Source organism: Pongo pygmaeus, chromosome 9 (assembly GCF_028885625.2).
Source record: "Pongo pygmaeus isolate AG05252 chromosome 9, NHGRI_mPonPyg2-v2.0_pri, whole genome shotgun sequence".
Lineage (NCBI taxonomy): Eukaryota > Metazoa > Chordata > Mammalia > Primates > Hominidae > Pongo > Pongo pygmaeus.
In genome coordinates, this window is record NC_072382.2 from 10721983 (window position 1) to 10782930 (window position 60948).

General features: G+C 51.9%; 3 protein-coding genes and 1 non-coding gene across 8 annotated transcripts in view; all 4 read right to left on the reverse strand.

Moving 5' to 3' along the window:
- Positions 1-8336, reverse strand: part of OTUB1 (OTU deubiquitinase, ubiquitin aldehyde binding 1) — a 12834-nt gene extending 4498 nt beyond the window's left edge. For both annotated transcript variants that reach the window (XM_054441238.2, XM_063670847.1), the window contains exons 1-3: positions 7267-8336; positions 5381-5442; positions 5027-5125 (exon numbers count right to left, since the gene is read on the reverse strand). In XM_054441238.2, the coding sequence (XP_054297213.1) occupies positions 5027-5125; positions 5381-5442; positions 7267-7324 (219 nt within the window). In that variant the 5' untranslated portion in view covers positions 7325-8336. The remainder of the gene's footprint in view (positions 1-5026; positions 5126-5380; positions 5443-7266) is intronic.
- An 8597-nt stretch (positions 8337-16933) lies between these two features.
- LOC129008825 (cytochrome c oxidase subunit 8A, mitochondrial) lies at positions 16934-18913 on the reverse strand. The gene is made up of 2 exons (XM_054441239.2): positions 18685-18913; positions 16934-17251 (listed from the first exon to the last, which is right to left on the reverse strand). The coding sequence occupies exons 1-2, from the start codon at positions 18796-18798 to the stop codon at positions 17156-17158; spliced, it is 210 nt and encodes a 69-aa protein (XP_054297214.1). The 5' UTR covers positions 18799-18913; the 3' UTR covers positions 16934-17155.
- Positions 18914-22765: 3852 nt separating this feature from the next.
- Positions 22766-22872, reverse strand: LOC129009223 (U6 spliceosomal RNA). Its single transcript, XR_008492732.1, has one exon. It is a non-coding gene; the product is annotated as a U6 spliceosomal RNA (small nuclear RNA).
- Positions 22873-36409: 13537 nt separating this feature from the next.
- Positions 36410-54924, reverse strand: NAA40 (N-alpha-acetyltransferase 40, NatD catalytic subunit). 4 transcript variants are annotated; one of them, XR_008492589.2, is made up of 9 exons: positions 54656-54921; positions 47843-47938; positions 46753-46805; positions 41393-41488; positions 41161-41319; positions 40887-40970; positions 39670-39747; positions 37296-39381; positions 36410-37063 (listed from the first exon to the last, which is right to left on the reverse strand). XR_008492589.2 is itself a non-coding variant. In XM_054441241.2 (8 exons), exons 1-8 carry the CDS (start codon positions 54659-54661, stop codon positions 39240-39242), a joined length of 714 nt encoding a protein of 237 aa, XP_054297216.1. In that variant the 5' UTR covers positions 54662-54921; the 3' UTR covers positions 36410-39239. The 4 variants fall into 4 exon arrangements, 3 of the variants coding, with proteins under 3 accessions (XP_054297216.1, XP_063526918.1, XP_054297217.1); XM_054441241.2 differs by having other exon boundaries at positions 36410-39381; XM_063670848.1 differs by lacking the exon at positions 41393-41488 and having other exon boundaries at positions 36410-39381; positions 54656-54924.
- Between the last annotated feature and the right edge of the window lie 6024 nt (positions 54925-60948).

Consider the following 60948-nt stretch of genomic DNA (forward strand, 5'->3'; position numbering starts at 1 on the left):
TCATGTGATGTGCCTGCCACAGCCTCCCAAAGTGCTGCACCCGGCCAGCTTCCTCTTTGAAACTACACTCACTCTCATGGCCAGGTACAGTGGCTGACACCTGTAATCCCAGTGTTTTGGGAGGCCAAGGGGGGAGGATCAAGTTGAAGTCTAGCATGGGCAACACAACAAGACCTCATCTCTACAAAAACGTAAATTATACTTGCTCTCTTGACGACGTCAGTCTCAAGCAATTTTTTTTCTTTTTGAGACAATCTTGCTCTGCCGTCCAGGCTGGAGTGCAGTAGTGCGATCTCGGTTCACTGCAACCTCCACCTCCTGGGTTCAAGCAATTCTCCTGTCTCAGCCTCCTGAGTAGCTGGGACTACAGGCGCGCGCCACTATGTCTGGCTAATTTTTTTGTATTTTTAGTAGAGATGGGGTTTCACCATGTTGGCCAGGCTGGTTTTGAACTCCTGACCTCAAGTGATCCACCCACCTTGGCCTCCCAAAGTGCTAGGATTACAGGCATGAGCCATGGCCCCTAGCCAAAGTCTCAAGGATTTAAATAGTCCCAAGTGTGAATCTCAACTCTCAACTCCAATTGCAATCCTCCTATCTACCAGCCTCACCACACCTCCTCTGAACTGTCCAACAGGCATTTCCACTGAGTGCAGCTGAGATCAACCTCCAAACAACTGCTCCTCCACTTCAGTCACCCACAGCACCCAAAGCCTTACAGTTGCTGCCGACTCCATCACCATATCCATCCCTTCAATATGTCTGGTATCCAACTGCTTCTCACTCCTCACCTCCACCACCCGCTGCCCGCCTCCAGCAGATTTTACTGCACAAGCCTCCTGGCAGTATCCCTGCCTCCACTTCACCCTCTGGAGTTTATTCTCACCCCAGCACGAGAATGCCCAGGGTCGGCTTGGCATGATGATTCAGGCCTGTAATCCCAGCACTTTGGGAGGCCAAAGTGGGTGGATCATTTGAGGTCAGGAGTTCAAGACCAGCCTGGCCAATATGGTGAAACCCCACCTCTACTAAAAATACAAAAATTAGCCAGGCATGGTGGTGGGCATCTGTAATCCCAGCTACTCAGGAGGCTGAGGCAGGAGAATCGCTTGAACCCGGGAGGTGGAGGTTGCAGTGAGCTGAGATGGTGCCATTGCACTCCAGTGCACTCCAGCCTGGGTGACAGGGCAACACTCTGTCTCAAAAAAAAAAAAAAAAAAGTGACCAGAGTCACCTGCTAGATGCACCCCATCTCCGTCAGAGTCCTTTCTCTCGCCACAACACCCCACCCCGCCCCGCCCCGCTCAGTTCCCCAGCCCCAACACTTCATTCTGCACCAGCCACACTGGCCTCCATGCTGGCCTCAAACCATCCAGGTGCCCTCTTGCCTCGGGCCTGGGTGGGCACTGCTCTCGGACGCCTGTAACTCGCTCCCCGGTCTTTTTCTGTTCATTACTCAAATACCACCTCATCAGCAAGGCCTTCACCAAGCCCTGTTTAAAATGGCAAATGCTCCCACTCCCAATCCCCTCTTTTTTTTTTTGAGGTGGAGTTTTGCTCTGGTCACTCAGGCTGGAGTGCAGTGGCACAATCTTGGCTCACTGCAACCGCCACCTCCCGGGTTCAAGAGATTCTCCTGCCTCAGCCTAAGTAGCTGGGATTACAAGGATGCGCCACCACACCCAGCTAATTTTGTATTTTTAGTAGAGATGAGGTTTCACCATGTTAGGCTGGTCTCCAACTCCTGACCTCAGGTGATCCACCTGCCTCAGCCTCCCAGAGTGCTGGGATTACAGGCGTGAGCCACCACGCCCAGCCCTGATCACCCTTTTCATTTTTCTCCACAGCACTCACCACCTTCTGATACCCCACATGTCCTAGAGCCCTCTTTGGCTTATCATGTCTTTCCACCCTGAACTCTAAGTTTTGTGAGGGCAGGACTTTGTCGGCATCGCTCTATCTTCAGTACCTAGAACAGTGCCTGGACCACAGTCTGTTGTCAATAAATGTTAAATGAGTAGCACACTAGGACCACAAAGAGCCCAAATCACCACTGCTACTGTAGCAGCCACCATGGCCACTGTGAGCACACTCTCTGTGCCAGGCACTTGGCACAGGGCGAATAAACGTCACCCTAATTGATCCTCACAAGAGCCCATTTAGAGAGAGAGGAGCTCTCTGCAACCAGGCCTGCTTGGGCTCTGCTGCCACAGCTGTCTCTCTACCCAGGGAGAAAAGGTGGGCTCAGGCACAGCACACAGAATGCGGGTGCTGGGGGCACAGAGAGGCCTCTTAGACAGCATGCTCTGAACATCCAAATGTTTGATGACTCCATGGGAAGAACCTGGGGCCCAGCCTGTCCTGTCCACTTTACCAGGGTGGTCTAGCATGAGCGGCAGGCCATGACATGGGGGGGTCCCGCTGGAGGACAGTGACATAGGAGGAATGAATGAATGAAACTCACCCCCTGTATGGGGAGAGGAGTGGGTTTGTAACCCGCTGCTTACAACCCCCCGTAACATCTCCTTCAACCCTCACACTTGCCTTGTGAGGAAGACAATGTCCCCGCCCAGAGAGAAGAGAACAGGGGATCCAAGAGCTTCAGGGTGTTGCCTGAGATCACGCAGCTCGAAGTGGTGAGGCCAGGACTGGAACCCAGGCCCATCAGGCTCCACAGCCAGTGCCTTCATCTCTCCACAGGCACCCTGAGGAGATCTAGCTCCCTGAGGAGAGGGGGCCTCAGTAGATCACAGAGCACAGACCTCACACAGCTGGATCTGGCCTGCAGGTGTGTTTGGCCCACACATTTAAAATCTGAATTAGCTGCCAACTGTTAGAAGTCAGGAGCTGTGGTTACCTCTGGCTTCTCTTGGAAAAACAGATCTGGAGACAATGGAGTCACAGGTATGGACACTCCCATTTCCCCCAGGGGCCTCTGCTCCTTATTACTGTCTGGCTGATACTGAGCTGAGCTGCCCTGCTTGTTCACCACCTGACTTCCTGGCCACCTTCAATCACCTGGGTTACCTACCTGGCCACAGAGGCCTCCCCTACCAGTAGAGGACTCTAAGCATCTGTCATCTTCCAGGGGAAGAGAAACATTTACTAAACACCTACACTGAGCCTACCAGATACTGTTTCCACACACCCATTGTCACATTTCTTTTTTTTTTTTTTTTTTTTTTAGAGACAGGTCTCACTGTCACCCAGGCTGGAGTGCAGTGGTACAATCATGGCTCAACTTCTTGGGCTCAAGTGATCCTCCAACCGCAGCCTCTTGAGTAGCTGGGACTACAGGCATGTGCTACCATGCCCACTAATTTTTTGATTTAGAGAGACAAGGTCTCACTATGTTGCCTGGGTTGGTCTTGAACTCCTGGGCTCAAGCGATCCTCTGGCATCAGCCTCCCAAAGTGCTAGGATTCCAGGCTCGAGCCACCATGCCTGGCCCCATTTCACATGTCAACCTCCCAGCTCACAGACCTAGAAAGTGGGTGGTGAAGTTTGCCTCCGTTTGAGTGATGCAGAAGGGCCCTTCGAGGAAATCTGTGGCCCCCCAACCCCACCGCTTCCTGCCTCTCCACAAAGATCCAGGAGGCAAGCTGTGGGAAACGGCCCTCTGGCAACCCTCCTGCCCCACTGAGCACCAGCCTGGTCAGCCCCCATATGGGCACCAAGATCATCAGCTCCTGCCCAGCCTGCATCTCCCTCAATCTCACAATCACTCTATGGGAAGATGCTTTTTTTTTTTTTTTGAGACGGAGTCTCACTCTGTCGCCCAGGCTGGAGTGCAGTGGCGCAATCTCTGCTCACTGCAACCTCTGCCTCCCGGGTTCATGCCATTCTCCTGCCTCAGCCTCTCTGAGTAGCTGGGACTACAGGCGCCCGCCACCACACCTGGCTAATTTTTTTGTATTTTTAGTAGAGACGGGGTTTCACCATGGTCTCGATCTCCCGACCTCGTGATCTGCCCGCCTCAGCCTGCCAAAGTGCTAGGATTACAAGCGTGAGCCACCGCGCCAGGCCTTTTTTTTTTTTTTTTTTTTTGAGACGGAGTCTTACTCCGTTGCTCAGGCTAGAGTACAGTGCGGGATCTTGCTTCACTGCAACCTCCGCCTCCCAGATGCAAGCAATTCTCCTGCCTCAGCCTTCCCAATAGCTGGAACTACACGCGTGCACCACCACTCCCAGCTAATTTTTGTATTTTTAGTACAGATGGGGTTTCGCCATGTTGACCAGGCTGGTCTCGAACTCCTGACCTCAGGTGATCTGCCCACCTCAACCTCCCAAAGTGCTGGGATTACAGGCGTGAGCCACTGTGCCCAGCCAGAAGATGCTTTTATTGTCCCTATTTTATAAATGAGAACACCCATTTTAGAGACACTAAAGGACTTGCCAAGGATACAGCAGCTGAGTAGCAGAGTCTAGATTTGAATCAATGTCTTTTTTTTTGAGACAGTCTTCTTCTGTTGCCCTGGCTGGAATGCAGTGCTGCAATCTCGGCTCACTGCAACCTCCGCCTCCCAGATCCAAGCAATTCTCCTGCCTCAGCCCCGCGAGTAGCTGGGATTACAGGCACCTGCCACCACACCCGGCTAATTTTTGTATTTTTAGTAGAGATGGGATTTCACCGTATCAGCCAGGCTGGTCTCGAACTCCTGACCTCAGGGGATCCGCCCACCTTGGCCTCCCAAAGTGCTGGGATTACAGGCGTGAGCCACCGTGCCCGCCCCCCACCCACCCCCGCCTTTTTTTTTTCTTTCTGGGATGAAGTTTTGCTGTTGTCACCCAGGCTGGAGTGCAATGGTGTGATCTTGGCTCCCTACAACGTCCACCTCCTGGGTTCAAGCATTGAATCAATGTGTTTTTGAGGCCTCAGCCTACACACTTCAAGAACCAGCAACGAAAGGTGTCCTCCAACACCCTACTCCCTCAGGTGACAGACCCAGCAGGAAGCAAGTCTGAAGCAGGCACCCTCCTGCCCCGCCCCCAGGGTGCTTCCCACCCGCTCTGGCCAGGCTCCCACCTTGATCTTCTGTTGATAGATGTTGTCATCTTCAGCATACTCCTTGTATAGGACCGAGAGCTCCAGCCGCTCTGACACCAGAGGGTTCTGCACAGCAATCTGGAGGAGGCAGGGATCTGTCATGTCCTAGCAGGGAGATGGAGTGACCCATGCCTAACAGCCAGAATAACTACAATAGGGCTGGGCTGGTCACCTGGTGGCACAGCGACCCCCAGAAAAGCACCAGTACCTAGCATAGCCTAGGGAGGAGGGAGCTTCCAAAGTAGAGACAGACAATAGGCCTTATGCCCAGCCTATGCATTTCCACAATGGGGCTGCTGGCCACTGCCTCCCTCACCCACTGCAGCCCCTCACCTCTTGCTGAATTCGGTCCTGCTGAGCCATGATGGCTTCATCATAGGCCAGACAGTTAACACCTGGAAAAAGGAAAAAAGCCAAAGATTACAGGGGATCCTGGCCGTCTCCACTGCAGGCAGCTGGGCCAGGGAAAAGAGCAGCCCACGGGCAGGAAGACAGGCTTAGAATCTGGAAGCAGGTATGTTACAGATGTCCCAGATGCAAGCAGTTCTCCTGCCTCAGCCTTCCCAATAGCTGGAACTACACGCGTGCACCACCACTCTCAGCTAATTTTTGTATTTTTAGTACAGATGGGGTTTCGCCATGTTGACCAGGCTGGTCTCGAACTCCTGACCTCAGGTGATCTGCCCACCTCAACCTCCCAAAGTGCTGGGATTACAGGCGTGCTCCACCTCAACTGTGTCATCTTGGCAAAGTCCCTTCCCCTTCTGGGCTTTCATTTCCTCATCTTTAAAATGAAGGGGCAGAGGTGCACCGTGGTACCCCTAAGGTGTGCTCTTCCAGCTCTGACACCCCCTTCCTCCCGTTAACATCACTTCCCAGCAGCCTGGGAATGTTCTGGGGCCAGGCGTGGTCTCTTGCGGAAAGCAGGATGAGGAAGCAGAGTCCTGGCCTGGAGAGCTTCCTGTGAGCCTGCACTTTACTCCATCACCGCCTTCATCCTCTTGCGGTCCTGGATATTGTTAATGGTGCCCATTTTACAGTTAACAAAACAAATGCAGAGAGGTGAAGCAATCTGCCCGAGGTCACAACTAGCAAAGACCTGTGGTCGAACCCAGGTTTGTCTAATTCCAGGCTGAGTTCTTCAGCACAATACCTCTCCTTGGCTACCACATGGCAGAGACCTTTACTCAACCGTAAAATGGGGCGAGTACCCCCGCCTTTCTTAGAGGCATACCAGTACGTGCTCTAGGATTATCAGCCAGCTGGGCAGGTCCACCCGATGGACCCCACTGTGAGCAGCTAGCTATCGGTGAGGAGTTAGGACACCTGAATTTTAGTCCTGGCTCTCTCTCTTAATGTCATCTTGAACAAGTCCCTTCCGGGGCCCAGTTTTCCCACTTCTCGTTCCCTCAAGTGTTCGGTGAAAATGAGATGCGTGGGCTGAAAGACTTTAAAGGTCAGCCCTTTTGGGGCTCGCCATCCCAAATTCTTGGCTGGGCGTCGACCTACCTACCCTTTTCGCACTACTCTGCAAAAGAGCTGTCCCTGCCACCCAATGACCTACGCGGTCCCCAGGGCCCAACTCATAGGCGGGAAAAGACAGAGTGGGACCATTTTTGAAAGGCCCATCTCCTCAGGAGACTAACAATGTCTAGGCAGGCGGAAAGGGGCTGCAAGGCCAGAAGAGGCGGCTCTACCAGAAAAAGTCACAGGTCTCAGGAACAGATCCCGCAGTCCCCTCACATCCCAGGGCCGCCTACGACATCCCGAATGGCCCGCCCGGACCTTTGTGCTCCGTAGCCCAGCGAAACTCGAGGCCCTCACGGCGCGGGCCGCCGCTGGAGCAGGCCGGGGGGCTCGGCCCTGGCCTAGGCCTCAGCCTGACTGCAAGGACCGGGGCGAGAGGGCTCGGGGCCCCTGGAGCCGGGAGCCGAGGGGTTGGGCAGAGGGCGGGGCGACCCAGGCCCCGCCCCGGGCGCACACGATGGAGAAGGGCCGCGGCCCTTGGCCCGCCTCGCCCGTCCTCCCTCCCGGCCGGGGGTCGCGGCGGTGGCTCCTTCCATTGTGAGGGGGAGGGGAGGCAGCGGAGGTGGAGGAAGGGACCCCCCGCGCACCTCGACACCAGAGCCAGCGGCCCTGCCTCCCCTCCCTCCTCGGGAACAGCTGGCCCGGCATCGCCCCCACTAGCCCGGGCCGGACATCCCTCCTTGGATCCGTACCTTCGGAGTCGCTGCCCAGCGGCTCCTGCTTCTGCTGCTGAGGTTCCTCCGCCGCCATCTTTAAACAGCGCCGCACTGCCGACCGCTTCCGGGTTGCCAATTGCTGTCCTCCCGGAAGTGAGCCCCTCCTCGTGGCCCCGCCTTGGCAACAGCCCTAGCAACGGGATCCCCTTAGGCGTTGTCAAGGAATGGGCTTCCAGTCCCGTGGCAGGTGCTGGCACGCCAGGCCTGCGGACCTGAGACCTGTAGGAGAGGCCGGCCGCCCCAGGTCCGCACCTCCACCCCACACACTGGTTTGGCTCCATCTTCCCAGCCTCCCAAAGTTCCCGATGGTGATTGCAGATCCTCCTGGAGCCAATTCCGTTTTCTTTTCCCTGGAGTTTGAAACGCGGATTGTGTTATTGAGAGAATTAAAAAAGTGAAATTAAAATCACCGAAGGCAGCATTCCTGCTGCGGGCTTCGGCAGGCACTGCATGCGACCATAGCTGCAGTGCGGAGCAGCATCTGACCCAGGAGACAGGAAGTCGGCCAGCGCCGGGGCGCCCGCGGAGCCCCACATCGTGGCCCCACGGAACCTGGGTTCTCTGCCGGCTTTGGTGAGCTGCTTCCGGCAGGGAGCATCCCTTGGTGTCAAGGCCAAAGCCTCATGACCTAACTTTGGGCTCTGTGTCCTTCTGGTTGTGACAAAGCAGGACCTTAAAAAAAAAAAAGAAAGAAAAAAGAAAGGGTCTCGCTATATTGCATAGGGTAGTCTCGAACTCCTGGGCACGAGCGATCTTCGGGCCCTGCCTGAAGTGTAGCTGAGACTCCAGCCGCGAGCCACCACTAAAGCAGGGTCTTTATAAAAGCAAAGACTTCACAAAAAAGGAAAATAATGGTTGCCAAGAGTCAAGCGGAGGTGCTGGAGGGAAGTGGATGTGGCTGTGAAAGGGAAAGTCTGGATTCTTGTGAAGGTGGACATGCGCAATACCCTGACTGTGTCAGTATCCTGGTGTATGCTTTACTACATTTTTGCAAGATGTTAGTGGGGGCAGAGGAGACTGAGTAAAGGATACATGGAATCTTTATAATTTCTTTAAGTTCCCTGTGAATTATCTAAAAATTACGTTTAACTTTTTTTTTTTTTGAGACAGAGTTTCTCTCTGACCATCCAGGCTGGAGTGCAGTGGCACGATCTTGGCTCACTGCAACCTCTGCCTCCCGGGTTTAAGCCATTCTCCTGCCTCAGCCTCCCGAGTAACTGGGACTACAGGCGTCCGCCACCACGCCCAGCTAATTTTTTGTATTTTTAGTAGAGACGGGGTTTCACCGTGTTAGCCAGGATGGTCTCGATCTCCTGACCTCATGACCCGCCCACCTCGGCCTCCCAAAGTGCTGGGATTACAGGCGTGAGCCACCGCGCCCAGCCACGTTTAATTTTTTAAATGGCAAAGATGGCTGGGTGTGGTGGTTTATGCCTGTAATCCCAGCATTTTGGGAGGCCAAGCTGGGAGAATTGCTTGAGCCCAGGCATTGGAGACCAGCCTGAGCAACACAGGGAGACCCACCCCCGCATCTCTATAAAAAACATTAAAAAAAAAAATTAGCCAGGTGTGGTGGCATGCACCTGTAGTCCCAGCTACAGGAGTGCAATAGCGATCTCTGCTCACCGCAACCTCTGCCTCCCGGGTTCAAGTGATTCTCCTGCTTCAGCCTCCCAAGTAGCTGGGATTACAGGCATGTAGCACCATGCCTGGCTAATTTTGTATTTTAAGTAGAGATGAGGTTTCTTCATGTTGGTCAAACTGGTCTCGAACTCCCAACCTCAGGTATCTGCCCGCCTCAGCCTCCCAAAGTGATAAGATTACAGGTATGAGCCACCGCACCCGGCCTTGCCTAGCTCTTTTCAATGATGGTTTATTTGGTGGTTAATAACTGTTCTCTTGGCCAGGCACAGTGGCTCACTTCTGTAATCCCAGCACTTTAGGAGGCCAAGGCAGGCGGATCACCTGAGGTCAGGAGTTCAAGACCAGCCTAACATGGTGAAACCCCGTCTCTACCAAAAATACAAAAATTAGCTGGCTGTGGTGGCCCATGCCTGTAATCCCAGCTACTCAGGAGGCTGAGGCACAAGAATAGCTTGAACCCGGGAGGCGGAGGTTGCAGTGAGCTGAGATCAAGCCACTGCACTCTAGCCTGTGTGACAGAACGAGACTCCATCTAAAAATAATAATAATAATGAATAAGTAAATAACTGTTCTCTTATCCCCATTCCGTCTGTCCTGTTAATTTTACTGTGTAAGGATTTTGGTTCTCCATCCTGAAGCATCTAAATCCCACCTGCAGGTCGGGCTTGGTGGCTCACGCCTGTAATCCTAGCACTTTGGGAGGCTGAGGCGGATGGATCACCTGAAGTCAGGAGTTCTAGACCGGCCTGGCCAACATGGTGAAACCCCGTCTCTACTAAAAATAAAAAAATTAGCTGGGTGTGGTGGCAGGCGCCTGTAATCCTAGCTGCTCGGGAGGCTGAGGCAGGAGAATAGCTTGAACCCAGGGGATGGAGGTTGCAGTGGGCCAAGATCATGCCACTTCGCTCCAGCCTGGGCGAAAGAGGGAGACTCCGTCTCAAAAAATAAAAAAATAAAACCCTTGGTCGGGCACGTTGGCTCAGGCCTGTAATCCCAGCACTTTGGGAGGCCGAGGCGGGTGGATCATGAGGTCAGCAGTTTGAGACCAGCCTGGTCAAGATGGTGAAACCCCGTCTCTACTAAAAATACAAAAATTAGCCAGGCACGGTGGCAGCCACCTGTAATCCCAGCTACTTTGGGAGGCTGAGGCAGGAGAATCGCTTGAACCTGGGAGGCAGAGGTTGCAGTGAGCCGTGACTGCACCACTGCACTCCAGCCTGGGCAACAGGTGAAACTGTCTCAAGAAAAATAAATAAATAAATAAATAAAATTAAATAAAATAAAACCCACCTGCAGATTCGCCAGGAGCCCCTGGCACAGCCCCAGACATTTGTCTCTGCTCCCCAATTTGCCACCCTGGAAATGGTCCATGCTGCTGGTCCTTGCTGTCACGGGCCTGTAATGACACAGGCAGCACAGGCACTTGGTTGAGGCTGCATGTCGGAGACAGTCACAGAGGTGACAGGTAGCAGCCAGAGTGCCAACATAGCACAGATGCCTCCTCACACCCACCTGCCAGACTGGTGCCTGCCCAGGCCCCACATCCATGTCCGTGGGATTCCATCAGGTGGAGGGAGGGGAGGAGACCCCATAGTGGGACTCAGGGACTGTGAAACTTCAGCCTTAGAGGAAGTTTACACAACAGCCCAGAGGCCCCAAGGGGCCACATGGCTCCAGACCCACCCAATCTCTTCTGCCTCTGCCTCTCAGGGAAGGGAGCCAGGCTGAATGGACCAAGACAACAGGGGCATGGCATGGGCCCTGGAACAGCCGTAGTCCTCACGGGAAGGCGTGGCCAGCCGAAAGCCTCGAAGGGTGGGCCACACATGGGGATTAGGCGACCATTCTTGGTGCAGGCTTGGAAGTCGGGCAGCTGCCCAGACAGCGGGAGTAGGGGCATGCTTGGCCCCAACATGAACCTTGCATTGTACCCACGAGAGTCTCCAGGCAGCAGCCCTGAAATCGTGGTCTAGGGAGGCTTTGACGGCAGCAAAGGCTGATGCGGCAGAGCAGGGTCTATGCCTCAGGGCCATCAGTTGGGCTGTGAGTCACCTGCAGGATTCAGACCTCCTAAGGCCGAAAGCAAGCAGAGGGGCAGAGGCAATGCAGGCAGAGCCCCTCCCAAGCAACTCCCACCACCCCAGTCCTCGCTGGGGCACCCACTATAAGTGCTGTACATTCACTTCACTTTATGCCTGCAGAGGGTCCCAGCAGCTGGTCCCAGCCCCTCCCCAGGGCCTCACAGCACCACATGATGCATTACTTTTGTTATTGCTTCCGTAACGAGTCACCACAAACCTAGCGGCTTAAAACAACACAAATTTATTCTCTTACAATTTTTTTTTTTTTTTTTGAGACGGAGTCTTGCTGGGTCCCCCAGGCTGGAGTGCAGTGGCACGATCTCGGCTCACTGTAAGCTCTGCCTCCCGGGTTCAAGCGATTCTCCTGCCTCAGCCTCCTGAGTAGCTGGGATTATAGGCACCCACCACCACGCCCAGCTAATTTTTTGTATTTTTTTGTAGAGACAGTGTTTCACCACGTTGGCCAGGATGGTCTTGATCTCTTGACCTCATGATCCACCTGCCTCAGCCTCCCAAAGTGCTGGGATTACAGGCATAAGCCACCATGCTCAGCCTCTCTTACAGTTTAGGAGGACAGAAGTCTGGGTTTCACCAGACTAAAATCAAGGTGTCTACAGGCTGCATTTCCTTCCAGAGGCTCTAAAGGAGATCCACTTCCTACTTGTCCAGGTTGGCAGAAGGTAGGACCAAGGTCCCCATGTTCTTGCTGGCTGTAAAGGAGGGCTGTTCCCAGCTTCTAGAGGCCCCTGCAGTCCTTGGCTAATGGCCCGCTTCCTCTGTCCTCAGAGCCAGCAACGGTAGGCTAAGTGCTTCTCACTTCAGGACTTATGACGACATTGCGCCCGCCTGGATCTCCAAGGATAGCCTCTCATTTCAAGGTCATGACCTTATTCACATCTACAAAGCCCCCATGCCATGTAAGATAACATATTCACTGGTTCCAGAGAGTAGACCATGGGCATTTTCGGGGGGCCATTATCCTGTCTGCCACAATATCTTCATTTTACAAAACTGAGATTCAGAGACCAGATGACTTGCCCAAGGTCGTACAGTTCAGTGGCCATGCTAGGCTTCAAGCCCAAGCCTCCCCACTCCCAGACCACTGTTCCTGACATTACAGCACCTGCTGGGACTTTAGCTTCTCCAGTCAGCGTGCACACCAGGCACAGAAACCCACACACGTGGACACAGAAAATGTTTGGGGTACAAGGATCCTTGCTTTCTCTATAGGGAATTGCTCCAGGGTCCTGAACTGGTTGGGGACAAGGGTAGGCCAGTGAAAGACGAGATTTCAGACCTAATGGCCACACAGGGGACCAAAGAGTTTGGGGTTCAAATGTGATAGGCCACTGAAACTCTACACTCTCCTCCCCACCCCTACACACATCACCCCACCCATCCCTACAAATGCAGGACATGGCAGGTTGTGGGAGGAAGAGGGGCTGGAGGAACTGCTGGGCTTGCCGAGGGCTTCTTCAGACCAGGGTCCTGAAAGACTTGCCTGGAGCCATTGGTGTTGCACAGGTTGGGGCAGTGGCTCAATCAATCGAACTTTGGGCTGGAGCAGTCCTCCTCGGAGGGGGACCAGCACCCATCATTCAATTCCAGGGGCACAAAAATGGAGGACACCCAATCAAACCCTTAGCAGGGCAGTGGAGTTACCACAGAAACTCAAGACAGGCCGGGCTCAGTGGCTCACGCCTGTGACCCCAACCCTTTGGGAGGCTGAGGCGGGTGGATCACGAGGTCAGGAGACAGAGACCATCCTGGCTAACACGGTGAAACCCCATCTCTACTAAAAATACAAAAAATTAGCCGGGTGTGGTGGTGGGCACCTGTAGTCCCAGCTACTCGGGAGGCTGAGGCAGGAGAATGGCATGAACCCGGGAGGCAGAGCTTGCAGTGAGCCAAGATTGCGCCACTGCACTCCAGCCTGGGTGACAAAGCAAGACTCCATCTCAAAAAAAAAAAAAAAAGAAAAGAAAAGAAAAGAAGAAAAGAAACTCAAGACAACAGGCTGGGTGCAGTGGCTCACGCCTGTGATCCCAGCACTTTGGGAGGTCCAGGTAGGAGGATCACCTGAGGTTAGGAGCAGGAGACCAGCCTGGCCAACATGGTGAAACCCCATCTCTACTAAAAATACAAAAATTAGGCAGGTGTGGTGGCCTGCGCCTATAGTCCCAGCTAGTTGGGAGGCTGAGGCAGCAGAATCGCTTGAATCTGGGAGGTGGAGGCTGCAGTGAGCCAAGATCGTGCCACTGCACTCCAGCCTGGACAACAGAGCGAGACTCTGTCTCAAAAAAAAAAAAAAAAGAAAGAAAGAAAAGAAGAAGGCAGGGCATGGTGGTTCATGCCTATCCTAGCACTTTGGGAGGCCAAGGCGGGTGGATCACCTGAGATCGGGAGTTCGAGACCAGCCTGACCAACATAGAGAAACCCCATCTCTACTAAAAATACAAAATTAGCTGGGTGTGGTGGTACATGTCTGTAGTCCCAGCTACTCGGGAGGCTGAGGCGGAAGAATCACTTGAACTCGGGAGGCAGAGGTTGCAATGACCCAAGGTCATGCCATTGCACTCCAGCCTGGGCAACAAGAGCAAAACTCCGTCTCAAAAAAAAAAGAAAAAAGAAAAACTCAAGATAACACTTTTTCCAGTGCCACATCCTTGCTGTGTGCAGCCCCGTGGCTATGAGACCAGCACCTCATCTGTGCCCACAGCCAGAGGAAAGCAGCCCTGAGCCAACCAAGGGCCAGGACACTCAGGGCCCTCTACTCAGGAAGTGCAGGCTTGGTGAGAATGCCCCGGCCTCCCACACCGCAGTGACTGGTCCCCAGGGCCAGGGAGCTGCCAGCCAGGCCAGGAGATGGGCCTGACAGTCAGGGGGCGCTCAGGTCCCACCTCCACAGGGACTAATGTAAGCAGAAAAGCCTCCCAGAACCATGCACAGAACAAGGGGTGGTCCTGTTGTGTGGAAGATGGCCATGAGGCCCCTCCATCCAGAAACAAGGGAGCTGTTGAGATACCTGTATGTGGCAGTGGATTCTCCTAGGTCAGCACCCCATCCTGGCTCCAGATCCAACACGGGCTCGCCCCTCCCCGGCCGATGCTCCCACCGGGCACACCTGCAGCATTCTGAACCCCACTAGGGGCAACAGGCCCAGGCAGCTTTTCCCCGGCCCTCCAACCAGGCCGTGACCCTTCAGCCTTGTATACAAAGTCTGGCTTGTGTGGAAGGAAAGGAGCCACCTAGGAGAGAGGACAATTTCCTAACGTTCAGGGAAACAGCTATGGCAGGAGCTGAACCCACTACAGTATCGGGCACTGGGCCCCACAGGCTTCCCTGGGCATCACGCAGAAAAGACAAGCAAGACCAGGCTACGGCAGGAGAGTCGGGTCCACCCTCAGCTCTGTCAACATAAATCAGGAAACAGCCTGCAGAACAGGAGCTGGGAAGACGTGTGTTCAGACACTCAGGGCCTGAAGCCAACCACAGCCCTCCCCTCTCACCTGACATCTTTGCCCACTGTTCCAGGCACAGGCGTCCTGGCAGCCTCAGCTCCACAGGGGAGACTGAACCTGTGTCTTTTCAGAAATCAACCAAGTCACCCCAGCAAAGAGGATGCAAAGGACAGGTAAAGCCACATCTTCCTCAAGGGTGGGACCCGGCAGGTCTGAGTGTTCCTTCCAGGCGCTGGCAATCAGGACTCCAGCTCGGCGCGCAGTGTTTCAGAACATCGCCCCTGCTGAGGTACTTCCTGCCCCTCACACACCAGGAGAATCACTGAGGAAGGGCTCCTGGGGACAGAGGAATGGCAGATTCCCCAAGTCAAACAGAGGAGAAAGGGAAGCTGGCAGATAGAACAAGGAAAGACAATTAGTCCATAACCATGTATGGAAAGTGTTGGAAGGAAAGGGGCCCTGGAGTTGATATTTAAAAAGCAAGCAGGGGCCGGCGGTGGTGGCTCACGCCTGTAATCGCAGCATTTTGGGAGGCCAAGGCGGGCAGATATCGAGGTTCAAGAGATCGAGACCATCCTGGCCAACATGGTGAAACCCCATCTCTACTGAAAATACAAAAATTAGCTGGGCGTGGTAGCACACGCCTGTAGCCCTAGCTACTTGGGAGGCTGAGGCAGGAGAATCACTTGAACCCAGGAGGCGGAGGTTGCCGTGAGCCGAGATCGCACCACTGCACTCCAGCCTGGCGACAGAGCAAGACTCTGTCTCAAAAAAAAAAAAAAAAAAAAAAAGCAAGCAGCCAGGCGCAGTGGCTCACACCTGTAGTCCTAGCACTTTGAAAGGCTGAGGTAGGAGGATCACTTGAGCCCAGGAGTTCGAGATCAGCCTGTCCAACATAGTAAGACCCCATCTCTACAAGAAAATGTTTTAAGAAACTAGCCAGGCATGGCTGGGCGCAGTGGCTCATGCCTGTATCCCAGCACTTTGGGAGGCCAAGGTGGGCGGATCACGAGGTCAGAAGTTCGAGACTAGCCTGACCAACAGGGTGAAACCCCATCTCTACTGAAAAAAAAAAAAAAAAAAACCATTAGCCGGGCATGGTGGCGTGCGCCTGTAATCCCAGCTACTCAGGAGGCTGAGGCAGGAGAATCACTTGAACCCGGGAGGCGGAGGTTGCAGTGAGTCGAGATCGCTCCACTACACTCCAGCCTGGGCAACAGAGCGAGACTCAGTCTCAAAAAAAAAGAAAAGAAGAAGATGAAACTAGTCAGGCATGGTGGTAGCACATGCCTATAGTCCCAGCTAGTAGGGTACGACCTGTGGTGGGAGGATCGCTTGAGCCTGGGAGGTCAAGGCTGCAGTCAAAGTCAAGGCTACAGAGCTGTGATTGCACCACTGCAGTCCAGCCTCCAAAAAAAAAAAAGGGGGGGTGCTGCGAGCAGTCTCTCACACCTGTTAATCCCAGCACTTTGGGAGGACGAGGAGGGTGGATCACAAGGTCAAGAGTTTGAGACCTGGCCAACATGGTGAAATAGCATCTCTATTAAGAATACAAAAATTAGCCAGGTGTGGTGGCATGTGCCTGTAATCCCAGCTACTCAGGAGGCTGAGGCAGGAGAATTGCTTGAACACCAGAGACAGAGGTTGCAGTGAACTGAGATCGCACCACTGCACTCCAGCCTGGGTGACAGAGCAAGACTCTGTCTTGAAAAAAAAATAAAAAAGGCAAGATTGCCAGGCGCGGTGGCTGTAATCTCAGCACTTTGGGAGGCCAAGGTGGGCGGATCACTTGAGGTCAGGAGGAGTTCGAGACCAGCCTGGCCAACATGGTGAAACCTCGTCTCTACTAAAAATACAAAAAAAATTAGCCGGGCGTGCTGGTGGGTGCCTGTAATGCCTCAGGAGGCTGAGACAGGAGAATCCCTTGAACCTGAGAGGCAGAGGTTGCAGTGAGCCGAGATCGCATCATTGCACTCCAGCCTGGGCAATAGAGCGGGACTCAGTCTCAAAAAAAAAAAAAAAAAAAAAAGCCAAGATTCTGCAAAGTCCCTACCCCCAATTAGGAAGGGCACCAGCACCTAAGAAATGAAGTCCACCAAAAAGGAAGACCAGAAAAAGCTGTCCCCTTAGAGGAAAGGCTTCTAGCTGAAGATCCAGCCCCAATGGGACAGACAGACACACACATACACACACACACACACACACACACGCCCATTGGGCTTTGCACAAACAAGGGAGCTGGAGGACATGAGCCAGAAAAGCTGCATAATGACAACAGGCTTTGTCTTCCCAGGAAGCCAGGCACCATTGAAAGGCACAGAAGCACACCAGGAGACCAGCTGAGGCACACAAAACCTACCACAGGGCAGCCAGCCGGGCGCTCTTCTCCACACCCCCACCCAGTGCCAGAGGAGGCATGAGCCCAGGCAGGAGGGAAGGCACAATGAATTTCTGAAGTAAAGTTTAAATAGATTTTATTGTTACAAGGGGGACCCCACCGAGCAGGGTCAGTGACCCCCCAGGAGGCCACCATGGAGGCATCAAGAGGTCATGATTGCAGAAGAGGTGACTGGAATTGAACGACATGATCCGGGGAGGCCGGCCAGAAATGCAGTAACATGACCAGGATGGGCCGGTGGGGCTGGTCAGGTCACAGTGTGAGGGGCAGAACGGACCCCTTCACTCCGGCCTCCTGTAGGTCTCCAGGTGTGACAGGATCCAGCCCGCTGGCAGGAGGAAGGTCACGAAGCAGGAGGTAAGCCCAACGGCCAATTCCTGCACAGAGCACAATAAAGAAGGCACCTCGGAGTCAGTATTCCCCTAGGCTAAGTCCTAGCAGTTCCTAGGCAGCAGAAAGCCCCCCTCAGGGAGCCAGGACTCAGAGGCAAGTGGGAGGCCCCGCATCCTCACGTTAAAGGAATCCACGCTCCAGGGAGCAGACAGAGCAGATCCAAGGCTACCCTAACCCTTGAGGTAAAGGGTCAGTTATAAGGAGGGGGAAGAGTGAGAGGAAGGAGAGACAGCTGGGGTTAGGGTTCAGGGAGAAATGCACCACCAGATCATAAAGGAAGGGACAGGAAGCAGGATTTATTGAAACCTGTTTTAAAGCTGGTCTGGGCCAGGCATGGTGGCTCACGCCTGTAATCCCAGCAATTTGGGAGGCCAAGGCAGGCGGATCACAAGATCAGGAGTTAGAGACCAGCCTGACCAACATGGTGAAACCCCGTCTCTACTAAAAATACAAAAAATTAGCCGGGAGTGGTGGCGGGCGCCTGTGATCCCAGCTGCTCGGGAGGCTGAGGCAGGAGAATGGCTTGGCTTAAACCTGGGAGGCGGAGGTTGCAGTGAGCTGAGATCGCACCACTGCACTCCAGCCCGGGTGACAGAGCGAGACTCCGTCTCAAAAAAACAAAAAACAAACAAACAAAAAAAGCAAAGCTTGTATGTTAAGACCCAGGATCCTTGCATGGGCCAGTAACTCCAAAACCATACCTATCCTTCCTTGCCTTAAAACCCCCTCCAAGGCCGGGCGCAGTGGCTCAGGCCTGTAATCCCAGCACTTTGGGAGGTTGAGGCAGGCGGATCACGAGGTCAAGAGATCGAGACCATCCTGGCCAACATGGTGAAACCCCGTCTCTACTAAAAATACAAAATTTAGCTGGGCATGGTGGCGCGTGCCTGTAGTCCCAGCTATTCGGGAGGCTGAGGCAGGAGAATCGCTTGAACCCGGGAGGCGGAGGTTGCAGTGAGCCAAGATTGCGCCACTGCACTCCAGCCTGGCGACAGAGCGAGACCCCGTCTCAAAATAAATAAGTAAAATAAAATAAAATAAATAGCAGTAACAACCATTTTCGTCGCTGACAGCGTCAGGCATCCCCCAATGAACCAATGAGAAAATGTGCTCAGAACGGCTAAAGAAGTCGGCTCGAGGCGGCGCAGCGAGGAGGCGACAAGGGAGGGAGGGCCTGACAGGACCAGACCCGAGATCCTGGGGCTGTGGGGAAAGACCTAACGCCAACAGCCCGACTGTCGCCCGGGCACACTGTCCCCGTCGTTCGCGCCCTCCAGACATGCCCAAACCGGCACTGCTGCTCCCCGCTATGCTGCGGGGCGCGGGGTGCTGGACACTCTCAGGACCACCTGAGGTCAGCTAGGCAGAAGGGGCCAGCCCACAGCGCCTCCCGTGCTCTTCCAGGCCCGTTCCTCACCATGATCCCAAGCTTCTCCTCCGGCGGCAACGAATGGATCTTGGCGCGCGGCACTGGGAGCCGCCGGGCCGAGCCTGTCAAGCCCCGCAGCAGCAGCGGCGTCAGGACGGACATGATGGCACGGAGTACACCACAAAAAGCTGTCAGCCGTAGCCCAAGGTCAGGAAGCCAAAATGGCTGCGCTGGCCGGAAGTTCCGGAGCTGGGGAGGCCGGGAAACTGCGGCCTGGAAGTCTCTCGGAAATGACGCAAGAACACACCTCCCACAGCCCTTGGCAGTTTTTGGCGCGTTCCTCGAAACAGCCAATTGACACCTTCCTACCGCTATGGGCGGAGCACAAAAGGGCTCTTCTTCGGGGTTACGTTCCGCCTCCAAGGCTTATACTTGTGAGTGACATCTGGGGCCACCCAATCATGTACGCGAGAAGCCTAAACTGTTCTTGACTCCTCCCTTCATTCATACTGTTAAATTTCTCTCTATTCAGACCGGACGTGGTGGCTCACGCCCGTAATCTCAGCACTTTTGGGAGGCCGTCTGTACTAAAAAAAAAAAAGTACGAGCTGGGCGCGGTGGCTTACGCCTCTAATCCCAGCACTTTGGGAGGCCGAGGCGGGTAAATCATCTGAGGTCAGGAGTTTGAGACCAGTCTTGCCAACATGGTGAAACCCCATCTCTACTAAAAATACAAAAATTGGCCGGGCGCAGTGGCTCACACATGTAATCCCAACACTTTGGGAGGCCGAGGTGGGTGGATCACCTGAGGTCAACAGTTCAAGACCAGACTGGCCAACATGGTGAAACCCTGTCTCTACTAAAAATAGAAAATTAGCTGGGCATGGTGGTGGGAGCCTGTAATTCCAGCTACTCGGGAGGCTGAGTCAGGAGAATTGCTGAACCCAGGAGATGGAGGTTGCAGTGAGCCGAGATTGAGCCATTGCACTCCAGACTGGGCCACAAGAGCGAAACTCCATCTCAAAAACAAAAAACAATAATAAAAAAAGTTCGAAAGCAGCCTGGCCAACATGGTGAAACCCCATCTCAACTAAGAATACAAAAAATAGCCAGGCATGGTGGTAGATGCCTGTAATCCCAGCTACTAGGGAGGCTGAGGTAGGAGAACTGCTTGAACCTGGTAGGCAGAGGTTGCAGTGAGCCGAGATCACGCCACTGCACTCCAGCCTGGGCGACACAGCAAGACTGCGTCTCAAAAAAAAAAAAAAAAAAAAAATCCCTCTATTCAGAGTCCCCTCCTCTCCACCAGGCCTCCGTCGTTTCTTTTCAGAATTCCTGACACTGACCTAGTAACCAAACCTCCCTGAATTACTATCACACTCTTCAATTCCAGTTACCATGCTGGAGCAGCCAACTTCCCTTCCTTCCTACCCTATCACTGTCTCTCCCTCCCCCATCCCTTCCTTCTTGGTTTTTTAAACCTAAATCTGACCAAGTCATATACTTTCAGTGGCTCCCCATTGCTTCCTAGGCAAAATCCCAATTCCTGGATGTCGCTGTCCAGCCTCAACTCTCAAAACTCTTCAATATTCCACACCTTCGACCCTGCTCTCTGATTTCCACCACCAAGCCTTTTGTTGCATTCAAAATGCACTCTGCATTTTGTTGTTGTTGTTGAGACAAGGTCTAGCTCTAAGCCCAGGCTGGAGTGGAGTGTGGTGTGATCTCAGCTCACTGCAGCCTTGCAATCTCCACCTTCCAGACTCAAGCCATCCTCCCACCTCAGCCTCCCGAGTAGCTGGGATTACAGGTGCCCACCACCATGCCTGGCTTTTTTTTTTTTTTTTTTTTTTTGAGACAGAGTCTTGCTCTGTTGCCCAGGCTGGAGTGCAGTGGCGCTATCTTGGCTCACTGCAACCTCCACCTCCCGGGTTCAAGCAATTCTCCTGCCTCAGCCTCCTGAGTAGCTGGGATGACAGGCATCTGCCACCATGCCTGGCTATTTTTTGTATTTTTAGTAGAGACAGGGTTTCACCATGTTGGCCAGGCTGGTCTTGAACTCCTGACTTCGGGTGATCCACCCACCTTGGCCTCTCAAGGTGCTGGGATTACAGGCATAAGCCACAGCGCCCAGCCTAATTTTTGTAGTTTTTGTACAGATGGAGGGGGGTCTTGCTATGTTAGTCAAGCTGGTCTCAAACTTGTGAGCTGAAGCGATCCACCCAGATCAGCCTCCCAAAGTGCTGGTATTACTGGCGTTTGCCACGGCGCCTGGCCTTGCCTCCGCACTTTGGGTTTTGTTTTTGTTTTGAGACATGCGTCACCCAGGCTGGAGTGCAGTCGTGCAATCTCAGCCCACTGCAACCTCCACCTCCCTAGCTCAAGCGAGTCTCCTGCCTCAGCCTCCCAAGCAGCTGGGATTACGGGTGTATGCCACCACAACTGGCTAATTTTTGCATTTTTAATAGAGACAGGGTTTCGCCATGTTGGCCAGGCTGGTCTTGAACTCCTGGCCTCATGTCATCTGCCCGCCTCAGCTTCCCAAAGTGCTGGGATTACAGGCATAAGCCACTGTGCCTGGCCTTGCTTCTGCATTTTATGTTCATTTTTTCAGCTCCTATCCAGGCTGCCTTTTTCACCATGCTAACTCCTGCTTCCTGGCTTCCAGTTAATGATACCACTTACTTTACTCAGTGAATATTTATTAGCCTCTACTGTGTGTTAGGAACTATTATAGACACCAGTATAAACGAGGTGGATAAAGTTTATTATCACAAAGCTGACATTCTGGAGGGAAAAAACAGACAATAAACAGGCACTTAATTAGAAATTACTGTGTAAGTGTCACGGTGAAAATAAAACCATGATGTGCTAGGAAGATATGTGGGGTGGGACTACTCAGGATGCCTTCACTGGCCACCCCAAGCCCGTGTCTCCTCTGTGCCCAGTAACACCTGTCAGCCCTGCCCCACATGGTGGGTCTCCATCAAGACTAGGGGCCACCTGAGGGCAGAGCCTGTGTTGGTTCACCACTGTTTCCAACCAGACACTCAGAATGTTTATAAACTGCAGGAGGCTGAACAGTATTGAACTAGGTAGAAGGCATACGAGGAAAGGGGGTGTGGGACCAGCCACTGGGCCAGGTCTTAATGGTACAATCTCATTCCAGGTTTACAATAATGTCATGCAATAGATGCTATTATTATTTCAATTATTTTATTTTGAGAGAGTGTCTTGCTCTGTTGCCTAGGCTGGAGTGAAGTGTCATGACCACACCTCACTGCAGCCTCGACCTCCCAGGCTCAAGTGATCCTCTTGCTTCAGTTTCCCGAGTAGTTGGGGACTACAGGCACACACCACCATACCTGGCTAACTTTCTATTTTTTGCAGAGACAGGGTCCCACTATGTTGCCCAGGCTGGTCTTGAACTCCTGGGCTCAAGCAATCCTCCCACCATGGCCTCCCAAAATGCTGGGATTACAGGCAGGAGCCACTGCGCCTGCCCTACTTCAAATTTTTTACAAATGAGGAAATAGGCCTGAAGGGTCAGGTGACTTGATCAAGATCATGAAGCTACAAGGCTGCCTTGCCAGGATTACAGGGCAGTTCTGTTGCCTCCAAAACCCATGCTTTCAGCCACCACACATGCTGCTGCAGAGGTGGACTTCCCAGAAGTTCCAGTTTTGACACTGAGGTTAATAACATCAAAGGCTGTGGCAGGGGGTGGCGATGGGGTGGCAAGAGATTGAGAAACAGGAGCTTTGGAAGAGAAACCTCAGCCCATGGGTGGTGCGGGGCGGCGGGGTGTCACAGCAAGGTTGCAGTGAACTCAGGGTGCCCTAGAAGGGGAGCTGTGTCTGAGCTTCCTCTGGAGGGATGTGTTCCCAGGCCCCAAGCTCATCCCTCTTCATTGCTCCCTCACCTTCCCCACCCCATTCTAGTTTTTTGTTTGTTTGCTTTTGGCTTACAACAACACAAATTCATTTTCTTACAGTTCTAAAGATCAGAAATATAAAATCAAGATGTCAGAAGGCCAGTATTTCTTGTCGCGGCTCCAGGGCAGAATCCACTACCTTTTCTTTTCTAATTTCTAGAAGCCACTTGTATCTCTTGGTTTGTAATCCCTTCAAAAAATATGGAACACTACAAGAATTTGCGTGTCATCCTTGCACAGGGGCCATGCTAATCTTCTCTGTATTGTTCCAATTTTAGTATATGTGCTGCCGAAGCGAGCACTTTTTTTTTTTTTTAGACAGAGTCTCACTCTGTAGCCCAGGCTAGTGAGCCGTGGTACCATCTCAGCTCACTGCAAACTCTGCCTCCTGGGTTCAAGTGATTCTCCTGCCTCAGCCTCCCCAGTAGCTGGGATTACAGGCGCACACCACCACACCTGGATAATTTTTGTATTTTTAGTAGAGACAGGGTTTCACCATGTTGGCCAGGCTGATCTCAAAACTCCAGACCTCAAGTGATCCACCTGCCTCAGCCTCCCAAAGTGCTGTGATTACGGGCGTGAGCCATCGTGCCCGGCCCCATTCTTAGCAATCTCAGCCCAACCCCACCCACAACCACCAGGTCCCTGTTCTTGCCCTGTACTGAGCCCTAGCAAACAGCCCAGGACAGATGCTTCTAAACTCCCTTCCCGATCACTAGGGGCACAGGGTTAAGAGGCCCAGGCCCCAGCTGGCTGCCACTGGGAGAAGGAAGGGGCAAGGACCTCCCTGCTGCCCTCCTGGGCTTGTCTGGCACTGGGAAACAAACAAATAACTCCCCAATTAGAGCACAGTCAGGCGTAGGCAAGAGAAAAATGGCTTCCCTCCACCCCTCTAGGTTCTTTGGCTGGACTATGAACTAAATTGACTTAAGACAAATCAGGCCGGGTACGGTGGCTCACGCCTATAATGCCAGCACTTTGGGAGACCGAGGTGGGTGGATCACAAGGTCAGGAGATCGAGACCATCCTGGCTAACACGGTGAAACCCTGTCTCTACTAAAAATACAAAACAAAACAAAAAAATTAGCCAGGCGTGGTGGCGGGCGCCTGTAGTCCCAGCTACTTGGGAGGCTGAGGCAGGAAAATGGCGTGAACCTGGGAGGCAGAGCTTGCAGTGAGCGGAGATCATGCCACTGGATCACAAACTCCAGCCTGGGCGACAGAGCGAGACTCCATCTCAAAAAACAAAAAAAAGAAAAAAAAAAGACAGATCAACAGGTGAAAAACCATTTCTAATTAGATGCATACTATGATGGTTAATACTGAGTGTCAATTTGATTGGATTGAAGGATATGAAGTATTGATCCTGGGTGTGTCTGTGAGGGTGTTGCCAAAGGAGATTCACATTTGAGTCTGGGCTGGGAAAGGGAGACCCACCCTCAATCTGGGTGGGCACCATCTAATCACCTGCTAGTGGGGCTAGAATATAAAGCAGGCAGAAAAATATGAGAAGACAAGACTGGCCTCGCCTCCCAGCCTACAGCTTTCTCCCATGCTAGATGCTTCCTGCTCTCAAACATCAAATTCCAAGTTTTTCAGTTGTGGGAATCAGACTGGCTCTCCTTGCTCCTCGGCTTGCAGGCAGCCTATTGTGGGACCTTGTGATCATGTAAGTTAATACTTAAAAAACTCCCCTTTATATACATATATCCTATTAGTTCTGTCCCTCTAGAGAACCCTAATACACATACACAAGGGAGTACCAAAAAACATGTAGCTCGAAGGGTCAAATGACTGAAGCTTATATAGCATCCTGAGCTACAGAAAGAAACTGGGGATGGGAGTTCTCAGGGGTTATGAGGGTGAGGGGAGGATGTGTAGGGTGAATAAAGGCTTTCTTGTTACACAGATGAAGTCTCCCGTGATCAAAGTTGTCTGGGCCGGGCTTGGTGGCTTACACCTGTAATCCCAGCACTTTGGGAGGCCGAGATGGGCAGATCACGAAGTCCAGAGATTGAGCCCATCCTGGCCAACATGGTGAAACCCCATCTCTACTAAAAATACAAAAAATTAGCTGGGTGTGGTGGCAGGTGCCTATAGTCCCAGCTACTCGGGAGGCCAAGGCAGAAGAATCACGTGAAACTGGGAGGCGGAGGTTGCAGTGAGCTGAGATCGCGCCACTGCACGCCAGCCTGGCGACAGAGCATGACTCTGTCTCAAAAAAAAAAGAAAAAAAAAAAAGGTTGTCTGGAGTAGCCCTCTTCCTGATGTAAGATACTCTTACCAATGTAAGAGTAATATAATTTCCATTATGCATGTAAATTACAAAATAGCAACCTAAAAGGAAGAAGCTGAAACAAAATTAACATAAGCAGAGAGCTTATTTGGGCCAAGTTTGATGATTATAACCTGAGAGCATAGAATCAAGTTATCCTGAATATACACTCTGATTAGCAGCAGTTGTAACTAGATTTTTTTTTTTTTTTTTTTTAAGACAGAGTCTGGCTCCGTTGCCCAGGCTGGAGTGCAATGGCACCATCTCGACTCATTGCAACCTCCGCCTCCCGGGTTTAAGCCATTCTCCTGCTTCAGCCTCCCAAGTAGTTTGGATTACAGGCACCCACCACCACGCCTGGCTGATTTTTGTATTTTTATTTTTTAGTTATTTATTTATTTTTGAGACAGAGTCTCGCTCTGTCACCCAGGCTGGAGTGCAGTGGGGCGATCTCAGCTCACTGCAAGCTCCGCCTCCCAGGTTCAGGCCATTCTCCTGCCTCAGCCTCCCGAGTAGCTGGGACTACAGGCGCCCGCCACCATGCCCGGCTAATTTTTTTTTTTTTTTTTTTGTATTGTTAGTAGAGACAGGGTTTCACCATATTAGCCAGGATGGTCTCGATCTCCTGACCTCGTGATCCGCCTGCCTTGGCCTCCCAAAGTGCTGGGATTACAGGGGTGAGCCATCGTGTCTGGCCTGTAAGTGGATTTTTAAAGGCAAAAAAGTAGGATAGGAAGCCAGGAGGATCGCTTGAAACCAGGAGTTCAAGACCGGACTAAGCAATAAAGTAAAACCCTTGTCTCTACAAAAAAATAATAATGTCCCAAAGTGCTGGGACAAAGTGACATGCGAGTGTCTGTAGTCCCAGCTACTTGGGAGGCTGAGGTGGGAGGATTGCTTGAGCCTGGGAGATAGAGGCTGCTGTGAGCCATGATCATGCCACCGCAAGAGTGACAGAGTGAGACCCTGTCTCAAATAATAATAATAATAATAAAGTAACAAAAGGGGGGACAGGGAGTGAGCCAATACAATTGTCAGAGGTGTTTGAACCACAGAGACTCCATCTTGAGTAGGGGCTGGGTAAAATAAAGCTGAGACCTGTCGGGCTGCACTCTCAATAGGTTAGGCATTTTTTTCTTTTTTTTGAGATGGCGTCTTGTTCTATCGCCCAGGCTAGAGAGCAGTGCCACGATCTTGGCTCATTGCAACCTCTGCCTCCCAGGTTCAAGCGATTCCCCTCCCTCAGCCTCCTGAGTAGCTGGGATTACAGGTGCATGCCACCATGGCTGGCTAGTTTTTTTTTGTATTTTTAATAGAGACGAGGTTTCACCAGGTTGGCCAGACTGCTCTCAAACTCCTGACCTCAGGCAATCCACCCACCTCGCCCTCCCGAAGTGCGGGATTACAAGCGTGAGCCACTATGCCCAGCCCAAATGTATTTATTATTATTATTTTTTTTTTTGAGACAGTCTCGCTCTGTCACCCAGGCTGGAGTGCAGTGGCGCCATCTCAGCTCACTGCAACCTCTGCCTCCCAGGTTCAAGCAATTCTCCTGCCTCAGTCTCCTGAGTAGCTGGGATTACAGGCACGCACCACTACGCCCAGCTAATTTTTGTATTTTTAGTAGAGATGGGATTTCACCATGTTGGTCAGGCTGGTCTCAAACTCCTGGCCTCAAGCAATCCACCTGCCTTGGCCTCCAAAGTGCTGGTATTCCAGGCATGAGCTACCACGCCCAGCCTAAACTGATTGATATGAGTCTCACTCTGTCACCCAGGCTGGAGTGCAATGGCGCAATCTCGCCTCACTGCAACCTCTGCCTCCCAGGTTCAAGCAATTCTTCTGCCTCAGCCTCCCGAGTATCTGGGATTACAGGCGCATGGCACCACGCATGGCCAATTTTGGTATTTTTAGTAGAGATGGGGTTTCATCATGTTGATCAGGTTGGTCTCGAACTTCTGATCCCGTGATCTGCCTGCCTTGGCCTCCCAAAGTGCTGGGATTACAGGCATGAGGCACCGCACCCAGCCTCCTTTCCATTCTTAAACAACTTACTTTCGCTTTATGCTATGGACTCGCCCCAAATTACTTCCTGCGGGAGGTCCAAGAACCCTCTCTTGGGGTCTGGATTGGGACTCCTTTCCTGTAACACAATGTTGTTTGTAAGGAATTATTGGTTTATAGAAATGAGGCTGATTAGTGTTACATTATAGGGTATGGGTTATAGTGTCCGGCGTGGCACTGTTAGGTTACTGTGTAGCTACTTGTGGCAACAGTAAGCAGTTTCAAGAGATGAACACATAGCTCAAAAGATTAATTACTGTCTCATGTTAATATCTCTCTGGGCCTAGTAATTAAAAAGATTTACATTCCTTAGGCTGGGAGTGGTGGCTCATGCCTGTAATCCCAGCACTTCAAGTCAGGAGTTCAAGACCAGCCTAGCCAATATGGTGAAACCCCATCTCCACTAAAAATACAAAAATTAGCCAGGTGTGGTGGCACACATCTGTAGTCCCAGCTACCCAGGAGGCTGAAGCAGAAGAATCGTTTGAACCTGGGAGGCGGAGGTTGCAGTGAGCTCAGATCACTCCACTGTACTCCAGCCTGGGCAACAGAGCGAGACTCCGTCTTAGATAGATAGATAGATGATAGATTAGATAGATAGATTAGATAGATAGATAGATAGATAGATAGATAGATAGATAGATAGATAGGATTGATTTACTGTCCTCAGATAAAAATGCTTTTTTCTCAAAAAGGACCGGGCACAGTGGCTCACACCTGTAATCCCAGCACTTTGGGAGGCCAAGGTGGGCAGATCACCTGAGGTCAGGAGTTCAAGACCAGCCTGGCCAACGTGGTGAATGAAACCCCATCTCTACTAAAAATACAAAAATTAGCTGGGCATGGTGGCGAGTACCTGTAGTCCCAGCTACTCAGGAGGCTGAGGCAGGAGAATTGCTTGAACCCAGGAGGCAGAGGGTGCAGTGAGCTGAGATCAGGCCATTGCACTGTAGCCTGGACAATGAGCAAAAAACTGTGTCTCACACACACAAAAAGATTAAAACATTAAAAAGGTTAGCTTTTCAGAGCTTCTCTTATGTCTGCAGTTTCTCTGAATAACCAGCTCAAAATATGCCAAAGTAGCATATTTCAGGGTGGGATATTCTGGTCTCCTACAGTCACATTTTGGAGCGGTGTGTCCTGAGCCCCAACACAGGCAAGGGGCCTGGAGATACTCTAGGAGGCGATGGGGACTTTCTGGCGCTGGGAAACTGAACTTTTTGTTCGTGCTCTGTTCCAGGGCTTTCCTCAGGCCTCTGTGATGCATTTCTCTCAGAACCCCTATCAGAGTGGAGGAAAGAGAGGCTGGCAGACAAGTTCCATAATGCAGCTGAGTCTGCTAGTGCCAGGCAGGGCTTGCACCTAGGTCTGTCTGTTGGATTAATACCAAAGTCTCTGCTCTTTCCCCATCCCTCCCAGCAACCAACCCTTCCCAGAATCCAGGCACAGTCCTTCAACAAAAGAGCAGTGAGACTGTGTGGTGCATTTATACAATGAAACGTGACAGAGTAGCGAAAATGAACAAACTCCAGCTGCAGCACGGATGGAGCCCACAATGTTGAGGGGAGAGGCCAGGCCTGAAAGAGCACAGGCTGCATGCTTCTATTTATGCAAAGCCCAACAGCAAGCAGGTCTGAGTCATGAGGTGGGAGTCAGGTGGTGGGGACCCCAGGGCAAGAGGGAAGACAGGGGGCCAAGAAGAGGCATCATTGGCTTCTGGATGCTGGTCACCCTGTTCACTTAGTGATGAGTCCATTGTGAGTGGTGGGACTTTCACGTTTTGTGCACTTTTCTGTATGTATGCTACACTTCAATTAAAAACTTTAAAAATTTTTGACAAGACAGGCCAGATGCAGTGGCTCATACCTGTAATCCCAATGCTTTGGGAGGCCCAGGTGGGAGGATCATTTGAGATCAGGAGTTCGAGACCAGCCTGGGCAACATAGCGAGACTCCTGTCTTTACTAAAAACAAAAAATTAGCTGGGCATGGTGGCGCGAACCTGTAGTCCTAGCTACTTGGGAGGCTGAGGCAGGAGCATCGCTTGAGCCCAGGAGGGTGAAACTACAGTGAGCTATGATTGCGCCACTGCAATCCAGCCTGGATGACAGAGTGAGACCCTGTCTCAAAAAAATAAGGCCAGGCTGGGTGCAGTGGCTGATGCCTGTAATCCCAGCACTTTGGGAGGCCAAGGCAGGTGAATCACAAGGTCAAGAGTTCAAGACCAGCCTGGCCAAGATGGTGAAACCCGTCTCTACTAAAAATACAAAAATTAGCCAGCACAGTGGCAGGTGCCTGTAATCCCAGCTACTCAGGAGGCTGAGGCAGGAGAATCACTTGAACCTGGGGGACAGAGGCTGCAGTGAGCCCAGATCATGCCACTGCACTCCAGCCTGGGTGACAGAGAGAGACTCTGGCTCAAAACAAATAAATAAATTTTAAAAATAAGGCCAGGCTGGGTGCAGTGGCTCATCTCTGTAATCCCAGCACTTCAGGAGGCCAAGGCGGGAAGATCACCTGAAGTCAGCAGTTCGAGACCAGCCTGGCCAACATGGTGAAACCCCGTCTCTACTAAAAATAAAAAAATTAGCCAGGCGTGGTGGTGTGTGCCTGTAGTCCCAGCTACCCAGGAGGCTGAGGCAGGAGAATCATTTGAACCCAGAAGGTGGAGGTTGCAGTGAGACCAGATCGCATCGCTGCACTCCAGTCTGGGCGACACAGCAAGACCCTGTCTCAAAATAAATAAATAAATAAAATAACAATAAAAATAGACAAGAAAAAGCATATGATCTTGTTTTGCTAAAATAAAGACAAATAGAGAAATAGATATGCATGTAAAAATCTAGAAGGACACATACAAATCGTGACCAATAGTGTTCTCTAGATAGTGGCGGGAAAGTAGGTGATTTTTGGTCTTTCTCTACTGTATTTCCAAGATTCCATATAAGGCAATTCTCATTTTCTTTTTTTGGAGATGGGGTCTCGCTCTGTTGCCAAGGCTGCAGTGCAGTAGCAAGATCTCAGCTCACTGCAACCTCTGCCTCCTGGGTTCAAGCAATTCTCCTGCCTCAGCCTCCTGAGCAGCTGGGACTATAGGCGCTTGACACCATACCTGGCTAATTTTTTATTTTTAGTAGAGATGAGGTCTCGCTATGTTGCCCAGGCTGGTCTCAAACTCCTAATCTCAAATGATCCTCCCACCTGGGCAGAGTATATATTTTTGTATTAAAAAAAAATTTTGTATATTACAATAATATACTTTTTTGTATATATTTTGTAATATATTACAAAACAATGTTTGTATTTTCGAAGAGACAGGGTTTTACCATGTTGCCCAGCCTGGTCTTGAACTCCTGAGCTCAGGCATTCCACCCGCTCTGGCCTCTCAAAGTGCTGGGATTACAGGCAAGAGCCACCATGCCCAGCCTAGGGCAATTCTTACTGCTTAAAAGTAAGCAAGCCCGGGTGCAGTAGCTCACGCCTGTGATCTCAGCACTGTGGGAGGCCGAGGTGGGCAGATCACCTGAGGTCAGGAGTTCGAGACCAGCCTGGCCAACATGGTGAAACCCCATCTCTACTACAAATACAAAAACTAGCCGGGCGTGGTGGCACACACCAGTAGTCCCAGTTACTCACGAGACTGAGGCAGGAGAATCCCTTGAACCCAGGAGGCAGAGGTTGCAGTGAGCTGAGATCACACCACTGCCCTCCAAGCTGGGCGACAGAGCAAGACTCCATCTCAAAATAATAAAATAAATGAACAAGGAGAGGGGGGTTTGTTGGTCCAATGAGGGAGGTGTGCCTCATGTGGTGACAGGCTCTCTGTGACAGGAACCTTCCACAGGACAGGGACCCCCTCTATCACCCTGGACAGCTGCCGTGCTGCCTGCAGACAGGGAGCTCAGTTCCCCCACCTGGGACTGCCCCCACGCTCCAACTGCTTGCTAGGGAGTCCCTCCCTACTAAGGGGTGAGGCCTAAGTCTCTTGAGCCCTTGGTCTCTCTGATCCCCGGGCTCAACCTGTTCCCTTCTGAATGGGGCACTAGGGATAGATCTCAAGCCTTGGAGTGGGTAAGGGAGCTGGTCCAGGTCTCCTCTCACTGACTGTCATACCAGGTGCCCCACCCCAGAGGCGGCCCCCAAACCCACTGCTTACACATGGCCTGGACAAACACTGGGTCTCCCCAGCCCAGGCCTGGCCCTCTGTCCATGAAAGGCTCTGGTCCAGCAGCTGCTCTTGGTCCAAATATGGAACTGCGAGGCCTGGGGAGGGAGCTGCACCCCAGTCCTGAGGGGACAGTAGGTAAGAACCCTCAGCCGCCCCTCCTCTGCACACTTTCCAGAGCTTGCCACCTCCCAAAGCATCTGATCTGGAGCTGGTGAGAACCTGAGTTTTGGGTCTCCAGTTTCCCTACCTGGCCTGGTCTCTCCTCCTGGCACATCAGGTGGGTGCCAGGCACTGAGCCCTGGGGCTGGCCAGAGAGAGGGCTGCAGGGTGAGGGTGCAAAGAAGCCAGCCCTGTGCTCTCAGAGGGCAGCTGGGGCCTCTTCATCTGCCTGCAGGCAATGACTCTTGGGGTGACGGCAGCAGCAGGGGACTCTAGTGAAGCTGCAGGAAGGGCCCAGTGCCCAGAGGTGGAGGGTGAACAAGGGCCTCGGGGAAGGAGATACAGGCCTAACGCGGGGGTGCTGGGTACCTCGAGAATGTACCTTTCCCTCCGTGGGCCTTAGCTTCCCCATCTGCGAAATGGGGGCGCTAATGCAAAGTCCAGGAGAAGGTGGAGGGAGAGACGGCATCATCGGAAGAGCTAGTTTGGGAAACCTAACCAGGCAACGGTCAAGGGAGGGGGCGGGACAGAGACAAGGGTCCCAGAGGAGCGTCTGCTCTTCCTGGGGCACAGCTGTTGCCAGGCGTCCAGGGTGCAGGCCCAGACACAGCTGTCAGGGGCGGGGTTGGGGATGGAGGGGTTGCTCTCTAGGCAGGCACAGCTGTCCTGGCTGGGCCACCCCAGGGTTCCAGCAGAGGGAGGGAAGGGTGTAAGCTGAGGGCTGGGCGGGGCCTGCCGAGAGCCTGTGGTGGTTAACCCCTTCTGGAACGCAGCCCACAGCCAGCGGCCCTGTGTGATGAGGGCGAGATCACTGTGTTTGCACCCGTGTGGGACCATGGCTCCAGCTTGGTGAAGACTGGCTTCTCAGGCCACGTTTCCCTCCATCATGGGCTGGCCCCCAGCCTCGCCCCTACCAGCCTGTGAACCACATCCAGGCCCCTCTGCCTTCTGAGCCCCTAGCCTGGGCTCATAGCTCCAATACCCATGGGCCTCTCTTGCCTCTAGACCCCTGATCAGCTTAGGGCAGGTCCCCACTCCTTTTCATGTTCCTGGACACCAGTCTCACTGCCAGGACCCTCAGAGGGCCCTAGCCTGAGAGCCCCATCCCTGGACCCCTCCAGCCACATGCCCCACCTTTCCCCATCCCATATATCCAACATTCAGGAGAGGGGCCGCCACAGGAGTGGTCCCCCCACAGCTCCCACATGTGACACCCCTGTGTGGCCCACCTGCCAGGCATCGAGCTAGGCACAGGGGCAGTTCCACAACATGACCAACTTCAAGGGCCTGTGCTGCCATCCATAGTGCCTGCACTTGGCGGCTTGAGACCTCACTACGATCCTCAGTGGATGTGGCTGCCTAGTCTTTGTCACCACTGAGGGGCTCAGGGCCGGGGAGCCGGACAGGAGCCACTACTGTCCAGGCCACCCATCAGCCTCACCTGCTGCAACAGAGCCATCCTGTATCAGAGCATGACCCCAGAGAGGTGCAGGGCCTGGCTTTCAACAGCCAGATCAGCCACAGCTGGCTCTCACCCTGCTCCCGATCTCCCAGCTGTGGCCTACCAAACCCTGCTCTGAGTCAAACAGCCTCCATCCGTTAGGAGGCTCCCAGCCTGGTCCCATTTCTCAGGGCCTCCTCCCTCCAGCACTGGGGTGGCCTGCACTAAGCACCAGCGCCACATGATGTGACCTCAGCCCCAGCCCTGCCAGTCCGTAGGGGACTATTAAATGTTCACCTTAATAGAATTAACACTCCACAGCAGGGCCAGGCTTGGGAGCTCACGCCTGTAATCCCAGCACTTTGGGAGGCTGAGGTAGGCGGATCACCTGAGCTCAGGAGTTTGAGACCAGCCTGGCTAACATGGTGAAACCTTGTCTCTACTAAAAATACAAAAATTAGCTGGGTGTGATGGCGTGTGCCTGTAGTCTCAGCTACTCAGGAGGCTGAAGTGGGAGGATCACTTGAGCCCAGGAGGTTGAGGCTGCAGTGAGCTGATTGTGCCACCGCACTCCAGCCTGGACGACAGAGATCTTGTCTCAAAAAAAAAAAAAAAAAAAAGACCCACAGCCGACTCCTAAAGCCCCAATACAGGTTTGAAGGTTCTTTTTGCTCAGTTTAGCATAGTAGGAATCCAGGAACGTAGATGGAATCACAGAAACCAACGTCCTGTCCAGGGCAGCACTGCATAATACCCTGGCATTGCAGGCCAGAAGCAGGAGACACCATCCTTGTCCCCAGCACCAGGAATAGCAAGGTGGGGCGGGAGGGGCCTCTGGGGCCCAGAGCTCCCACTCAGGAAGAAGCTGGGCCTCTCACAGCTGCCGTGGGGGCAGGGCAGCATAGGGAGGGAAAGGACCTAGTCAGGCACACAGCTGTGGGTGTCCTTGGCTTGCTCCTGTCTCTTCTTTCCCAAGCTGCAGGTTACCTAACTGTGAAATGGGGATAACACCTCCTACGCTGTGTTCAAATCTTGGCTCTGCCATTTACTACGAGGCCCATGAGCAAGTTACTTTTCACTCTCAATTTATCTTTTTGAGAGAGTCTTGCTTTGTCACCCAGGCTGGAGTGCAATGGGGCGATCTCGGCTCACTGCAGCCTCTGCTTTCCAAGTAGCTGTGATTACAGGCACACATCACCACCCTAAGCTAATTTTTTTTTCTTTTTTTGAGATGGAGTCTTGCTTCTTCGCCCAGGCTGGAGTACAATGGCACAATCTCAGCTCACTGCAACCTCCGCCTCCCGGGTTCAAGCGATTCTCCACCACGTGCCACCACGCCTGGCTAATTTTTGTATTTTTAGTAGAGACAGGGTTTCACCATGTTGGCCAGGATGGTCTCGATCTCTTCACCTCGTGATCCGCCTGCCTCAGCCTCCCAAAGTGCTGGGATTACAGGTGGGAGCCACTGCGTCCGGCCTAATTTTTTGAGACAGAGTCTCACTCTGTCACCAGGCTGGAGCACAATGGCGTGATCTCGGCTCACTGCAACCTCCGCCTCCCAGGTTCAAGCGATTCTCCTGCCTCAGCCTCCCAAGTAGCTGGGAACACAGGCATGCGCCACCACGCCCAGCTAATTTTTATGTTTTTAGTAGAGACGGGATTTCACCCTGTTGGCCAGGATGGTCTCAATCTCTTGACCTCATGATCCACCCGCCTCGGCCTCCCAAGGTGCTGGGATTACAGCAGTGAGCCACCGTGCCCAGCCTAATTTTTTTATTTTTAGTAGAGACGGGGCTTCACCATGTTGCCCAGGTTGGTCTCGAACTCCTGGCCTCAAGTGATCTGCCTGCCTAGGCCTCCCAAAGTGCTGAGATTACAATGACTGCAATTTTTTTGTTGTTGTTGTTAAGAACAGGGTCTTGTTTGCTCTGTCACTCAGGCTGGAGTGCACTGGCACAATCATGGCTCACTGCAGCCTCAGAGTCCTAGGCTCAGGCAATCCTCCCGCCTCAGCCTTTCAAGTAGCTGGGATTATAGATGCCTGCCACCAGGCCCAACTAATCAAAAAATATTTTTTTTTAGAGACAGGGTCTCACTATGTTGCCCAGGCTGGTCTCAAACTCCTGGCCTAAAGCAATCCTCCCACCTCAGCTTCTCAAAGTGCTGGGGCTACAGGCGTGAGCCATGGCACTGGCCATTTATCCTTAGATTGGGAGTAACGCCACATTAGTTCGCCAGGCTCGGCAGCAACACATCCCCTTCTCCCCAGACCCCGTCTGTCCTCAGGGGTATAGAACAACCTCTGTTGCACTTGGGGAGTATTCTAGCCAAAACTAGAAAAGCCTGCCCCCTAGTTTGAACTACCTTCAAAGCCGGCGGCAGAAACCATCTGGTGAGTGGCGTCCCTCCCCCTGGGGACATAGTCCCTTTCAGTCCAGCCCAGGCTCTGGACTGTCTACTGCTCAGCGGTGGTGCCTCTTGTTCCGCCTGCCCGCCGAAGCTGTGGTAGCAACATGGGGCAGCCCCAGGAGTCACACCACACCTCACTGTGTGGAGCCTCGCAGTCGCTGTGGAGGGCCCAGGCTACTGTGAAGGTGGAGGAGGAGGAATGGGTGCAGACCTCAACTCTCCCTGCACTCAACCAGCAGGGATGAAGGAATGGCCCCAAGCTCTCCAACTGTGGCCATTTACCCTTCAGCAAGGGGATGGCCATTCCAAGAAGTTTCTAACTGGGATGAAAACACAGCCTTCAAGGAACAAATAACTTGAGGGGCAGAATTCTGTCACATGGGAAACTGGCCGTGTGATTCGCCAGGCAAATTGCTCTCCCTTCCCAAGGGCTGTGCTGCCTTTCTTTGGGCCTCAAAGACAAGACAGCTGCAAAAACCACCCTCAGGTGGGCCCCCGCCCACAGGGGAGAGGCCACAACATGCCACAGCTGGGATCCACGGAACAGGTATGACCCCGGCTCCTCTTTCCCCAGATGCTTGCTCTGCCAGGGCACGAACACTCCATATGGATCAGGGTCTCCCGCTCCCCGTTCCAGCAGATGCAGACCACCAAGCAGAGTACAATGGGGCGGCCCCTCCACTGTCCACAGAAAGTACTGAGCTCCAGCTCCCCCGAGCCAGGGCTGGCAGGAGCCCTGCTTGGGGAACAACCTGCACAGCTCCATCTGTCACACTACGGGGTCACAGCCTCCACCAGCTCATAACTCTCCTGCCCCAGCAGGCCTGACATGAGCTCCCCTTCCTTGGAGCCTTTGTCTTCTGTGAATGGATGGAAGAGGGCAGGAATCTTAAGAGACAAAGAATATTTCGAGTAACCCAATTAAGTCAAAGAGGAAAGAAGCACCCTCGTCTATTCACCTCCCACACACGGGCACTGGAATTTACGTTTGGACACAGACTTCAAATGTCACAAGGCCTGGCTTGGGACTTTCTCTCCAGGATGCAAAGCAGGCACCCTTCAGAACACCTTTGGCCTCTACTCAGAACTTCTGGGAAGTGGCACAAACACATACATTTGGTCTCTGTTCCCAACTCTGGCTGCTTGCCCCGGACAGCCTGAGTTTTTCTCCAGCATGGGGCTTTTTCACAGGGCAAGGCATGGGGCTATCATAGCCATGCACCTCCTGATGTTCGGGCCCAATGTCGGGACAGGCTCAGGGTCCAGAGCTTCCCAGATCCATGCTGCCCATGATGCCCCAGCATCAGGAAGCCATCTCAGCAGCTGAACAAAGTGTCTTTTATTTGTGACATACAAATACAACCAATGCAAAAAGAGATCACTTTTTCCCTTTGATTCCAGTGATGATAAGCTGCTAAAGAAAAAAAAAATATATATATATATATCAAGGAGTTTATCTTCCGAATTTCCTCTTAAGAAAAAAATTAAAAAGAACCATTCACATGTCCTATACATACTTGACACCAACAAAAAGAACCTGAAATAGGGTGGATATAACTAAAATTTTAAAAATCTTAAAAAAATCTTAACATGCTCCAAACAAACAAACAAACAAAACACAAAAAGCCTGGTACAAAAGGCCTACTATGTTTCTCTTTTTTTTTTTTTTTTGAGATGGAGTCTCGCTCTGTCGCCTAGGCAGGAGTGCAATGGCACGATCTCAGCTCACCACAACCTCCACCTCCTGGGTTCAAGTGAGTCTCCTGCCTCAGCCTCCCGGGTAGCTGGGATTACAGGCCACAACCACGCCCGGCTAATTTTTGTTTCTTTTAGTAGAGATGGGCTTTTGCCATGTTGACCAGGCTGGTCTTGAACTCCTGACCTCAGGTGACCCACCTGCCTCAGCCTCCCAAAGTGCTGGGATTACAGGTGTAAGCCACCGCACCCAGCCATGCCTGCTGTTTCTCAAAACCAAGACCTGCGGGAAGTGGAGAAAGATGGATGTTTCGGAAATGAATGGGCTCAAGACCAACAAGAGTGATTGCAGGTCTCAGATAGTGCCTCTCCCACCCTAGTCCTGACCTCCTGAGGAACCCTTCAGGACATGGGCTGCAGAGACTGGGGTGAGCAGGGTATTGCACCAAGCACCCGTTGACCAGTTGGTGCCACGCATCCAGTGACCGGAAAGAGACAACGTACACTGAACTCACCTTACAAGGGATGAACACGGGGGGGTTCCTTTTGGTCCCCTTGAGTGAGAGGTATCAGGAATCCATGATCTAAGACAATAAATATTTATCATCTGTGTCCTTTGAGAGACAGGGACCAGAGAAAAATCTCTTCCTAAACATGCTCCTGTGGTTTCATGATTCTTAGGAGTCCACCAAACCCCTCCAGCAATGTCAACTCTGCCTGGGATGAAACCCACCAGGAGCCAGCAGGGTGAGGCAGAGGCAAACTTATTCCAGTGTAAAGCTGCAAGGCTCTAAGGAGTTCTCAGTCCCACTGCTGCCCATCAAGAGCGGTGCAGACTGCTCAGCACAGGGGCCAGGCTGGGTGAGGGAGGCCCTGCGTATACAGGCTCCTGCACAAGCAGGAATACAGGTGAGAAGCAAGGACCACTCTGGGGAGATCTGCCAGGACAAACTGCCAGAGTTGGGCAGAGGGTGGGATGTGAGCAGATGCTGAGGTCAGAGGGACCAACAGACCTCCACAAGAGCAACTTCACAAAGGCTAGAACCTTTATGATACTCCCCACAGCAGAGCTCAGGGATATCCAAAGGGAACTGTTAGGTGCTTTTTCCTTGATAAGGATTTGGTTTTTCTTCCCTGGAAGAGGAACAAGGCCTAGAGATCAGCATGAGCATTAGTTCTGAGCCTGCCTTTCTATCCTATGAGAGAAGAGGAAGGCTTTCTCCTTCCCCTGCTCCAGCCTGTTGCCACAGGGTGACACCAGAGAGAAAAGCAACTGTTGGCCACTGAGAGGCATTCCTGCTGCAGCCTGAGCTATGGCCCGGCTGGGCCATGGCAGTGGCACTAGTGCCTCACTGAGGCAGCGAGGGGCAAGCCTGAGGGGTGCAGGCAGAGGGGCCTGCTGCTGGCTGGGGGCTCTCTGAAGAGGGAGGGTGGCTGCGGGGAGGGATGCCCTACCCTTGGAGAGCTATCAGCACCAAGATATGAAAATCCATGGAGTTAACTATATGAGGAACAAGAAGTCCTTCTGGGGAAGACGAGGGGCTCCCTGATGTTATTCTCCCCTTGAGACTAAGAACAGAGGTATTCGGGGTAGAGGTGAGAGGCAGAGGAGTAAGAACGGTGAGGGCTGGCAGACAAGAACAAGCAGAACCTCTGGCTTTCTTCTATGAATCAAAAGCTCAGGTCACTGCCATGAGACCAGGAGGTTAAGCTTAGAATGCAGCAACATCCAGGAGCCTAGAGAAGCGATCATCCCCATGGCGGGTCACACAGAACACCTCATTCCTGGTCCTTTCAGGCTCTCTGACAGCGATGGAGAGGCAGTCTTCCTCCCAGAGTAGCTGGTCCCAACATGAGCCCACTCCATGAATCCATAAAAACAGCTGGAAAGAGCTTTCTTCACTTCCCTGCATCTTGGCACAAAAGATCTTCCCACAGTCTCCGTAAGAGCATTCCATCTGCACAAGCATGAGTCTCTCTGAAGCCGCCCTCTACGCCCAGATCTTACACCCAGTGTGTTCCTCTTTGGGGATCAGCAAACCCCAGACCCAGGACTCCAGAACTTTCATAAAGGTGGGCATAAACATTCCATTTGTCCAAGTGTGTATGTGTCAGGGGAGGGGAGGTTGCCAGGAATCTAGGAGCTGCAGAGGTGCGAGAACCTCCACTGCAGGCCCCAGGAGCTAAGTGAGGAGGCAGCCACTGTGGAGGATGAGCTTCACTGCCAGGCCCCACCCACTCTTCCCTCTCCCTTTCATTCCCTCCTAGCACTCTGGTCTCCTAGGAGAGGAGGAGCAGCTCATACCACTTCTCCCCAGGGTTCTGTGCTCTCAGGGTGCAGCCTGGCACGTGCAGGGCTGGGGAGGCCACAGCTCTGAGGACACCCGGTGAACAGTGAGACCAGCAAAGAGGAAAGGCCTTAGGAGAGAGCACTGTGACTTGAAAGTGGCTCTGAGAGTTCAGTGGCAGCAGCCACCACAGTGCCCACCCACGTGGGAGTGATGGCTGTCCCCAAACTTGGTCCTCCGGCTCAGGATCTCATAGGAGCAATCCTCCCCACAGCAACCGGACATGCTGGGGGAAGAGTCATCAATTTCAAATCTGCAAGGCAGGCAGGAGAAAAGGGTTGGTGGCAGGCAGCTGAGTGCCTTCCTCCCTGGCCCGAGAACTCTTCTACCAGCCATACCGATGAGACCCTTAGGATGAGGATGCAGGAGGTGGGCAGTGGACCAAGTCAGAGAGCACTGCCATACCATCTCCCTGAACCTGAACCCCCATGGACCACTGGACCATGAGCTCAGGCATCAGGATGAGTGGGGGCCAGGACCAGAAAAATGGCCCTGGGCAGGCCCACCTACCACCCAGAAAGGCCCACACCCAGCTCCTTACTGCAACGCTTCTCTGAAGAACTGGTAGGCACCATGATTGTGTTTAAATACTGTTAACATAACCTTCTTCATCTGTGTGCTGGAAGAAAGCAGAGCAAACACCTTTTAGAAAGAGAAACATGGCCGGGCATGGTGGCATGCACCTGTAATCCCAGCACTTTGGGGGGCAAAGGTGGGAGGATCATTTGAGCCCAGGAGTTAGAGACCAGCCTGGAAAACACAGTGGGACCCCATTTCTACAAAACATTTAAAAATTTTAAAAAATCAGCCCAGTATAGTGGCATGTGCCTTTAGTCCCAGCTACTCCAGAGGCTGAGGCCAGAGGATCACTTGAGCCTGGGATGTAGAGGCTGCAGTGAGATATGGTCACACCACTGCACTCCAGCCTGGGTGACAGAGTGAGACCCTGTCTCGAAAAAGAAAAGAAAAGAAAGGAAACAGAGACTAAGGTCATGCTTCCTTTCCTTTCTGTCTTTGTCTGTTACCTCCCTTTCACCCACACAAGTGTTCCTGAATTTGGCCTCTAGCCTCTAGAGGTCTTGGACCCCCACACAGTACTCACTGCTTCCCCACATCACAGGCTGATCAGACTGCACAGGCATCAGCCCTGACCGGACTGGCTTCTTCCAGAGCAGGGATGTTTCCCACTTCCTCTCTGTAGCACCATTACTTAGGTACAGAAGGTGGCACAGATTAGGAACTCAAAAGACGCTCACTGGCCAGGTGTGGTGGCTCACGCCTGTAATCTCAGCACTTTGGGAGGCTGAGGTAGGCAGATCACCTGAGGTCAGGAGTTTGAGACCAGCCTCAACATGGAGAAACCCCGTCTCTACGAAAAATACAAAAATTAGCCGGGCATGGCAGTGCGTGCCTGTAATCCCAGGCACTCGGGAGGCTGAGGCAGAAGAATTGCTTAAACCCAGTACGTGGAGGCTGCAGTGAGCCAAGATCGCGCCATTGCACTCCAGCCTGGGCAACAAGAGTGAAACTCTGTCTCAAAAAAAAAAAAAAAAATGTTTGCTGCACTGAGCTAAACAAACAAAATCTGGAGTCATAACAAGGCAGGGAGCGTCTTACTGAGAGGGTTCTAAGACACCTTTCTCCCAAAACATGCCTATGAGCCTCCTCCTCCAGTGAGGCTCAAAGAATGGCAAGTGCCTCAGCGACAGCTCCTTCCAACTGAGTGCTATATGGGCCTCCTAAGAAGGGAGGCCTTACCTGTTGGCCATGAGCTGCAGGATCTGTATGAGGAACTTCCCCAAGCCTTTCCGCCGCACCTTGCTTTCCAACTGCACTTCATAGCTGGGTGAAGAAAGCAGAGAGGTGAGCATGCGGGATGGGACATGAAGAGGCTGTAAGGTCTGGCAGAGGAGCTTGCAGTCCTTGGCAGCTCATAGACCTAGGTAGGTCCAGGGGCTTTGTCACCTGGCTGGAGTGCCTGGACCATCACCAGGGTCTCTCTCCCCTACCTCCCCCAAGCCATGGCTCCTACCAGTACAGGACTTCATCCCCACACTCCACGTCAAACCGGAAGTGAGAAAAGGCAACAGGGACGGAGCTGTTTTCCCACGCGATGAGGTACCAGGCTCGGTCATCTGTCATTTCCTCCCGTTTCTCTCGGTCCTTCCAGCCCCACTCGCTCTGCTCATACCTGGGGAATTTGGGAGCAGTCAGACAGGAAAGCTGGGAGAGGAACTAAGCTCCCCTGGTCGGGACACGCTTACATGGTTTGCATATTCATTTTGGTCAGGTCGAAGGCCCAATCCACGGTGGCTGGCTCCAGTCCAGACACTCGCTTACATTCAATGGAGACATTCAACCTGAGAAGAGGACAGGACGTGTACGGAATTGGTTACAGCACTCCTGCCAGGGCACTGCTGTTCCTCCCTCAAAATCACAGGGAGGAGGGCCCAGTCTCAGTTATTGTACAGAGAAAAGCCAACCCTGTATCTGCCCCAGCATGACTAGAGAAGGTGCAGGAACAAAGTCTTTCAGGCTGAGATTAACAACTGTGGCCACATGGCCCACCCCCCAACCACAAGGCCCGTTTCCTGCCTCCCCAAGCTGTCCTAATCCACCTCGGCACTTTGTAAACTTCTTGTCCCTCTCTGCTCTCTCTTTATTCTTTTTCTACCTTTTCTGTCTCTTCTGTACTTTGTTACAAACACTCATGTCTTCCGTTATTCAGTTCCCGCCGTTAGGGAATCTTCCTGTTGCTGTAATCTCTGAACTGACTCCTCACTGGGCTCCCATGGGACCCCATTCCTCTTATCTACGAATCGTGCCTTCAAAACCACTGGGTGACCCTAGGTCCTTCAAAAAGACTACGGCTCAACACGCCCCACCCCGCCCCAGGAGTCCTGCGTGCCTCATCTGAGCAGGGGGGATACTCTCAGCTGATCAACAGATTGAGGCAGGAATGGTGGCTCACACCTGTAATCCCAGCACTTTGGGATGCCAAGGCATATTGATCACCTGAGGTCAGGAGTTCGAGACTAGCCTGACCAATATGGTGAAATCCCGTCTGTACTAAAACTACAAAAAAATTAGCTGGGCATGGTGGTGGGTGCCTGTAATCCCAACTACTCGGGAGGCTGAGGCAGGAGAATCGCTTGAACCTGGGAGGCGGAGGTTGTAGTGAGCCAAGATCGTGCCACTGCACTACAGCCTGGGCAATGAGAGCGAAACTCTGTCTCCAAACAAACAAACAAACAAATAAAACGGATGAAGCAGGCTTCAGCTCAACACTGTTTTTCTAAACCCACAAATGCCGTAAGTGTTAAGGTATCTGTTTCTAAATGAAATGTAAGTAAAAAACAGTTAAACTACTTGACTGATCTGTGAAATCACATTCCCTAGATAGCACTACATTCTGAAAGGACTAGAGTCAGCAAACTCTAAGGCTTTAAAGAGCTCCCGTATCAGTATCTTTCAGTGACCTTTGATACAACCCCGAGAGGATGTGCGCACTAGAATCCCATCACCTCTACTGACTGGCACACCACGCTCAGCCTTATGAATTCAGAACTCCCTGCCCCTGAAGCATCTTCCTTTCTTTATCAACCACTTAGCCATCACAGCTGCCCAAACAAAGCACTGCATCTGTCTTAACTATAAAATGTCCAAGGCTCACCTGCAGGTACAAATTCTCCATTAAAGCACATGAAAGTAAGATCACAACCACAGGAACCACACAAAATTCAAGGCACCAGAGCAGCCCAGAGTTGGCTGGCAATGCCTGTTTTGGAGCTATTCCACATTTCTGGAAGTCAATGGGAATATGGAATATGAAAACACTATGAGGCCGGGCACAGTGGCTCACGCCTGTAATCCCAGCACTTTGGGAGGCCAAGGCGGGCGGATCATGAGGTCAGGAGTTCGAGACTAGCCTGGCCAACATAGTGAAACCCCATCTCTAATAAAAATACAAAAAATTAGCCAGGCATGGTGGCGGGTGCCTGTAATCCCAGCTACTCCAGCAGCTGAGGCAGGAGAACTGCTTGTAGCCGGGAGGTAGAGGTTGCAGTGAGCCGAGATCATGCCATTGCACTCCAGCCTGGGCAAGACTCTGTCTCAAAAACAAAAACAAAAACACTACGAGATATCACAATATGGGATATCTAAAGTATGTCAAAAGACTTTCCAGGCCAGGCACAGTGGCTCAGGCCTACAATCCCAGCACTTCGGGAGGTTGACGCAGGTGGATCACCTGAGGTCAGGAGTTCGGGACCAGCCTGGCCAACATGGCGAAACTCTGTGTTTACTAAAAATACAAAAATTAGCAGGGCATGATGGCATGTACCTGCAGTCCCAGCTACTCAGCAGGCGGAGGCAGGAGAATCACTTGAACCCAGGAGGCGGAGGCTGCAGTGAGCTGAGATTGTGCCACTGCACTCCAGCCTAGGCACAGAGCGAGACTCTGTCTCAAAAAAAACAAAAAACAAAAAAACTCATACCAGCTGCTACTTACTGAGCTGCATATATTCTCTTTCTTCCTTAAAAAAAACCTTCCAAGTTTGGCTGGGCACGGTGGCTCATGCCTGTAATCCCAGCACTTTGGGAGGCCAAGGCGGGCGGATCACGAGGTCAGGAGATCGAGACCATCCTGGCTAACACGGTGAAACCCCATCTCTACTAAAAATACAAAAAAATTAGCCAGGCGTGGTGGTGGGCGCCTGTAGTCCCAGCTACTCGGGAGGCTGAGGCAGGATAATGGCGTGAATCCGGGAGGCTGAGCTTGCAGTGAGCTGAGATGGCGTCATTGCACTCCAGCCTGGGAGACAGAGCAAGACTCCATCTCAAAAAAAAAAAAAAAAAAAAAAACTTGCAAGTTTGGCATCATCATCCTATTTGACAGGTAAGAAAATGAGGCTCGAGGAACATGAGTGACTTCTCCAAGTAGAGTTAGTAAGAAGCCCAGCTACAATTCAATCCCCCAGCACAGAGAAACCAAAGCCCCAGTTTATCCCCAAGATGTTACATTCTGGAAGCACAACTCATCAACAGCATCTCAGGTAAGGCAGATTATGCTTCTTATTTTAGAAACCAAAACGACAAAAAAACGTGAGGGAGCCTTCACTCCAGAGCCTATAGTTAACTGGATCAGTAATAGTAACAGCAAACAGGGTGAGGGTTGAAAATTTACCTATTGGGTACAAAGATTACTATTTGGGTGATGGGTACACTAGATGCCCAACCCCACCACTACACAATATATCTGCACATGTACCCCGCAAATCTAAAATAAAATAAAAATTTAAAATAAAATAACAACAAACACTTATCTAGCTTTTATTATGCTGCAGGAACTAACACTTTACATCTTATCCTCCTGACAACTCCATGAGAAACGTACTATTATTAGAACCATTTTTGGTTTTTGGGTTTTTGTTTTGTTTTGAGACAGGATCTTGCTGTCACCCAGGATAGAGTGCAATGCTGCTACCACGGCTCATTGCAGCCTGCATCTCCCAGGCTCAAGCAATTCTCCCACATCAGCCTTCTCAGTAGCTGGGACTACAGGCATGTGCCACCATGCCCAGCTAATTAAAAAAAATTTTTTTTTGTAGAGACAGGGTCTTCCTATGTCGCCAGGACTGGTCTTGGACTCCTAGGCACAAACGATCCTCCCAACCTCAGCCTCCCAAACTGCTGGGATTACAGGTATGAGCCACCACACCTGGCCCAGGCCCATTTTTAACTAGAAAACTGAAGAACAGAAAGGTTAAGTAATTTGTTCAGGGTCAGCTGGGCACAGCACTTTAGGAGGCCAAGGTGGGAGGATCACTTGAGGACAGCAGTTTGAGACCAGCCTGGGCAACACAGGCGAGACCCCTTCTCTACCAAAAAAATTTTTTTTTTTTTTGAGATGGAGTCTCGCTCTGTCGCCCAGGCTGGAGTGCAGTGGCGCGATCTCGGCTCACTGCAAGCTCCGCCTCCCAGGTTCACGCCATTCTCCCGCCTCAGCCTCCCCAAGTAGCTAGGACTACAGGCACCCGCCACCATGCCTGGCTAATTTTTTATATTTTTAGTAGAGACAGGGTTTTACTGTGTTAGCCAGGATGGTTTCTATCTCCTGACCTCGTGATCCACCCGCCTCGGCCTCCCAAAGTGCTGAGATTACAGGCATGAGCCACCGCACCCGGCAAATATTTTTCTTTTTAAAGAAAAAGTAAAGTAATTTGTTCAGGGCCAAATAGCCAGTAATTGGCTTTTAACAATTATACTGTATACTCAGGGAAAGAGCACTAGATTGGAAATTAAAAGCGCCTCAGCTGTCAGGGGAAACTCCATAAACTCAGAAAGCTCATTTGACTCTCTGGGCCTCAGTTTCCCATGCATTAAATGTGAGTGTCAGCCTAGATAATTTTCCAAGTTTGTTTCAGCTCAATGATTCTTTGCAGAGAGAATAATCAGTCCTGAAGAGACATCAGGACGGGCATGGTGGCTCACAACTGTAATCCCAGCACTTTGGGAGGCTGAGGCAGGTGGGTCAGTTGAGGTCAGGAGTTCGAGACCAGCCTGGCCAACATGTGAAACCCCGTCTCTACTAAAAATACAAAAATTAGCTGGGCGCAGTGGCTCACACCTGTAATCCCAACACTTTGGGAGGCTGAGACAGGTGGATCACGAGGTCAGGAGTTCAAGACCAGCCTGGCCAAGATGAAACCCTGACTCTACTAAAAATACAAAAATTAGCTGGACGTGGTGGCGGGTGCCTATAATCCTAGCTATTTGAGAGGCTGAGACAGAGAACTGCTTGAACCTGGGAGGCAGAGGTTGCAGTGAGCCGAGATCACACCACTGCACTCCAGCCTGAGCGACAGAGTGAGACTCTGTCTCAAAAAAAAAAAAAAAAAAAAAAAAAACAAACCCATAAAAATTAGTGAGGTGTGGTGGCACACACCTATAATCCCAGGTACTTGGGAGGCTGAGGCAGGAGAATCAGCTGAACCCAGAAGGCGGAGGTTGCAGTGAGCCGAGATTGCGTCACTGCACTCCAGCCTGGGTGACTGAGCAAGACTCCATCTCAAAAAATAAAAGAAAAATTTATCTAAAGAGACATCAGTCTGAGATTAAGTGCAATCTTCGCTCATTTATGATTCTTCTGCCACCCTACCTGGGGGATTTTATATCAACAGAGGGCACAAGTCAGTTTCTGCTTTTGTTTTGTTTTGTTTTGAGATGGAGTTTCACTTGTTACCCAAGCTGGAGTGCAATGGTGCTCTCTCGGCTCACTGCAACCTCTGCCCCCCGGGTTCAAGCGATTCTCCTGCCTCAGCCTCCCGAGTAGCTGGGATTACAGGCGCTCACCACCATACCCAGTTAATTTTTTGTATTTTTAGTAGAAATGGGGTTTCACTATGTTAGCCAGGCTGGTCTCGAACTCCTGACCTCAGGTGATCCACCCACCTCGGTCTCCCAAAGGGCTGGGATTACAGGCATGAGCCACCGCGCCCAGCCCTGTTTTCTCGTAAATATGAAGAGCAATGAGAAAATTCGTGTCTGAGGAAGCCTACTCTGGAAAGGGAATTCCTGAAGACACTCAAGGAGACAGCAGTTGGTAATGCTCAATGTGACTCACCCGTTTCTATCATATTTCTTGAACACTGGGAAAGCCTCCAGAGGGTCTCCAAGCTGTGGAGGGAAAGAAAAGAGGAATAGCACAGACAAGTGTGGCAGAGGTGCAGATCCTATCCCAAGAGCTGTTGTCTTGGAGTGGGATGCTGTGGGGACCCACAACAGGAGACTAACTTCAGACCCAGGAGCAGCCTCCCAAAACTCTCCATTTGCCTAGCTCTGAAGTCACAGGTGCGAGGAAGGCTTTGGTGGGGAGGCCCAGGAGAGTTAAGTTTGGCATCACCTGACAGGGCAAGAGGAGACCTCATTAGCCTGTGGGCATACAACTTGCTCACACAGCACAGCTAACCCAAATAAGAGGCTACCTGATCTGCTGCACACTTCTTAAAAGAAGCCTCCACTGACTTCACCTGGTTACAACTCCAGATGGAAAATCAAGTCCCTGAGCCACATACTTATAAATGAGTGTTTACTACGAGTGGGTTAAAAGAATGACCAAAAAATGGGATACTAAATGGAGGCAGGGGCTAGGCACTATGGCTCACGCCTGTAATCCCAGCACTTTGGGAGGCCAAGGCAGGTGAAATGCTTGAGCTCAGGAGTTCAAGACCATCCTGGGCAACAAGGCCAAACCCCGTCTCTACAACAATTACCTGGGTGTGGTGGCGGGCACCTATAGTCCCAGCTAATTCAGAGGCTGAGGTGGGAGGATCACTTGGGCCCAGGCGGCAGAGGCTGCAAGGTTGAAGTGAGCCAAGATCGTGCCACTGCATTCCAGCCTGGATGACAGAGTGAGACCCTGTCTCACACAAAAGAAAAAAAAATTATCTAGACCCTCCTCTATTCATAAAGAAGAAGATCCACAGGGAGGCAGCCACTTCACTGGAATCCACATTTTCCCAAACACCTGGGCCCACTGCTGGCGCCAACTCCCAACACACAGGTATGAGCTCAGTTCCCTGCACAGCAAGGAGGCAGAGGCGGTGTGGGTGGGTAGTGTCACAATTCTGCCACAGGGTGGCGACAAAATAACTCAAATTATAAACCAAGCTGAAGTCCCAGGAGGCAGGGACTGGGAAGAAAGGGAGAATCACCCTGTTGGCAGCGTCCACTTTGGCACAAACGGCATCCATGGCTGCTCGCTCCTCCAACCGCTTCTGCTTCTTCTCCTTGGCTTTGCTTGACTTTCTCTGCAACAGGGAAAAGCAACGTTAGCTGGGAGGGCTGTGGCCAATCAAGCACTGACCTTCCCTTTAAGGAACCAAAGGGCCCTGCATCCACAGGCCCGGCCCAGCAGCGAGAAATTTCCCACCTCAGCTGCCACACATTTACACATTTGGAGGGGCGGAAAGACGCAAGCAGGTCATTTTGTAGTGGGGAGTCCTCAGAGGTCACCAGACTTCTCAGCTTCCCTTCAGAAAGAGCACTGGCCGTCCTGACACAGATACTGTGGGGACCCAGCGAAACAGCTGACAATGCCTGCAGCAGGCCAGCCCCCAGCAGGCACTTAGTAAATATTCACTCACCCGCTCCCTCCTAAGGAGGGAACACCCAACTTTAGACACACTGAAGACCGCTTCAGGGAGGAGACAGCATCTAAGGTAGCCGTTGACGGCTGTTCCTAAGTATAAGTTTATTCAAAGCCTTTTCGGTGTCTTCCAGCTTTGGGAGACAAAGATCTAGTTGGCCACAGCTCCTGTGGGAGCTGGGTCTCATTTCAAGTGGGGGCCACCGTGTTCTGACTCAAGGACACAGAGCCATTCCCAGAAGCCCTGCTCAGTTAAGGCCAACGAGTGACAGGGCACACCCAGTGACAGGGCAGAGGGCAGGGGCCCAAAGGGTTCACCTCAGGACAGAGATGACACATGGCCAGCAAGACGAAGCTGCAGGCACAGTCAGCAGCGGGGCAGCAGAGGAGCAGTAAATGAGGATTCTCCCAGCATAGAGCAGTGAATGGCAAATTGCCCACAGCTGCTTCTAGATCAGAACCTGTTTTGAGGCCGATGTGAGATTCTCTCAGGCCTAAGACCCGCTCACCCTATTGTGAAAAGCCAGGTAACACAGGGCAAGAGCCAGGCTCTGACACCTGGCAGGCCTCATCCAAAGCCTCCTTTTTTCTTTTTTTCTTCGTTTATTTATTTATTTTTTTTTGAGATGAAGTCTCACTCTATCACCCAAGCTGGAATGCAGTGGTGAGATCTCGGTTCACGGCAGCCTCTGCCTCCTGGGTTCAAGCGATTCTCCTGCCTCAGCCTCCTGAGTAGCTGGGATTACAGGCGCGCACCACCATGTCCAGCTAATTTTTGTATTTTTAGTAGTGACGGGGTTTCACCAAGTTGGCCAGGCTGGTCACTAACTCCTGACCTCAAGTAATCCGCCTGCCTCAGCCTCACAAAGTGCTGGGATTACAGGCGTGAGCCACCGCGCCAGGGTTGTCCAAAGCCTCTTCCTGCTCTCCACCCCCTGCAGTGCTAGGACGAGGCACAGCACTTCTCCGAGCCTCCCCTGGCTTGATGACTGAGGGTCCTTATGAGGGTTAATATGGTATGTGTTCAATAAAAGGCTATTCTCATTCTCTCTCCCCAGGACAACAAGACAGCACAAGCATGCAGAGCGCACGCACCACCCAGCTGGTCCCCAGAAGGCATCCCAAAGGCACTGGTAAGTTGGCTCTGCTTTCTACCAATAGAGCAGCCTCTTTTGACACCTCCCCCCACAACACCCCTCCTTTCCCTGAGCTCTCTGGAAAGGTTTGACAACCCCCAATTACATCTAGCCCTGACATGGACTGGCCCCAGGAAAGGACACTCAGAGCGATTAACCTTCTGCATGAGTTGAAAAACTAGCTGCTGGGGAAGTTCTCAGAATCAGTTCTACCCACGACTTTCCAAGGAATGACACTGCTTACCTCCTACTTTAATCAACCAAGAAGCAAAAGAGTTTAGATACCAGGAACTCACAGGGATTGCTCTTACAGCCACAAACTCTACCAACACCAGCTATTAATTATCTCGTGGCTGAGAGCTGTGGAACACAGGCAAGATCTCATATCTTACCTCCCTAGAGGAAGGAACAAAATAGAGAATGGGCTGTCTTCATAAGGCTGGACTCCTGGGATAGAACTAGCCTCCCTCTGCCATGGATAGGTTTAGAGCACTCATCTTTTTCTCTGGAAATTTAGGTTTCAAGACAACACTGAGATAAGGCTTGCAAAGTACCTTTACAAACATTGTTTCTTTTTTTTTCTTTATTTTTTTAGAGATAGGGGGAGTCTCACTATGTTGCCCAGGCTGGTCTCAAACTGCTGGGCTCAAGTGATCCTCCCGTCTTGGCCTCCCAAAGTGCTGGGATTACAGGTGTGAGCCACCACACCCAGCCTAGGTTATGGTTTCAATTATCAGGGCAGAAACTATCACTTCCCTTTACACAATAGGAAACTGAGGCTTGAAGAGACAATGTGACCACTCAGTTCTGCAGTGAATAAAGGGCAGAGGGGAGACTCAATCCCAGGGATGGGCTACAGATCACGTTTGTTCCACTGGCCACACTGTCCCCTACTGAGGCGCCTATGTCCTGCATAGTTGACTTCCACTTGGTCATCAACAAAGATTCTTCCACCCTGCCACGATAAGGCCTGGGCTTCAGAAGCCCTCAGCAACCACTCGGCAACTCCTTTCTCATTGCCTGGCTGGTTTGGTAACAGCGTGCCAACACAGTGCCGCTATAGACCCTACCCTCTGCACTGAGGCAGAGGTGAGGGGCAGAGAAGCCTCGGATGGAAGGTGTCCAGGGCTACACCACAGGGCAGAAGAGCATGAGCTTTGGCGTCAATCAGATTGGGCCTATGCTCTTCCTGACACCCCCAGAATGACTTATGAAAGCAACTCCATCTCCATGAAGATGGGGCTGCAAATGTTGGCCTCTTGGAGCTGTAAGGGCAGGTTAGAAGCCAGCAGGTACAAGCTCCCTTACTCCACCCTACATGCTTGTTCTCTTATACAGGGCTCAGGGATCAAAGGTGCTGGAGGGCAAGGGTAACGCCCAGAACCCAGAAAGCACTGAAGCCTAGGTTCCCTCCATCTCACTTCTAAGCAGGAGCAGTAATTCCCAGGAACAAGCAGCAGGAGGGCCAGCCGGGCCTCTAGTAGATTTGTGGGCTCATTCATGTAGACCTGGCAATCCTCAGAGCAAGGCCTGGGGCTGCCATGGCCTGAGACTGCAGTAACTCAAGAACCCCTTACGAGCTCCGCTGCCTGCCCATGGGGCAGGAGGCAGGGTGCAGCCAGCTGGGCCAGACAGGCAGGGAGGGGCCGCACTAGGAAAAGTGGTCTCCTACTGTTCCAATTAGCTTTGCCCCTGCCTTGTGGAGGTAAGGCTGTCCTACAGGGACACAGGAAAATGCTCCTAATTAAAATGGATAATAAGCACAGTGAACAGTAAAGCTCATTGTGGTTAAGTGTCTTTTCCAAGGGAGCTTTGTATAAAAAAAGAGAGTGCGGGATTTTGAATCAAAAGACCTGGATTTGATTGTCAGCTCTTTCACTTACTAGCTGCGTGACTTCAGGCAAGTTACTTAAGCTCTTTTCAGCAAGTGCTCAAAATTTCTCAGTTTTCTTCTCCATAAAATGGGGCTCACAATGTCTACACCAACAGTCGCAGGAGGGGACTTCTGTTTACAAAGACCTCCCTCAGATCTTCTGCCGGTGCTTTAATAAAGGTGATCTATTTTACTTTTCACAACCCAGCATGGCAGGTGTGACTACTTCTTTGATGAGAAACCTGAGGCACAGAGAGTTTATGGAACTTGCAGGGTCACAGAGCCGGTGAGGAGAGTTCTCAAAACGGTCTCTTCCTCCCACTCCCTCAGACTCTCCCCATGAGGTGAGGGTAGATCTGCTTTATCTGGCTATGTTCACCCAGTGCTCACTATACAGCAGATACTCAGTTCACATCTGCTGAATGAATCATCCAAGATCCAAATCCACGTTTGAACTCTAAAGTCATGCTCCTTCCATCATGTCACAATTACATGTATATGGCATTTTTTGTTATAAAGTGTTACATAAATGTTTTCATGTGCAGTGTAAAACTCTTCCCCTTACTATTCCCATTGAAAAAGTAACTCCACACACAGTTCTACGACTGGAAGGGGTCATAAAGACAAATTAAAAAAAAACACACCCAGGCTGGGCACGGTGGCTCATGCCTATAACCCCAGCACTTTGGGAGGCCGAGGTGGGTGGATCACCTGAGGTCAGGAGTTCAAGACCAGCCTAGCCAACATGGTGAAACCCCGTCTCTACTAAAAACAGAAAAAAGTAGCCAGGCATGATGGTTGACACCTGTAATTCCAGCTACTCGGGAGGCTGAGGCAGGAGAATTACTCGAACCTGGGAGGCAGAGATTGCAGTGAGCTGAGATTGTGCCACTGCACTCCAGCCTGGGCAAAAAGCACAACTCCGTCTAAAAAAAAAGGAAAAGAAAAGAAACATCCAGATGGGAGGAGGAGCCACTTTTCAGAAAAAGAATTTGGCATCTCTTAGATTTTCAGTATCAATGTCTCTATCCCATATACTATCCAATATCCAAAAAGAACCTATTTTTGGTGAAGCAAGAGAAATATAAATTCTAATTCCTGAAAGATGACACATGTGTGGCAACTAGGACACGTGTGTGGCAACTGAAGAGAAAGCGCTCCATCTGAAGCCTCACTCAGCCTGAGGCCAGGCTCTGCCACAGGGTGACTACAAGGAATGATGACTTCCCCAGCACCCACAGTTGTGGAATGAGGGTGATGAGACGGTTCCAGCTGCTTCAGGGAGGAGAATTCAAGTCTCTCTGTTACTGTGAATTTTAGGCCAGAAGAGACTTTGTAGGGTCTCGTGAGAAACACATCTGTAAAGTATAAGATTGAGGCCCTAAAGGAAGCAAGGATTGCAGAATCTCTGGGGCATATTTCTTTTTTCCTTCACCCTGTCTTATGGTGTTGAGGGCCTGCTATTTCAACCCAACCAACGAGGAAGTGTTGAACTAGAACGGCATGTTACACTTATTGTTTTCTGCTTAATCTGCAGTGGCTGCTTCTGGTCAGACAGTTACTAAGGGACACAGGTTTCATTTAGTTTCAACAATGGCTGCGTCTAGGACCTTTCACCAAAATTTAGGTTAAATATGCCTAAGGTCTCTAGACTTGGTTTTCTACATATGAAGTACATAATACCCAAAACTATTTGTTAAAACACGATGACTGTTTTGACACGGATTAGACAACTATTTTTGTCTAATAAGTTGGTTTGTTCAGTCGATAAATAGTGGAGTGAGGGGAAAAAAAAAACTAGGTTAACAACAGTAGGGACAAACCCAATGGGTTAAAAATAGCACAAATCTATTTTAGATCAGTAAAGTGAAGGCTGAGGATACAGACAAAAATTACAGCCACTACTTAGGAGACACCTCCTTAGCAATCTACATCTATTATCTCACTTAATCTTCACTACTACCCTAAGGGGGAGGTATCAGCATCCCAATTACAGAGGTGAGGAAATTCAAACACATAAAGGCCAACTCACTGGCACACCATTATACCACCAGCAGCGAAGACCGGGCTGGAATTGAGGTACCTCGGGCTCCAAAGTCAGGGTTCCCTTAACGTGATGGAAATTCCATGTAAACACTAATATAGGCCTGTGCGGTGGCGCACGCCTGTAATCCCAGCACTTTGAGAGGCCTAGGCGGGTGAATCACGAGGTCAGGAGTTCGAGACCAGCCTGGCCAACATGGTGAAACCCTGTCTCTACTAAAAATACAAAAATGAGCCGGGCATGGTAGCGGGCGCCTGTAATCCCAGCTGCTGGGGAGGCTGAGGCAGGAGAACCGCTTGAACCCAGGAGGAGGATGCAGTAAGCCAACATTGCGCCATTGCACTCCAGCTTCAGCGACAAGAGCAAAACTCCATATCAAAAAAAAATAATAATAATACAGCCAATACTAGGAAAGGCGTTATCTTTTTAGGAGGGTGCCTGATACTGCTGTAATTGAGACTTAGTACGGTGAACGCACAGAAACTTGCAAATAACTTCTCCCCTACCCTACATCCCGGGAAAGTAAACTAAAATGCACCTCCAGGCTGCCGGCACGGAACAGGTGGTCAATATCCATCCGCGGCTGGGCCGCCGCCCCCGCCTCCCCGCATCTTCCCCACACATCTGCACAGCCCTCCCCTTGCAAAAACACCTGCACTACCAAAACCCCTAACAACCCAAGTGGTCATAACCATTTCATTGCAACCAGGAGGCGTCGAAGGCAGGAGTCTATGGGAAAGGAAGGCTGTGTTTATCAGGAGCAGCAGGAACCTGGTGGAGAGGTTTCGAAAGAGTGTAGGGGAACCGGCTTCGCTGAGACTGGAGTAGCGGGAAGCGCAGTGGACTGGGATTCGGGAGGCCCAAGGTGGGGTCTGACGCCCCCGCCAGTGTGACCTTGGCTAGGCGCCTTCTTTCCTCTGGGCCTCAATTCCCTCTAAGCCAGGGTTGACCTCGGATGTGAAAAGCGACGAAGCTGGTGACAGCCAGGTGATGAGTGACCCTGGGGGTGCGGGAGGCTAACCCCAGGGTCCCCGCGGGGGGACGGGGGTGGGGAGGCCGGTAACGGGTCCGCGAGGCAGGAAGGGGCGGGCGTGACGCTGGGGGCGCCGAGGGGGTGGGGCCCCGGACAAGGGGCTCTCCAGAGGATTCCCGGGCTAGGCCTAGCGTAGGGACCCTTAGAATGGGGGAGTCGGGTCATGTGGGGGTCAGGGGTCACGTGAGGCTGGAGGGGGTCGGGGTCACGTGAGAGGGGGTTTAAGAACAAAGGGGGCGAGGGTAGCGAGGAGCGCCCCTGGACCTCCCATCTCCTCTCTCTGCCTCACTCACCCCCATAGCGATGGCGACAACGCTCAGCTTCTTCTCACACTTGCCGGTAGGGAGGCGGCAACGGCGGCAGCTGCAACAGCGGCGGCGGCAGAGCGGCGGGCCCCACGACACGCATGCGCCTCGCAGCTCCCCCGCGCGCCCTCGTACCGCGCCGGCGCAGAACCGGTGTAGGGCAGCGGGGAGCCGGCGCGCAGGTGGAGCGCCCGCTAGGCTGGCCGAGGGTCTCAGACCAGGAGGAGGCGGGAGCGCGGAGGAGCGTCGCGCCGGGAATGACGTGCGGCCCGCGCCCGCCCCCTCGCAGGGCTGCGTCTGTAACTATGGTAACGGCAGCGCCAGGCCTGGCTGCTCACCCAGGCGGTGAGCCGTGCTCCGCGGGGGGCCGGGTGGTTGGCAGCACCTCCCCTGCGGCCAGCGACTCCTTGGCCCCGCGCGTAGCAGCCGGCGGCACAGCCACCTTCCCAGGCGGCCAATCGCGTCTCGACCGCTGAAGTACCTGCCCCTCCAGAGCCCTAGCGCGCGTAGCGGAAGTCTTTGGAAACTTTCCCACCTTCCAGATCTTGACTCTCGAAATTCCTTTTCTAACCAGAGTCCTGTTATTCATTCGTCTTCTAACCATTTATTCCCCCTCATTCATTCACATTCTCAATAAAAATTAACTCGCACCTACGCGGTGCTGAGCCCAGGGGGCACAGAGAGGAGCAAGGTGCCATCTCAGCGCCACACCTCAGGGTTTAGAGGGGAGACGGCCACGTAAGCACTGTTTAGGAGAGAGTGGATGGTGCTGTTAGCGTGAACACCAGGCATCCCGGACAGTTTTAATTTCAACCCATCCCCAGCACACCGGAGTGACCCGCACGTGACCCGAATCCAAACCGCCGGGAGCGCTTCCGCAGTGTGCACACCCCTGCCAACCTACCCCAGAATCTCCAGGGGTGGAGCCAGAGTCTTCACTTCCTAGTGCTCCCCAGGTAGGGTCTCGGACATGAAAATTAGTGAAATGCTGCCCAACACTTAAGCTTCATGGACTTTTTCAGGTTTTGCTCATTATTCCATCTTTTTGTTTTTTTAAGAGACAGGGTCTCGCGGTCGCCCAGGCTGGAGTTCAGTGGTGCAATCACAGCTCACTGCAGCCTCGACCTCCTCGGCTCAAGCGATCCTCCCGCCTCAGCCTCCTGAGTAGCTGGAACTACAGGTGTGCACTACCACACGCAGCTCAATTTTTATTTATTTTTTGTTGAGATGGGGTCTCACTGTGTTACCCAGACTGGTCCCAAACTCCTGGGCCCAAGCGATCCTCCCACTTTGGCCTCCCAAAGTGCTAGGATTACAGGCGTCAGCCACTGTGCTTAGCCTCATTATTCCAACTTTAGTGCTCAGTTCAGTGGTGGCCTCAGCAACATTTATCCAGTGCCTACTGTATGCTAGGCACTGTTCCAAGCAGCAAGGAAAACAACAATAAGAAACAGAATAGGCACCACCCTTTTATCCTAGAAGGAGGAGACCGATAATAGATGAAATAAATAGGTAATATACATAGTAAGTTAAATGATACAGGCTCGGCCGGGCGCGGTGGCTCACGCCTGTAATCCCAGCACTTTGGGAGGCAGAGGCGGGCGGATCACGAGGTCAGGAGATCGAGACCATCCTGGCTAACACAGTGAAACCCCGTCTCTACTAAAAAAATACAAAAGATTATCCGGGCATGGTGGCGGGCGCCTGTAGTCCCAGCTACTCGGGAGGCTGAGGCAGGAGAATGGCGTGAACCTGGGAGGCGGACCTTGCAGTGAGCCGAGATTATGCCACTGCACTCCAGCCTGGGCGACTGAGCAAAACTCTGTCTCAAAAAAAAAAAAAAAAAAAAAAAAAAACAGGCTCTAGAAGGAAGAAAAAGCAGGGAAAGAGCACAGGGAAGGTCAAGATTTATAGTTTTGGCCTGGCACAGTGCCTCACACCTGTAATCCCAACACTTTAGGAGGCTGAGATGGGCGGACTGCTTGAGCTCACGACTTTGAGACCAGCCTGGGCAACAGAGTGAGATCCTGTCTCTACAAAAAAATTTAAAAATAAAAAAAAATTAGCCAGGCATGGTGGCATGTACTTGTGGTCCCAGCTACTCCGGAGGCTGAGGTTAGAGGATTGCTTGAGCCCGGGAGGTGAAGGTTGCAGTGAGCCGATAGCACCACTGAACTCCAGCCTGGGTAACAGAGCCAGACTCGGTCTCAAAAAAAAAAAAATAAATAAAAGCTGGGCGCGATGGCTCACACCTGTAATCCCAGCACTTTGGGAGGCCGAGGCAGGTGGATCACGAGGTCAGGAGATCGAGACCGTCCTGGCTAACACCATGAAACCCCATCTCTACTAAAAATACAAAAAAATTAGCCGGGCATGGTGGTGGGCGCCTGTAGTCCCAGCTACTCGGGAGACTGAGGCAGGAGAATGGCATGAACCCGAAGGCGGAGCTTGCAGTGAGCCAGGATCGTGCCACTGCACTCCAGCCTGGGCAACAGAGCGAGACTCTGTCTCGAAAAATAAAATAAAATAAAATAAGTAAATAAAAAAGGCCGGGCACGGTGGCTCACAACTGTAATCCCAGCACTTTGGGAGGCCGAGGCGGGAGGATTACCTGAGATCAGGAGTTCAAGACCAGCCTGACCAACATGGAGAAACCCCTTCTCTACTAAAAATACAAAGTTAGCTGGGTGTGGTGGCACATGCCTGTAATCCCAGCTACTCGGGAGGCTGAAGCAGGAGAATCACTTGAACTGGGGAGTCAAAGGTTGCAGTGAGCCAAGATCGTACCGTCGTACTCCAGCCTGGGCAACAAGAATGAAACTCCATCTCAAAAAAAAAGAGATTTATAGTTTTAACTAGGATGCTCAGGAAAGGCAAACATGAGGTGATACTTGAGTCAAGATCTGAAGGTGAGGGAGCAAGTAATGAGCACGTCTGGGGGAAGGGCATTGCAGGCAGAGGAGGTCCTAGAACCACCCTGGCTTCTGGGTTGAGATGAGAATGTAGGGACAAGGTCAAAGGAAGGACAGTCCAGGCTGGGCAAGGTGGTGGCTCACGCCTATAATCCCTGCTCTTTGGGAGGCTGAGACAGGCAGATCACTTGAGGTCAGGAGTTTGAGACCAGCCTGGCCAACATAGTGAAACCCGATCTCTACTAAAAATACAAAAACTAGCTAGGCATGATGGCAGGTGCCTATAATCCCAGCTACTCGAGAGGCTGAGGCAGGAGAATCGCTTGAACGTGGGAGGAGAAGTTTGCAGTGAGCCGAGATCAGGCCACTGCACTCCAGTCTGGGCGACAGAGCAAGACTCTGTCTCAAAAAAAAAAAAGAAGGACAGTCCAGAGACCACTGCTATAATCAAGGCAACAGATGAAGCCTCCATGGTTGAGCAGCGGCAGAAGTGGGAAAAGGGCATTGAAGGTAGAACCTACAGGACTTGCAGATTGGGTGTGGGGTGTGAGGGAAGGATCATTGCCAAGCTACCTTCATGGTTTTTAGCCTGAGCTGCTAGAAAAATGAAGTGGCTTCAATTGGGATGTGGATGACTTTGAAAGGAGCTGGCTTGAGTATAGGGAAGATCAGGATTCTGTTTTGGCCACATCAGGTCTGAGTGCTTTTTAGACGTTCTGGTGGAGACATGGGGTAGTCAGAGTTGAGCTCAGGAGAGGGGTCCACGCTGGAGATAACAATTTCAGCACAGTCGGTGCATAGATAATATTTAAAGCTGTGAGACTGGCCGGGTGTGGTGGCTCATGCCTGTAATCCCAACACTTAGGGAGGCTGAGGGAGACAGATCATTTGAGGTCAGGAGTTTGAAACCAGCCTGACCAACATGGTGAAACCCTGTCTCTACTAAAGTACAAAAAAACCTTAGCTGGCCATGGTGGCAGGCGCCTGTAATCTCAGTTACTCGGGAGACTGAGGCAGGAGAATCGCTTGAACCCAGGAGGCGGAGGTTGCAGTGAGCTGAGATTGCGCCACTGCACTTCAGCCTGGGTAACAGAACGAGATTCCCTCTCAAAAATAATAATAATAATAACATAAATAGAAAAGACAAAATCAAATTTGATTTTTTAAAATAAATAAATTAATAAAACTGTGAGACTGAGGCTGAGTGTGGTGGCTCACGCCTGTAATCCCAACACTTTGGGAGGCTGAGGTAGACGGGTCCCTTGAGCTCAGGAACTCAAGACCAGCTTGTGCAACATAGCGAGACCCTGTCTCTACCACAAAAAGAAAAAAAAAAAAAGCTGGGAGACTGGATGAGTCCGTGGAGGGAATGCAGTTAGACTGGAATTGAGTGTATCTTTGGCCTGACAGCCCTATTGTGTGGTCAGGAAATTTGTTGTGGTTGCCAGCCCTCTAGGGACCAGGAGAGGGAGCTGAGAGTGGGAGGAGGGTAGCCAGCTGGGAAGAGGGGATATCCGAGCTTATCTTTGAAGAAGGAAGAGGAGGCAACGAAATTTCTTTCTTTTTTTTTTTTTTTTGAGACAGAGTCTCGCTCTGTCACCAGACTGGAGTGCAGTGCAGTGGCACAATCTCGGCTCACTGCAACCTCCGTCTCCTGGGTTCAAGCAATTGTCTGCCTCAGCCTTCCCAGTAGCTGGGATTACAGGCGCCCGCCACCATGCCCGGCTAATGTTTTTGTATTTTTAGTAGAGACAGGGTTTCACCATCTTGGCCAGGCTGGTATTGAACTCCTGATCTCGTGATCCACCTGCCTCAGCCTCCCAAAGTGCTGGGATTACAGGCATGAGCCACCACGCCCGGCCTAGAAATTTCTTTTCTTTTCTTGTCTTTTTTGAGACGGAGTCTTGCTCTGATGCCCAGGCTGGAGTGCAGTGGTGCAATATCGGCTCACTGCAACCTCCCCTCCCCGGTTCAGCGATTATCCTGCCTCAGCCTCCTGAGTAGCTGGGACTATAGGCATGTGCCACTGTGTCTGGCTAATTTTTGTATCTTTAGTAGAGACAGGGTTTCACCATGTTGGTCAGGCTGGTCTCGAACTCCTGACCTCATGATCTGCCTGCCACAGCCTCCCAAAGTGTTGGGATTACAGGCGTGAGCCACCACACCCAGCCTAGGCAAGGAAATTTCAACTGACAGAAAAGGATTTGCAGAGCCAGGGCGGTGTGAGGGAGTGGATAAGGTGGGGGATGAGACTCCACCCCCACCTCGGCACAGTCCCCACTGTGTTTTGGTTTTTCTGGTCTCCTTACCTACAGGGAACTTCATGGTCAGCTGTTTCAGTGCACAGATGACTGCCACCACCATCCCCTGTGCCCTGTCCCTTCTGCCACGCCCCATTCTTGGGTTTGCTCCCTGCTCCCCCAGCCCGCTGGAATTTGCTGGAAACCAGGCAAGGCCTGGGAGGTGAGCCCAGTAGTCCTTGGGGGAGGTGACATCATCCAGGCCATCCAAGAGGCCCGAAAAGGCCCAGTGCCCTATTTCTGCCCCAAGGCAGCATCCTTCTGTCTGAGGCCTGCCCTGATTATGGGCCATGTCTCCTGCTCAGGGCTTCCTTGTTCTTGTGGGGTGGTGGACAGAGCCTGCTCTGGAGTTGGACCAACCTGTGTTTAAATCTCCTTTCTGCTACTTGTTGGCCTTGTGACTTTAGAAAAGCTGCCTACTATCTCTGAAACTCAGTTTCCTTATTTGTAAAGTGAGACCACCAGTAGCAATCATCTTCATCTTCAGTAAAATCTTCTTCTAGGGGTGGTTGTGAGAATTAAATAAGATGGGATGGATGGCAAGGCCTGGGTAAGGAACGGAACCCCATACACCCATACAAAAGTATATCAAAGTGGCCAGGCGTGGTGGCTCACACCTGTAATCCCAGCACTTTGGGAGGCTGAGGGGGGTGGATCGCCTGAGGCCAGGAGTTTGAGACCAGCCTGGGCAACTTGGTGAAACCCCATCTCTACCAAAAATATAAAAGTTAGGCCAGGCGCAGTGACTCACGCCTGTAATCCCAGCACTTTGGGAGGCCGAGGCTGGTGGATCACGAGGGTGGATTCAAGACCAGCCTGGCCAATATGGTGAAACCCCATCTCTACTAAAAATACAAAAACTAGCTGGGCCTGGTGGCAGGTGCCTATAGTCCCAGCTACTCAGGAGGCTGAAGCAGGAGAATCGCTTGAACCCAAAAGGCAGAGGTTGCAGTGGGCCAAGATTGAGCCACCGCACTCCAGCCTGGGCAATAGAGGGAGACTCCATCTCAAAAAAAAAAAAAAAAAAAAAAGGTGAAACCCTGTCTCTACTAAAAATACAAAAATTAGC

Excerpts from the sequence above, each read along its gene's own strand:
- LOC129008825 (XM_054441239.2), bottom strand. The coding sequence starts at position 18,798 with ATGTCCGTCCTGACGCCGCTGCTGCTGCGGGGCTTGACAGGCTCGGCC. Across the intron at positions 17,252-18,684 it reads AGGAGAAGCTTGGGATCATG|GAATTGGCCGTTGGGCTTAC; the intron begins GTGAGGAACGGG and ends TGCTCTGTGCAG.
- NAA40 (XM_054441241.2), bottom strand. Across the intron at positions 41,489-46,752 it reads AAGAAATATGATAGAAACGG|GTTGAATGTCTCCATTGAAT; the intron begins GTGAGTCACATT and ends TCCTCTTCTCAG. Across the intron at positions 41,320-41,392 it reads AAAATGAATATGCAAACCAT|GTATGAGCAGAGCGAGTGGG; the intron begins GTAAGCGTGTCC and ends CAAATTCCCCAG.